Raw genomic sequence first — 72,089 nt, 5'->3', positions numbered from 1 at the left:
CTCCCAAATTGGTATGTTTAAGAATCACCTAAAAGTGTAACTTTAAAAAATCAGAAACTTGGCTCTTACCCATTTGGGATTCTAATTTCTTTAGTTTAGAGTGGGGCTGCCTTTTTTTTTTTTTTTTACATGCACCTTCAACACTCCGTGGGTGATTTGATACATGTAGCTGAGGTACCGTGCTTTGAGAGACAGTGGAATATGGCTATCCCAATGGCCAAGCCACTTTCGGGGCATCTGTCACCCTGCAGGACTGGAAGAATCTATCACAGAGGGTGGGATGTTAATTCAGATGGGTTAATTTCCTTGTTGCGGGGAACCACAGGGGCTGCACTTCAGCCTCCTTGGTGGTTTGGGTTCTGGGGTCAGGTTGGCACAAGTGTATGCCATTAGCCTGACTTCTGGTCTGCTGATGAGAAGCTTGAAGGCCCAGGTGTTTCTTGGAACTTCTCTGTTGTCCACTAGAAGGCGGCCAGGGGGATCAGGGTCTCCTTGGACTTCCCGTATCCGATTTATCTCCGCTCCACATTCCTGTGTTGTAACTGGTTAGAACTGAACTGGTCTTGGACAGGAAACATGACCCCATTTCTTGGCGACACATTCTCAGTGGCACACGATCCAACCCTTACCGAGGGGCTGTGGGGGCCAATGCTGCTTTGGCATGAGGTCTGGGAAGGAAAACAGTTCAAATCCATCCCACTGGGTCTGGCACAAAGTCAGTTGTCAGTAAATACTTATTGAATGATTTCCCCTCAAGAAACCATCGGAGCAGGTCACGAGGCCCCCACCAGCCTTCATGGCCAGCAGGCTGAAAAGGTCAAATTGGCAAGGGTCTCCAGCTTCTCTTCCTCTGTCTGCTTCGCAGGACCAGCTTTTCTTTTCTTTCTCAGTAGTGGGGTCCTTGTGCGCACAGACGACCCTCCTGAGGGGAGACTCCGCTCATGCAGCATCCATACACTAGTTATGGTGTCCTGGGGTTTGTGGGGTCGGGACTGGAAAAACTCTGCTCAAACAGACACGCCCAAATTCAGCCAGTTTCATCCTGGTGTATGGACAATACGGCTGCAAAGCCACCGATTGAGAGTATCTGGGGACAAAGCTGGCTGATGGGCGTCTGATTTCCACAGGACCCTGAGGGCAAAGGGTTTGTTAGCTAATTCAAGATAAAATGTCAGTGATTTCCTGTGCTCTCCTGGGGAGGATCACATTTTAAAGGAGAGGGCAAGTGAAAAAGACAGACAATGCTCTAACAAAAGCATGTCAGGAAGTGTTGGCAACCAGGTGGCTGGTAGGACATGACTGCCAAAGGAATGGTTTGACTTATGCAGATCAGAGGCCTGGGGGAGGATGAACCTAACCGGGGGGGAGGATTAATGTATCCTGTTATGGGCACTGCTACTGCGACTCTGGGCACGCTTTGGTGACTGAGCATCTCCCGAGTCCCTGAGGAAGCTTGGACGTGTTTCACCTGAGCTGAGTCGGCGATGCTTACAGTGCTCACCTCCACAGCCTCTCTTTAGCGGGAGACTCCTGGCTGCGCTGGGCTCTTCCCCTCAAAGAGGCTTCTCTGCGGGACTCGGGTGATGTGGGGCTCCGTCTGGAGGTCGGAGGTCACCTGAGCAATTTTCAATGCACAGGAGCAGTGGTTTTCGACATGGGGCTGATTCTGCCCTCACCCAGGTAACATTTAGCCGTGACTGAGACGTCATTAGTTGTCCTAAGTGGAGTGGTGGTGATGTTGCTACTGGGATGTAGTGGGTGGGGGCCGTGGACACTGCTAATACCTGATAGTGTGCCGGACAGCTCCCCACAACAAAGAACTATCCAACCCAAAGGCCAGTCGTTAAAGTAGAGAAGCCCATACCGAGGGAAGCCTAGCAGGAAGTAAGCACACTTTTCATATGGGCAGTGGGACAGGGGAGCAACTGCATTTAGGGCAAATGTGGGACTCTGCATCCTCATTCAGGGACCTCAGGCAGGGGTGGTTTTGAACTCTAGCTGTGATCCATAAATTCAGTGATGGGAAACAGCCTCGTTCACCATTTTCTCTTCAAGGAAGGGAAGGGAAACTGGAATTCAATCTGCCTGTCTTCTCGTTTCCCCAGGCACCCCCAAAGGATGGTTCAGATGCCCTGAACTAAGTGGAAGGGCGGGGGACAGGCTGTGCATGGCGCTGGGAATGGCCACCTTCTGTCTGCATGTGAAGCCATTCCTGGGCAGGTCCTTAGTCTGCAAAGGCCTCTGTTCTGTTTTGCTCATAATTGTGTCTACAGTTTCTAGCACAGGGTTTGACACATGCAAGACTTTCATTAAATATTTGTTGAACAAATGAACGAAAGGGCACCCTACTGAGCTTAAATAATTCATAGAATAATCTGTACTCCACACTCTGGAGTTATAGAGGAGGGAGGCAGCTGATGGGGCAAGCTGGAGCAGGCCCTCGTTTGCTCTCCTGTCTGGGCCTTGGTTGGCACTGTGCCATTCGCTGGCTCGGTGTAGCGTAGGGGCCGTGTGGGCAGATAGACTTGTGCCTGCATCCGGGCTCTGCTACTTCCTGGTGGTATCACGGTTGGTCAAGTGGCTTAACTCAGCGAGCTTCGGTTTCCTCATCTGTAATGTAGCGATAATCTCTACTTGGTTCATAAAGGTTTAGAGGATTACATGGAATAATGCATGATGAGTAAAGACATTCAAGAGAGTTTTCTAAGAAGCTTGTAGCTGGAGGGTCGGATAGAAAAGTAAACAAGCAAAATTAGAACTATGTAAGTCATAGGAAACCTATACATGAGATGATAGGTGAAAACACCTAGCATAATACCTGGCACTCAGGAGGGATTCGATAAACATGAATTCCCTTCTCCTTAGGAAAAGTGCCTGGGGACTACAGAGCAGGGATAGATGGGAGAGCGAAGCTGGGTGAGCTCTTGAACCACAGAAGGAGGATGTTAAACAAGTTTACATTTGATGGCCTCTTGACTCCATGTAGTAGAGAACATTGTCATTTCCACAGGAAGGGAAGGAAATGGGGACAAGGGTGGGGGGAGTTTGGGAAGCTGATGTGGGAAACCAGAAAAGCAATCAAATGGGGATGAGAATACATGTGCTAAGACACAGCTCAGGCTGAAATGACAAGTGGTTTTTAGAGAAATAGATAGGCAAAGGCATGTGCTTTTTTCTAGTTTTTTTTTTTTTTTTTTTTTTTTTCCTGCAGTATTTCTTGCAGTGTCCTTCCAGCAGGATCCATGCTGGAAGAGGCAGCCCTTGTGCTGGTTGGGCGCAACGGTTGTTGGGGGACAGGGACATTGGTGGTGCTAATGAGAGCACAGGTGAATTAATGGGGTCCAAGGTAGTGAAGAGGGATGTGAATCCAGAAGGCGGGGAGCGGACCAGGAGAGGGAACCGAGGGCCCTGGGGTCTGAGAAAGGAGGGAGGGAGAAGGCAAGGTAGAAGGGCGGGAAGCTGGGCTCAGATGAGAGCATCCGGCAGCTGCTGTTTTGCAGGGGCTAGAGTTCTGGGTGATAAGAAGCTCCACAGGAAGGCTGTGCAAATGGGGTACTGAGGGAGAGGTGGGGTCCTTGGAGAAGAAGGGACTGAGCTCTGAGTTGAATTTGCCCAGGGGGGCGGAAGGTGAGGCAGACTGGAATGGAGTCAAGTGGAGAATCCTTGCCACTTGTTAAGGGTTGAAGAGATGTGTTGAAGCCCTAACCCCCAGTCCCTCAGGATGTGACCTTATTAGGAAACAGGGTCACTGCAGATGTAATTAGTTAAGGTGAGGTCATGCTGGAGTAGGGTGGGTCCTTTATCCAATATGACTGGTGTCCTTATAAGAGAGGAGAATGCCAGGTGAAGACACAGACACACAGGGAGAAAGAAGGTGGCCATAAGACAACAGAGCAGAGATTGGAGTGAGGTAGCCACAAGCCAAGGGACACCAAGATTGCCAGCAACCACCACACACTAGGAAGAGATAAGGAAGGATTCTCTCCTATAGGTTTCAGAGGAAGTGCAAGCTGCTGACACCTCCAATTCAGACCTTAGCCTCCAGCACGATGAGAGAATGTATTTCTGTTGTTTCAAGCCACCCAGGTTGTGGTCCTTTGCTACAGCAACCCTCGTACACCACTCCTCTCCCCTGGCCCTCACGGCTGCCCCTCACACTTGACTTAGCACCCTCCCCTGCCAAAGGCCCCTGGTCAAGGTCCCAGGAACCTCCCTGCCTTCCTTCTCTGAATTCCAACTACACTTGACACCTGGCACAATTATGCAGAGTTTTAGCATGTAATTCCCATTGTTTTGCAACTACCTTCAGGCTGATTCAAGATCTGCCTTGACTAAGGTGTGAGCACCTTACCTCCCGAATCTCTCGCACGGCCAACGGCAGTGCTGAGAGGTACTAGCCATGCCCTCCCTCGTGACGCTCGGGCTGGCAGTTACATAACATGGGCTCACTCCATCCTCTCATTTAGGTCACTTGCAACGTGCTTTTCTGGGGCACCACCATCCTGCTGGGGTTTGAATACTAATGGGCTCTCTTGGCTCGTTATGGAAAACTATAAGTGCACATTGTCTAAAAAGTGACGATTTTTTTTTTTTTAAATCGTGAGAACAATTCAAACACAGGAATGCTTGGCTTAAGGAAGCCCCAATACCAAGCACACACACAACTGATTAAATGGTGGGAAGGGGGAGAAAGAATCTTTTATTAACACAGAGAGATTTGTTTGGTTTGTTTTAAATTGCCTAATAAGACTTAGAACATTTTTTTTTTCTTTTTAGATAACACTTTCTGTTCACACCTGTCACAATACAATTTGATTTATACAACTTGCTGGGTATGTGTACACCATATAAAACTAGGTAAACTTAGAGACTGAACGGAACTTAGAAAAACAAAGAGGCAGGACCTTTTTATAAAAGGGCAGCTGTAAATGCATACATACAGGCCTGTGCAGAGGACACCTTTTGAAGTTTATTTAAGAAAATGGTACTGGTGACTGTCTCTGGAGAGAGGACCACAAAAGTGGAGTCAGGGGAGGGAAGAAAGGGGGACTTTTCACTTTATACGATTTTATGCTAATTTTTTTAAACCATATGTGTGTATAGGAGAGAGAAAGGAAGGGAGGAAGGAACAGGGAGGGAGGAGGTAGGGAAGGGGGAATTACAGGTGGCTCAGGCTGGAGGACAACTAGAAAACAAATACAAGGCCTTTAAAAGGATGGTCTAGGCTTGGATATGGGGTAGGAGCCTGCCCTTGGATGTAGTTCAGAGAGAAGTACGCATGCACGCTCAGCTTTAATGATCAGGTCTGCTATCTTTAAAAAGCCATAGTCTCATTAGGCTTTTCATGGAAAGATGATGTCATTCCCGACGTAAACCTAAGCTGCCCAGGCATAGTTTCTCTGCTGGTTTAATTGTTCCTTGTCTGCATCCTGGTCCCTCTTCTTGGGGAGCCTCAATCACCTTGGTCCCTTTGAATACCACAGACTTCTCTTGGGCTCTCTTCCCCATGGCAGCCATTTCCCATGTCATTTTCCCAGCCTGGTGGTCTCAAAGTAAGCCTTTCTTTCCTTCTGTAATGAATTGCATGCAGCAGATAGTAGGATCAAAACTTTTCAGAGCTGGAGAGGATGCTGGAAACAATGGGCTCCAATCTCTCCAGGTCACGTAGTGGCATGGAGAGGGAAATTACCAGGTCCCATAGCTAGTTATGTGGCAGAGGTGGAGCTAGACTTGAGGGCATCTAACCCCTACCCAGTGCTCTTGCCACAATCCCACAGGCTGACATCCACGTTACACACCTCCCGCTGCATCTTTGGAATGAGGGTCGAATAGGGAGCCTTGGCGGATATGCTGTAGAGACTGGGTTTATAATTCACACAGCAGCAGGGCTCAGTTATTGATAAGACTCTCTTGAGAAGATCATTAACTTGAATGTGTTGGTTGACTCCATTGAAGGAATAGTTTCTGGATGCCTCACTCATCAGTGGTTTGGTCTTTAACACTCTCTGGACTGTGTCTTAATCATTATTGTATTCATGCCAGCCAGCCCAATGTGTGACACGTGGTAGGCATATTACAAATTTGTGCTGAGTTAATGTGCTGACTTAACATTTATGTAGAAGGGAACCAAACAATTCATTTGGAAGAAGGACCCAGATGAAAAGAAGTGTGCCAAAGGAGGAGGGAAAGCAGAAACAGAACCTATGTGAACCCATCTCCTGGAGGGTGTGTGTGTGCATGCGTGCAAAGAACGGAGAACAAGGAAACTAGAATTGGCTCCATGCTCTTTGGGCCTCAGCGACAGTGGGATCACAGCCTCCCTGGGCCAGCTGGTATGGCGCTGCTGAGGAAAGAATGCAGCTTTGGGAGAGGTGGGTGGACAGACATTGAGGCTGTGTGTTCTGAGGCAGCTTGTGGGAGAGAAGACCAGCTGGGACATGTAACAGTCCAGGAACCAAGAACTTGTGCTGAAAGGCATGGAAATTGGCAAGCATGGAGCAGACACATGTGGAGATGCACAGGAACGCAGATGTACTGAGCTGCGAGGCAGTGCATGTGGGGTTGGCCATCTCCCTCACTCCAGACCCCCTGCTCCTTCATATACACCCTGGAGCTGCTAAAGCAAGCCTACCCTTCTATGGAGAGTCTGAAAAGACAGTTCCAGTACAGGGTCTCTGTGGACTGAATTCATAACCTGAGTTCATTGGCCATTGAAACTCTTGGATATATCATCATTCTCTTGACTCAGTGAGAATTTAAGAGAAAACCATTGTCCCCTCCCCCACAGAAATACAAACAAGGAGCATGGCAGATTCTGTGTGGGAGGGAAGACTTCCTCTTGAGTCATATGCTCTCTCCGGGGACTCTTAGAATTGGAGCCTAAAGAAAGCTTTGAGTTCACCTAGTCTAACCCTCATTTTACAAATGAAGACATCGAGGTGCAAAGGAAGGAGCATGACTTACACACGGTCACAGAACCAGCAAGAAGTGCAAACACTCGTCAACACCAGGTCTTCCTGTTTGAAATCGTGTTATCTTTCCAGCCTAGCAGTGACCACACTTCAGCCTCTGCATGGTGTTTTGGAGTTCAAGGCCAAACTAAACCATCACTAACACTAATGCTGAGCTACAAAGGGTGATCACCAGAGCCCTTAGCAGAATCACAGATTGGGCTGTGGTTTCCTTTGGGCTCTTTCCCTGGCTTTTTCCAAGCCCTCTTTCACTTCTTCTTGTTTGATTTCTTCTTACTTTCCTCCCACCTCATGCTGTCTCTGGTGTCTGAGTGCTCAAAGACTGTGTCCACCCGGTCAGCCTTCCTTCCCTTGAAGGCTTCAGATGCCAAAGCACCATTATTTTCCTCTGCTCCTTGGGTCTTGGGTCAGAAATTTTATTTTCCCCCAGGAAAGCAGCTCTCAGCTCTGTGGTTGGGTGGATTCTGTGACTCAAGTCATCCAGTGGGTGGTGTGAACGATTTGCACTCAACCCCACCAGCATTAAGCCCATTAAGCCAGTTGATTCACTTCTTGGCTTATTTGCTGGAGTCCCCTTTGTAATCAGCGCCCCCCCTTGTGTCAGAAGAGTCAAGAGGGGAGGATGGCAAAAGTGACCAACTCCTGACATAGTCAAAGTTGAGGTGGGAGCAGAGGGGCAAGCAACACTAGATTCCTTTAGTACCCACTGAGTCTCTAAGCATTCCCTGGTTATACCCACCTACTCATATTTACATACAGCTCATAGTCCTTCACTGAGTGGCGTTCTGGGGGCTACATACATATTGCTTCATCTGATCCTCCCAGACTGGGGTATAGGCATTAACCTGCCTTGCAGATAAGGACAGAGGCTTAGAAGGATCAAGCACACAGCTAGTAAGAGGAACCAGGATTTTAACTGAGGTCTCTCTGCTTTGAAGTCTCCCAAGCTTTCTACAGCACCATTCTGCCTCCCCAAAACTAGTGCTTTTTTTTTTTTTTTGCCTTGCTTCTTCTGTGATTCCCATAATAAATTCTTTCTTTTCACTAGCTGTGACATTGGCTTTCTGTGGATGAAAGATATAACCTTTCTTATTCTGAAAAAACCTGAGCAAGGGAGAGATTTCAGCGTGTGGTGGTGTGTGGATGCTTAATGCTAAGTTATAGAATCATCAGCCTCTTGCCTGACCTCCCTGCAGTGCCAGGAGGGGATTTTGTGGGTTAATTTGAAAAATGTGTTCTGTGAAATGTTCGGCATTGTTTTGGTCTGCGGCGAAGACAATGGCTGAGGGAAATACCTACCAAGCTGGTCCTGGAAAGGCAAGTTGCTGGGTCAGCCTGACAGGGCTGGCTGGGGCCAATGGAATTCAGCCAAGAAAATAGCTCTGCTTCATTCTGCATGGACAAGGCCCCAGGACAAGCTCAGACGCTCAACAGGAGAAACCACTGTGGAGCTTGTGACACTGTGCAAAGCACACGGGCTAGGAATCCAGAGACCTGGATTCTCCCAGACCACTGGAAATGTCCCCTCCTGGGCCCTTGTTAAACTATATGTCTTTCCATCTTTCCTATGTTTGTTTCTGCAACTCCAATCTTTCTTTCATATCCCAGATTTTAAAAATATTTGTCACCATTCACCTTTCCCCATGTTCTCCTCAAGAGGTTAAATATTCTCTTGTAATACTTTCTAGACTCAACCTCTCTGCTCTCACCCAAGTAGCAGAATTGAGCTATAGTTCTGGTTGGGGAATGTGAATTTGACAGATTCTCTAATCTCTTCAAAAACTTTCTCTAAAAAACAGATCCTCTCTTTTAATTACTGACAAGGACCTAGTCGTATTTTAGCTTTGTTTCCTACTTTGGGAGAGCTCAACAAAACAAAACAAACAAACAAAACCCTAAGAAATCTGAAGAGGAAGCAGTAGAAAGGGAAACCAGGTTTAGCTAATCTGACCCCGTCAGGGAATATCTAGTTGTGACATTTAAATCTTGACTTGGTAAGTCATCTTATTGCAGCCCGCTTCCCATCAGTCCTTTCCACGATTTGACAGGTTTCAGAAGCTCCTGCCCCACACAGATAAAGATAAACCTGTTTTTCAATAGAGCAGAGTTCTTAATTATAGGGTTAATGCCTTGAACATTCAGGAGCTGATCTGTCCAACTAGACCACAGCTCCTGGAAGAAAAGCCACCAGCCTGGGAAAACTCTTGTCATGTCAGACTGGAACTCAGAGCTTCCTCTAAATAACCCCGCTCTCAGTTCCAGGTGGTGACAGAGGAGGGGGTGTCTTTCTATCATCTTAGCCCTTGGTCTTGAGCCCTGTGTTTCCACCTTTCACCCTGGTTACTCTAAGTTGTGTCCAAGTATAGTCCCCTACTTATGGGCTATATTTGGACCCACCTGAGCCCTGCTAGGCATTCGCTCTCCACTTAATTCAGCACAGGGAGTAATGTGGCAAAAATCAGAAGTACCTACCTGTCTACCAAAAAGGGAAGGCTGTACCCTGCCTAGGTTTTGAGCATAGCTCTGGGGATTGATGTTAAAGGGGATCTCTGGGTCTACCTTGGACACAAATATGGAGTCGGAAGAGCTAGACTTTGGCCATCTGTCCTTGTATTCCTCAGAGCCTCATCTAGACTGCCCCAAGCCTTCTTGGGAATCATTCCTGAACTCTTAACTTTCTCCCATGCCAGTAATCAAAATGGGTGCATGTTCAGGTGCCTTAAGGTTCTCAGGGGTATTTATGTTACTATTCTCTAATGTAGGGTTTGGCAAGCTTTTTCCTTAAAAGGCCAGATAGTAAATATTTTAGGTTTTGCAGACCATATGGTCTCTATTGGGACTGCTCAACTCTGCCATTGTCTTACAAATGCAGCCATAGATAACATGTAAATGAATGAGCATGGCTGTGTTCCCATAAAACTTTATTTATGGGCACTGAGATGTGAATTTCATGTAGTTTTCATGTGTCATAAAATATTATGCATCTTTTGCTTTAAAAAAAGATACTTAAAAAGGTAAAAACCATACTTAGATCTTTTGATGTACAAAAATAGATAGCAGGCCAAATTCGGCCTGTAGCTTGCCAACTCCTAATTTAACTAACAGCAATGGACACCTGGCTAAAATTTCTAGGCACCACCCCAGACTGTTACCACCTGCTTTTCTGGAACTTCTCTCCTTCTTGAGCCAATTTAGATCAGGTCAGGGAGGCCCCAACAATGGTAGCAGCTGGCGTTACTGTTGTTGCTGTAGATCTAGCTGCTTCTTGGTTGCTAGCAGTTTCTTAGAGAACTTCTGGAGTTCGTGGAATGACTTTTTTTTTTTTTCTCTCCAGAGCTGGCTTGGTATATGCATTAGTTTTCTGTTGCTGCCATAATACATTAAGACACATTTAGCAGCTTAAAGTAATATATTTCTTCTCTCACTGTTCTGCATGTCAGAAGTCCTGGTTTGGGCCGTGTTGATTGGGTTTCTGTCACTTGCAGTAGAAAGAATTCTGGCTAATACAATGGTGGCATACAACATAAGTACCCTGTATTCTGTTTATTAGGCCTCTGGACTCTAAGCTCTTTATGAGCAGGGATTGGGTCCCTTCCGTGTGGCTCCCACAGGAACAGGCACTTAATAAGTGGCTGAATTATGGGGCATTGAAGCACAATGCCAAGAAAGCCTGTTGTAGGGAAGGAAGAGAGATCACCTGAGCACAGGAAAGACCAAGGAGCAAAATGGGTGCAAAGGAGCCAGCAAAGGAATCCACGTGCTCACACATGGAAGTTTGAGCAGCAGAAAACAGGAGGAAGAGGTGGCAAATATGAGTCTTACTCCCCTGTCCCTCTCATTCCTGTCTATGTCTGTCAGCCTGACTGTATTCTAAAGTGATTCTGGGCACCATTAGGTGTTTAGCTCTCATCTTTCTGGAACTTCTCTACTTCCGGAGTCAACCCAGAGCAGCTTAGCGAGGCCCCACCTGTGATAGGGACAGGAGTTGCTCTCATTACCTTGTGGTGTGCATACTTTGTGAGAAGTACTTATAACATGTCTGAGACCCAGTGCATGCTCAATAAATATAACCTCTTATTACTCTTACTATTATACATTTTTAGTATTCTTTTCCAAAGTAAGTGAAGCTGTCAAGTGGGCTCAGCTCCCCAAGTGTTTGGATGTTGACCAGTTGTAAGAATATATTTCATAACAACCTGAAGAATAGATCTTAAGTTTCTGTTAACTGTGATTGACAATTCTTATCTATGGAGGTCACTTTAGCGCAGAGGCTGTGTTTGCTAAGGGACAAAGCTGGTGTGTGATTGGGGCTCATTTGGAACTCTGACAAGTCACATTGGATTCTGAAAGATGGACTTCAGGTTTATAAAAGAAGGATTATCAATTCAAGGGTTTTAAGGAAAATTATTACTATCTTAGTTTCTGAGTGCAGAGAAAGAGGATCAAAAGTAATTTTCAGTATGAATAGGAATTTCTGTAGTCCATTTGGGGAAAAGATTTTATCTTCTCTTGTATATAATAGTCATTATAAGATGAATTATTGGCTTTTACATCTCAATCTGATGTCACATTTTCCAACTTTATTGCTGTGATTTAATATTCTATCTTGAGCATGTTTCTAATGAGAAATCATAGAAGAATTATTGCTGGGGAGGAGATTTCAAGGTTTTCAATGGGTGAGCATGAAAGAGTTATAAAAAACAGGCTTCTGGGTTGTTTTTCTTTTCTTTTCTTTTTTTTTCAAAGAGCTTGTAGAATTTTAGAGCTTCATTCTTTTCTCTAGAACAGGGTAGATGCAGTTTTGGTAAGTTAGATCACTGGACACAGCTCTTTGATCACATTAGTTGAAAGGGATCCACACATCCTTTGATTTCCTTCAAATACTATGCCACTTTGACACATCTTGTGACTTCCCCCTATATTCTATTTATATTTGATTTCTCTTTGTAGATTGTAACTTCTTTTGGGGAAAGAAGCACATCTTATACAAGTCCCCACCCATCTTTGCTGATAGCTAACTGAGGGTCCTATATGTTACAACAGCACTTGAAAAATGGGTGGGTTTGTGGAAGTTAAGCATAGTGCAGAGAGTGATTCCAGAATTCTCTATAAGACCATAGACATAGTCCATGGTCTAGCTCTCATGTCATCTACTTCCTAGGTGGATAGCATTGGGCCTCAGGACTCTGATCATCCTGAAATGGTGGGGGACTTCTCTACAAACTTACTTTGTAGGGAAGACTGATTCCATCCATGGTGGAGCCTATTCTCTGGCATGAAACAGCTCCCTAATTACACAAGCCTTTAAAATGATAACCCTTTATGGGAATACAGATTTTTAAATAGCTTGCAAAGTATTTTCACTTTCTACCATTGCTTACCAATTGGGGAAGTCATCTTATATTCTTTGGAGAGTTCAAAGTTTTGATTTGTCCTAACTTCAAAGCCAAGTTTATGTATTCTTTGTATCATGGAATGCTGGAGTTGGAGAAGCTATCCAAGATTGCCTTAAGTCATGCTCCTGATGCAGAAACTTCAGTTCGGCTTCATGGAAAGGGGCAGATGGGCCTGGACCTTAAAGAGAGAGTAGAGTTGACTAAGTGGATGGTGTAGATTCCAGCAGGATCATGGAGGTGATGGTGGGAAAGGGGATGGAGGGATGAGATAAAGGGAAATAGGCACTTACTAGGTGTGTTTTAGGAATAATGAGAAGACAAGTGTGAGTTGTAAGCCGGGTGGGAAGTGAAGGGAACTTGCATTTCGTAAGCCAGGTGCTGGGCCAAGTGCTTTACTTAATGTTCACAATACAGTTGACCCTTGAATAATGCAGGGGTTAGGGGCACCAATGCCCCCGTGCAAGCAAAAATCTGAGTATAACTTTTGACTCCCTCAAAACTCAATGGCTAATAGCCTACTGTTGATCAGAAGCCTTACTGATAACATAAACAGTCCATTAACACATATTTCATGTGTTGTATGTATTATGTAATGTATTCTTACAATAAAGTAAGCTAGAGAGAAGAAAATGTTATTAAGAAAATTGTAAAGAAGAGAAAATACATTTAGACTGTACTGTATAAAAAAGAATTCATGTATGAGTGGACCCGTGCAGTTCAAATGCATGTTGTTCGAGGGTCAGCTATAGTTCTATTATGTCCCAGATGCTCAGTCCATTTTACAGATAACAAAGCTGTGCATAAAAGTTTACTTGCCATCGCTCATGTAGCCAGTGTGTTTTCCCACCTATGACTCTGTAAAGCCTCACAAAGGGGAATAATTCAGTGATATTACACAGGAAGTGAGGTTAGGGCCCTTTGATAAAGGCTTTGATGTCCAGCTCAGGAGGATAGGCTCATCTTAGAGACAGTGGAGAGGTATTCAAAGTTTTCAGTTTGGGACTTTGGGAAATGGAGTTTATGATGCAACCAAGAAGGTGAGTTAGGAGGCTTTCACTGGGCAGCTTGTAAATTCCTGTAAATTTTAGCTTTCCACTTCAGTTCCTGTGGGCTCTCATGTGTTTATTAGGTTGTACCCATTCTCAGAGGGGAATGGGGAAAGTGAGAGGGTCTGACATTCCACTGATCCACACTTGCACTTACTCAAGCTGTCAGAATGAGGGGCAGGACGATTTCCCACTTGCTGCTGGCAGAGTCCGGAGCAGAGAAGGGCATGCTAACGCTCTCTCAGCAGCATCGAGCAATTGTAACCAAGAGAGCATTAGAAGCATTCATTCTGAATTTTTCATATCCTCCCCATTCCAGTTTTATCCCCTCAAGTCATGTCCTCACCTCAGGGCGGGACATTTTTTCCGCTCACCATCCATTTCCTTGCGGTTGAGGAAAGAGAGGTGAATTGTTGACATTATTACCTTGTTGTCCACAATAAGTTTAATGTGAAATGGAATTATGTGACAGAACTCAACGGCTGTCTAGTGTCTTGAAAATTAACACCTCACCTTCACTCTGGTGTTTATATTTAATAAGTACGTTCCTTCATCATTTGTCTTTCAGCAGCACTGTTATCCATCCTATTGTGCAATTAAAGCAGCTGACTGCCTCATTAGCCATGATTCCATGTTGGCACGGTTTACCGTCCCTCTTCATACTGTGGGCCTGTTCAGCTCTAGATCTCCTGGCACCACCCCCTGAACTGCCAGGGTGACCCTGGAAAACATGTTAAGGAGGTAAAAGTCATTGACAGTATGCTCCTTTTTCTAGTGCCTTCCACACTGACCCTGGGCCGCCCAGAGATGCCAACACAAAGCCCACAAAGGCATGGGTATTGATTGCCAAATTCTTGGGACTTTCTTGGCTGCCTTCTGCTCTATTAAAACCTACCCCTCCTCCCCGCCCCCATTGCTGCTGGGTCTTATTCTCAGCTAGGTGAAGATAAGAGGCAATAAATCAGTCTAAAAAGTTTTAATCTCTACTAATGAGTAGCTGAGCTAATGTATAAACTTCTAAGGTAACATTTCTTCTTTTTCTTATAGAGAATTCCGAGCGGCAAGGAACTTAACAGACAATTATAGCACAAGCACCAGAGGGTCTGAGTCAGGAAATCTGAAGTTGGGGTTAAGGACATGAATTTTGAAAAAGTTTCGGTTGATTCTCCCATGTCACTGTGGGTAAGAATCCTTCTCTCACGAGATAAAGATTGTTGAATGCAGTAGCCCCTTGTCACATGTGGCAATTTAGGTTTAAATTCATTACAATTAAATGAAGTTGAAAATACAGTTCCTCAGTCATACTAGCTGCATTTCAAGTCTCACAGCCACATGGAGCTAGTGACTACCATGTTCAGCAATGCAGATATAGACTATTTCCATCATCACAGAAAGTTCTACTGGTCAGTGCTGCTACTAAGCATGAATCCAGTATTGTGTATTGTGTATTCTAAGTCAAGAAACAGCACATGGGGAAACAGAGCAAGGTGAGAAGTCAGAGGGAGGCCTCAGGACCTACCTGCCCTGAGGGGGAAAGAAATGGTCAGTGGGCATTTCCCTCCTGCCTAGAGGATCAGTCCACTCTGGTGAGATGGTAACTTTGAGCCTCGCTGTGTTTTCATCGGGTTTTTAGCCATTGGTATAAGTACCATCTTACAGTGACATCCTAATTCTAATAAAACTTACATTCTACTACTTGGGTCTCTAGCTTCATATCCATTCACTTACATGATGTTCGCAATAATTGTAGGAAAAGTAATATTACTCCTGTTAGCCCTTCAATGGAGGGATGCCCCCAAGGTAATGTTGATCGAGAAGAGCAGATGTAGGGACGTGTGCATAGCGTTCTATTGGTTACTTGGCTATTTGCTGCCTGATCCATTCTTCATTCTTCCTCTGCTCTCTGGATTACGAAGTGGCAGACGCCTGGGGATTGTGTTTTCCAGGCCCCGGTCAGCTGGCTTCCAGTTTGAGTTCAGCCAGTGAGAATAAGGGTGGATTTCTGTGGGCTATAAGCAAGAGAGGGACCAGGGCATCATCTTTGACCACAGTGTCTGTCCTTTGTGGCTCTGACTGCTTAGACAGCTTCGCCATGGGGCCAGCTTCCACCAGGTGACCGTAGCTCCTGGGATGGGATAGCATTATCTCCTGTGTGCCTTCAGCCTCGGGCTGGTAGCCGTTTGCTGCTCTTGCCAACTTCTGGGCTGCCTCCCCATTCCATGCTTGGCTTCTTAGCTCACCCATTACCAGTGTAACCAATATCCTGCATTGAATTCTCTCTTAGAGAGGTTTCTGTTTTCTTTTCTTTCTTTCTTTTTTCTTTTTAAAGATTTTATTTATTTATTTGACTGAGAGAGAGAGACAGAGAGAGCACAAGCAGGGGGAACAGGAGAGGGAGAAACAGGCTCCCACTGATCAGGGAGCCTGATTCGGGGCTCGATCCCAGGACCCTGGGATCATGACCTGAGCCAAAGGCAGACGCTTAACCCACTGAGCCACCCAAATGCCCTGGTTTCTGTTTTCTTAATTCCTGTTTAAAACAAATATGATCCTTCTATGTAAAAAATGCTGATCTATACAAAATAAGTCTGTGTGTAATGTGTGTGTGTGTGTGTGATTATATGAGTTTGGAGAAACCATAAAATGATACTAGGTTGTTAACATGGAATAAGGGGATGGGAGTGAGTGCCCATAGGGTGGAGGGATGGGAGAAGAGAAGGATGAAGATAAACTAATAAGAAGAGAAAAAACTGGGGTGCCTGGGTGGCCCAATTGGTTAAGCGTCTGCTTTCAGCCCAGGGTCCTGGGATTGAGCCCCGCATCAGGCTCCCTGCTCTGCGGGGAGCCTGCTTCTCCCTCTCCCCCACTGTTCATGCTCTCTCTCTCTCTCTTGCTATCTCTCTCTCTCAAATAAAGAAATAAGATCTTAAAAAAAAGAGAAAAAACTGCATTAAAATGAGTGATATGATAATGTATGTGTTTATATAAAATCATGTATGCTTATGTTGAGATAAGAGAGATGATAAAACCTGGGGCGCCTGGGTGGCTCAGTCGTTAAGCGTCTGCCTTCGGCTCAGGTCATGATCCCAGGATCCTGGGATCGAGCCCCGCCTCGGGCTCCCTGCTCAGCGGGAAGCCTGCTTCTCCCTCTCCCACTCCCCCTGCTTGTGTTCCCTCTCTCGCTGTCTCTCTGTCAAATAAATAAATAAAATCTTAAAAAAAAAAAAAAAGAGAGAGAGAGAGAGAGATGATAAAACCAGCTGGCATGGTTTACTGACCTGCCTAGGGGTCAATAAGTGGTGCAGCTGGAATCTGAACCCAGATCTTCTGACTCCAAATTTGGGCAGAGCATGGTAGTGAAGAACCCCGATTCTGGAGCCAGACCACCAGTGTCCATGATCACGGATCCATCATTTACTGCTTTGCCTGGAGTCCTCATTGGTAAAACAGGGATCATGATAGTGACCACCTCTTAGAGTTGTTGGAAGGATGAAATTAGTTAATATTTTCAAAACACTTAGTTCTGTGCTTGGCATATAGTAGGTTCAATGTAGTGTCAAAGGGGTGTTTTTCCTATCACTTAGTTGTATTACGTGTATCAAGAAAGTGTGAATATTGCTTCCACTGTTTTAATGTTTACATTTGCACTTTGAGGAGTAGGCAGTTGTAAGATCTGATCAAACTCAACCCAACATAAACAAAATAATGTGTCTCTGCCTGGGGACTAAAAAAAATTAAGAAATTGCAGTAGAAATTTTACTTTGGGGAATCTATCCTAGTGAAATAAAGTTGTTTGGAAACAGCTTTATGTACAAATTTGTTTCTTGCTGCATTTTCATAATAGCAAAAGATTGGGAGCTACTTAAATGTCCTACCATGAGGGATTAGTTAAGATATCTGTTAAATATCTATTTGATGGAACATCATAAAGTTGTCCAATTGTTTACAAAAGTAGGTAATAACATCTTAAGTACTCGTACTGTAATACTGTGTAGAAATACAGAATTTTAAATTATAGACATTATTATATTGAAATAAAATTCTTGCATGGAAACGGCTAGAATGATATATACTGTTATAATGGAGAAAAGAGAACATATAAAATTTTATATCAAGCAATCAGATACTAATTAGAGGTGAAGCTTTTCCAGGCCTGGCTGTGTGATATGGGCAGTTCTGTGGTCTCCCAGTCTCCCCTGATACAATAATCTTCACCTCGGGATGAAAATCAAGGTTGGAGGCAGCGCATTGGGCTGTGTGTCTTTTTCATGAGCTGATGTTTCATCGGAATGTGTGTGTGCAGGGGGACATCTATCTATCTAAGGGAAGGGTGCTCCTAGATTTGTGGAGTGACTAGGGGAAGAATGGTGGGCGTGGAAGGAAAATTCATCACTATCTTGCTTGCAAAGGTTTATCTCAGAGTCAGGCCAAGAGTGTCAATCAAATGAAGTCAGAACTCCTTTCTGGCGTCAGCAGTCCAGATGACCCTGATTAAACCCTGGGTCAGAGCATCCTGGAAGACTTGGTGGTTCCCTTTCTCTAAGCACTGACCATATTTTGCTTTGTGTCTGCACAATATCTTCACTGCAAGCTTTTGCGGGCAAGGGAAGGACAGTGTGTTCTTTTTTCTTTTTTTGAGATATAATTTATATACCATGCAATTCACTTATTTCACATGTACATTTTAGTGGTATTTCTTATATTCACAGAGTTGTGCAACTATCACCACTAGTTAATTTCAGAACATTTTCATCACCCCAGAAGGGAATCCCATACTAATTAATAGTTACTCCCAATTACTCCTTTCTCTAGCCCCTGACAATGACTAATCTGCTTTCTGCCTCTAGGGATTTTCCTAGTGTGGACATTCCAAATAAATGGAAATAGACAATTTGTGGCTTTTTGTATTTGGTTTATCCATGTTATAGTGTTTATTCCTATTCTCATGAAGTTTGTAGCCATTAGATAAATAATCACATGAATAAATAAATAATGGTAAAGTATGGAACTTATGTGAAGGAAAAATTAAGACCATATTTAACTTGGGTGAGGAGGGAAGTCTTTGGTGAAGGAACATTTAGGACTGGTCCTGGAGGATGAGCAGACACTAGCCAGGGGAAAAGATGGAGGGTCATAGGATTAATATGTGAAGGCCCAGTGGCAGGAATAAGAATGTGGGTGGTACATTCCAGGAAGGAAAAAAAAAGGCCATCATAGCTGGGGCATCATGAACAGGGATGTGGGTGACATGTATTTTGGCTGGTGAATTAGGCAGGGGCCAGATCACATAACATCTTATTACCCTTGTTAAGGGTTTTAAAATTTTATCTCAAGTGCAATAGAAAGCAATTAGAGTGTTTTAAGCAGGGAAATGTGAAGATTCAGTGTTTGTTAATAAAAGATCATTCTGGAGACTATTTGGAGAAGGGAGGCCAGAAAGAAGAGCTTTATTAATCCTGGAGAGAACTGATGGTGGTAAGGCTAGTGGGGTCTGGTGCAGATGGATGGGCTTGAGGTTTATTTGGAAAGTAGAAGCTACAGAATTTGGTCATTGGTTGAATATAAGTGCTAAGGGCAAAGAAGGGACAAAGGCTGACTCCCAGTTTTCTGGCATGAGCCATTGCATGGAGGAAAGGGCCATTTACTGAGATGGGAAAAGCTGGAGGAGGAGCCTATTGAGGACTTGGGGCCAGGAGGATCAAGAGTTGAATTTGGACAGAGTACGTTTAAAATGCTTGTGAGATATAGCATCTCATAGCAGAGAGCAGATAGGCAGTTGGATAGTCTATCTGAAGCCCAAAAGGGAGGTTTCTCCTGGAGATATGTATTCAAGAGCCTTTGGCACATAAAGGGCTGTGGACAGTTTGAGAGTGCCAGGGGAGATAATGATGAGAGGTGTGAAGAAGGCCCAGGTCCCAGGCCCCAATTAACTTCAATAACGTTCATATAGCAGAGGAGAGCCTGCAAAGCAGGCTGGGAATGAATAGCCGGAAAAGCAGAAGGGAAGCTGGAAAGGGGGGTGTGGAGTCACAGAAGCCACAAGAAGACAGTTTTTCAAAACAGAACACAGTTACTGAGAAGGCTAGGAAGATTTTGGTAGTAATAGGATTTTTGATGTGCCTGATAACAGCGGCTTTCCTAGATTGCGGGAGGCAGGTGCTAGCTTGGAATAAGTAGAAGAATAAAGGAAAAATGGGAAACTGGAGATGGCAAACGTAGACAATTCTTATGAGTAGTTGAGCTGTCAAAGAGAGGAGAGAAGTAGAGCAATCTCTGGGTCAAGGAACATATCTTTAATTTTAATTTTGGCTTCTTTTTTTAATTTTAGGATTGGAGAGAACAGAGCCTTTTGGAGGCTGATAGAAAGCAGGTTGAAGATACTTGAAGGAGTGAGAAGTAATATTGATGTAATCAGTTCCCAACAAGTTGGGGAGGAGAGGGCCCCAGGGTACACGGGGCTGGGGTGAGCTTTTTGAGGCTGGAGCAAGTATGGCAGGAGGAAGCAAGAAGATGGGTGAAGATAGACAGGCAAAGGGAGTCAGTGATGAGCAGGAGCAGGTGTTTGCTCCTGGTGGACTTCTGGTTGGTGTCCTTATGAAAGGAGAGATGAGAGTCTCTGGAAAGTGAAGAGCTGGGTAAATCTGTCTGAATTATAAGAAGTGTGAAGAAGGGATAAAATCATCATTGTGGGGGACGGAAGAGCAAACTCACGATAGAGACAGTAAGGGAAAAATACCCAAACTTTTTTGCTTGTCACTCACTTGTACAAATACTCCCTATTACATGCCGTGCTGAATAAGACATACTTCCTGTCTGCGTGTTGCTCCCTGGAGACATGGCCATAAATATTGCACACAACTGAAATGTGATTAATGAAGAAACAAGAATGCAGAGCAGACTGTGGAAGAAAGGAGAGGCATCGGAAGGAAAAGCAGTCTGGTTGTTGGGAGGTGTTGGCAGTGGTTATGAAAGGTGTTTCTGGAGGAGAAAACATCTGAGAGAGCTGAACAGAAAACTAAGAGTTAGTCAGACAGAAGCCCGGGAAGCTGGAGAAATTCCGGAAAGTTCAAGGAGAGTGGAGTCTCATGTGAAGGTGGGATGGGTAGTGGTAAGTGAGGGCGCTGGAGGGCTGGATGGAGACAGAATGCGTGTCGGGCTCGCATCGGCTTCCGTGTGTGCTGGGGAGCTAATGCAGGGCTTTATGGAGGGTAGCAGCTGGATTCACCCTCACCATGGATCACTGGCTATTGTGCAGAGAGATTTGAAGGAGCAGGGAGCACAACCAGCACAACTGGCAATAGTCCAGATGAGAGGTGGATCAGATGACCTTGACACTCCCTCCACCTTTGCATTCTTCCCTTGAGATTAAATATCCCAGGCAGGAATTTCCTGTTGGTCAGACGTGGCTCATTTCCTAGTGCCTGGGCTGGGGAAAGGGAGTATCTGCCCTTCTCAGCGTATCAGCAGAACATAGAGCCTTGCCTTCCAGTTATCCCCCTAAATTAGGGAAGTGCACCCAAATAGAAAGTTTTTGTCATTGTCGCTGAGCAGACAAAATCATGCCAGATGTCCACTATATTCTATAACTAGAACTAGTAATTCCAGAACTTTTCTTTTCACACAGCCATATGCTTTGCAGATTTCTTCATATTAATAGGTATACATTTACCTCTTTCTTTCTAGCTGCTGCATGATTAAATTCCTAATAAATGTATCTCAAAATATGATTTGTCTGGATCTTCTGGATTCACCCAAGAAGGTGTAACTCTGACTTTGATTCATTTATTTCCTAGATTTAGACCAAGGTCAGGCCAATTCTAGTGTCGTAGCTCTGGCTACAGAGTGAATTGCAGTTCATCACATTACATCTTTCTGAGTTTGTCTTCTAGATAGACATGGACAAATTTGAGTTTAAGTAGTCCCCAGGGGCTCAAGGTGATCACCACCAGACTTTGTCAAGGTCCTTCCTTCCTACACAGCATCTAGAAACTCTCTCCAGGCAATAATCTGGGCACAAATATAAGCACAGAGCTCATGTTGTTTGTTTTCCCTCTCTTAGGGATCACAGTCCTTGGTTGTCTCGTGCCCAATGTGTGAGAATTCTTGTCTCATGAATGTCATCCCTTTGTTTGTTTGTTTCTGCTGGGAGGGTAAATCTAGTCTCTTTCCATTCATCTTGGCTGGAAGTAGAGGTCTTTTGTGCTGAAGTACTGGTTTACATATCAATGTAATTAGTTTAGACTAATCTCATTGGGAAATTCAAACGACTTCCTTGTCTTTTCCTATTGTCCACGTAAATTGTATAAAATGTCTATAAGATATAAAATATTCCTTGAAAATATGGTAAATACCTGTAAAACCATGTAGGTTTAGATCTTTTTATTTTTATTGTTTTGTTTGGCTTTTGTTTTCTAATTTTTGTATTGGGACAAAAGGAATCATTTTATTTCTCATTCTGTTTTTTAAAGATTTATTTATTTGATAGAGAGCACAAGAGGGAGAGGGAGAGAGAATCTCAAGCAGACTTTGCGCTGAGTGTGGAGCCCAACATGGGACTCGCTCTCACAACCCCAAGATCACAACCTGAGCCAAAACCAAGAGTTGGGGGGCACCTGGGTGGCTCAGTCATTAGGTGTCTGCCTTTGGCTCAGGTCATGGTCCCAGGGTCCTGGGATCGAGCCCCGCATTGGGCTCCCTGCTCGGCAGGAAGCCTGCTCCTCCCTCTCCCACTCCCCCTGCTTGTGTTCCCTCTCTCGCTGTGTCTCTCTGTCAAATAAATAAATAAAATCTTTAAAAACAAACAAACAAACAAACAAACAAAAAACCAAGAGTTGGTTGCTCAACCGATGGTCCCCCCAGGTGCCCCTTTCTCATTCTGTTTTAAAACTGTTATAGTCTTTTTCAAATATCCTACTTCTTTTTGTGCTGATCTGATGCATTTTACGTTTGTCTAGTAATTCAAACTTTGCATCTAGGTTTTTAAAAAGATAGGCATGTGTTTATCCATATATGCTTTTATGATCTTTATTACTTCTGTAGCTGTAGTTGGATCCCCACTTTCCCTACAGTTTGTTTTATTTGTATCTTTTTCTAGTCCTTCTAGGAAATTGGCTCTGATGGGGCCATGTGGCCAGAAGTTTGTGGGGCTCTGATTGGCTGGGCCTGAATCACATACTCTGCCCCCGGAGGCAGTGGGGTATTGCTCCTGAGACAGATGGAGGGTGGTTTCCCAGGATACGTTTAGGGGTCAGCTCTCCGAAAGAGAGTGTGCTGGAAACAAATACTCACATGTGTCCTAATGTAGTTTAAAGCATGCAAACAAATTTGTGAAATGGGAATAAAATGAGCAGGTACTTTGTGCCATCATACTGGTGTACTTAGACAACGTAGTCAAGCTTTTATCTGCTACTATAAACAGAGACACATGATAGCATTTTCTCTCAGGAGAGATTATATACATTCTTCCACAGAGATCAAACTTCTCCAGTTAACCTAAGGGCCAGCATTTCCCAGCTGCTGTGTGTGGAGTGGAGCGCTCAGGTCAGAGCGAGGTCAGCAGGTGCCCTTTCCAGCTCTCAACGCTGACTGTTCAAGCCGCTGGTGACTGTGGTGAAAGAAACCAGACGCAGACATAGTTGAATGTGTACCTGGATTAGCCCAGAGCTAAGCTGTTGCTGAGGTTTTGCTGAGTCCTTCACCTTCTTCATGCTTTGCCTGGCCCTTTTACAAGGAAATATTCTTCCAGCAGCTCGCTGGGGCTGGCCGGCTGATGGTGAGTGCCCTGGGGTCTGAACCCAGAGCCAGTTCCTCTGGTGTCCCCGACCCTTCATCCGGGACGTAATAACCCTGCCAGCACCCATACCTTGCATTTCTGTATACAGCTCTTTATAAATGTAAGGAGCTTTTACAGTTTGCCCAACACCTAATCTTTGATGTAATAATTGCACACACGTTGCATTTCATTTCAAATGAAATTACAGGCTACTCCTCATAAAGCAGGCCGGTACATTTTCTCTGGATTTCCTTTCCCACGGAATCATTCATTCAGTCAGGAAGTCTTGTCCCTTCTGTTCCATCCTTCTCTGTTCCACAGACGTTTACTGGGTACCTCTCACACGCTGGGCGCCGTGTGGTTCGCTGTGGCTATGGGAGGGCGCTCCTATGTCTCGTGCTTTTTTTGTGTCATCGTAGGGATGAAGTTGCTGAGACCAGAGCCAGTGACTGGGTTCAGAGCTAGCAGGAGGGACGCCTGGGGCATCCCTGCAGGTCTCAGCACACTTAAGCTCCTCAGCCAGACCCATGCATCCCTGGAGTCGCTCTGATGGCCTAACCCTCTCTTTCTCTCACTTGCACTGCCCTCCACCCGCCCCACCAGGGCCAGAGTAATCCATAAGATGGCATTTGGGTCACATCCCCTGCAGTCTTCTTTCTGGGCTGATGTCCTCCTGCTTAAACGAGGCTGTTTCGAAACTTCCCACGCAAGTCTCTCCTCTCTGAAGAAAAGAGTAAATGCAAAATTCTGTGGCCTGGGGATCATGCTTGAATAGGCAAATTCTGCAAAATTGCAAAACCAATACTTTTTTAAATGAATCCTTGTGTGTTGTCTTTAAGAGACATAAAGCTTTGGCCTTGCATCACATACTTCTGAGTGCTTAATGTAATCATCTTAAAATGTTTCATGGTTCAAGTTTTCAATCTCTGCACATAACCCCACCGCCACCTGCCAAAAATGTGATCCATTAGAAATATGCCTCTAGTTTCTTCTGTGGTTTCTCATATCCTCCGGCCTGCCAGTGTGTCTTCCCAGGGACATGGGAACTGTGAGAAGCTGGACTTAGAGAATTTAGATCAAAATTCTTCGCCAGGCTCTCGGGGCCTCCAGCTTGCTGTTACCCATTCTGTGAATGAAGAAACTGAGTCTTTTTCCCTTCCCAGCTTCCTCTTTTCTTTTCTGCCCTCTCTCCACTTCCTCCTCCTCTCCCTCATCCTTCCTCTCCTCTTCTTTATAGAAAAAATTAGTACAAGTATCCACCCCTTGATAAATTATGAAATCACTCCTATCACTCTTTTTTCCTACTTGCTATTCCCATGAAAGTGTAGGATGACCATACTTCCCAGGGTCCTAGCTTCACCTGTCATCCTGGCATAGTTGTCAGTACTTTTCCTTTCACTCTGAAAAACCTCTGGGTTTGGATGATGGTTTATATCACCGTCCCACTGTCATGGGAAACTGCTCCTGCTAAATATGTTGGTGGAGTTGGGAACATTAATCTATGGGAGGTGACCCCACACCCCCTCCAAGCACCTCACACTACATCCCCTAAGAGTGGCAGAGAATGGATGAATCAGTTCAAAATGATCCTTTTTCTATATCTCCCACTGTTGAGGTTTTAAAGTTGTGAATATAGATACATAGAATCCCCAAGTTAGTAATTTAAAAAATAGTAACATTGTAGATGAACTAATAAAAACTTTTCTGTGTGGCAAATTGTGTGTAGTCTTTACCATATTTTTTTCAGTTCTTGATGGTGGGAAGTGGGGTTCTGATAGCCTGAACAGTAATCTAACAAACCACCACATTTTATAATAATGTGTAACTTTTCAAACAATTTTACTTCTACCACCTCATTCTCATGATAACCTTGTGAGGTAGAGAGAGAGCATGGGTGTCATTGTTACCCATTCTGTGAATGAAGAAACTGAGGCTTAAAGTTTCACGGATTTGCTTCTGATCACGTGGTAAGTTAGTAGTTCCTAGTTGTGTTTCCTTCTAACCAGGTGTTCTTTTTTTTTTAATTTTAGTTTTTAAATTTTTTATTTGAGTACAGTTGACACACAATGTTACATTAATTTCAGGTATACAACCTAGTGATTTGACAAGTGTAAACATTATGCTGTGCTCACCACAAGCAGTAGCTACAGTCTGTGGAGTTACATCACTACTGTGATATCGTTGACTATATTCCTTATCCTGTGCCTTTTATTCTGTGACTTATTCATTCCATTATTTCTCTCCCCTCACCCATTTAACCCCCACCCCTCCCCTCTGGCAACCATCAGTTTATGCTCTATATTTTTCGCTCTGATTCTGCTTTTATTTGTTTATTCACTTGTTTGTTTGTTTAAGATCCCACTTATGAGTGGAATCATATGGTATTTGTCTTTCTCTTTCTGACGTATTTCACTTAGCATAATACCCTCTAGATCTATCCACGTTGTCTCAAATGGCACAACCTCATCCTTTTTTATGTCTGTGTAAACCAGGTGTTCTTTTATTTCAGCATAGACTAAGATAAAAGAGAAACTCCCCTATTTTAGTAGTTTGAGAAAATAAAGGCTTACTTCTTACATCAAATCTGCCCTGAAATAGCAGCCTCCTTCTACTTATATCTATGTCACTTGGAATATCAGAATTCCAAGGTCACTGAAGCAGGAGGTCATTGATGGAGAAAGTCCCTAGCTCTTAATGCCTCAACTTGGAAGGACACTGGGTATTTCTGCCCATAGCTATTGGTCAGAACAAGTCACATGGCCCAGACCTAAAGTATAAAGAAGACTGGGATTCTAGAGGAGCTCATGGAAGATCTGGTGACCACCTAAATGTTTCTGTCATAGTCACCCACATGTAAATCATCCAGGAAGTCTTTAATAAGCACACACATCAAGTAAAATGCCACATTGTTTGAAACTTGCTTTAATAGCCTATAAAGAAAAAAACGTGTGAAGGACTGAAAGATGAAAGAAAATTGGCAAAATCCTGTTAACTATTGGAGGTGAATGATGAATACATAGGGATTCATGATATTATTCTACTTTGGGGTACCTTTCCATTATATCTATAAAAAAAAACCTAGGGACTCCTGAGTAGCTCAGTTAGTTAAGCATCTGCCTTTGACTCAGGTCATGATCTCAGGGTCCCGGGATCAAGCCCCACATCGGGCTCCCTGCTCAGCGGGGAGTCTGCTTCTCCCTCTCCCTCTGCCTCTCCCACCTTGTGCTCACTCTCTCTCTTTCAAATAAATAAAATCTTTTTAAAAAAACATAAAAAAAATAAAAGAAGTATCACTGATCCAAGGAGTGCTTTTTCTGTACATCTAAGGTGAGACTTGGTGTGAATATTTTACAAAGTCAAGAATATTTATACTACACACACACACACACACACACATATAAATAAAATAGCTATTGGACTTTTCACTTCGTGAATAATTGATTTTCACTGTGTTCTGATTCCACGTTAAGTATTCCTTAACCTTGAGTCTTTTCAATACTGTTGATATCAAGGTGGTCTTGATATTGTCACAAAATATAATGTTCCTTTCCTATGAAGAAGAGAAAAACAGAAGTCTGCTGAGGTTGGAATATTCACTCCTCTCCATTCTGTGTTTTGGAAATTAGATGACGTGTTTGACTGAAAAGGGCCAGAGATCCTTTGCAGTTTTTGCTGTCAAGAGTGGGCTCTGTTCCCCTACCCCTGGATTTGGGCTGGCCTAGTGGCTGCTTTGACTGATCGAATGCAGCAGAAGGGACATTGTGGAGTTCTAAGCATAGGCCTAGACTTCTGTTCTGAGCCCCTAGTAATCAGAGGCCCTGTGAAGAAGCCCAGTCAGCTTGCTAGGCTTGCGTGACACCGCTCACAGCCATACCAAACCCTGGACACGAGGGAAGCCACAGATACCCAACAGCGGCAGCTGAGCATCCAGGCACCTGCAGGTACACGAGGGACCCTAAGTGAGACCAACAGAAGAACCCCTCTGAGTCCAGTTCAAATTGTTGACCCACAGAATCATGAACAGATAAAATGACTGTTATTTTTAAATTACTGAGTTTTTGGAATGGCTTGCTATGCCACAATAGACAACAGCTCAGAGAGTGTTATACCCACAGACCCTCAAGTCACTGATTAAGACTTTAAAATGTGTGTGTGTGTGTGTGTTTTGGTAGGTTTTTCATTTTTCAATTCTTGGAAATCTTTAGGCTGCACATCTTAGAGGTGATAAGAACTGAGTGTCAGAAGTCTCAGAGTTAAAAATATGTATCAAACTGTATTTCCCTCCAAGGAGAACTGGTGTCCTTTATTCACTCAGCTTGAGTTTTATCTACTTTTATGACATCTGAATTGCACTAGGATGTGATTTAATTTGGGGCTTGGAAGAGAGTTTACATTGGCATTGGGGGAGTTTTCCTGAGAGATAACCTTTTAAGGAAACACATTGTAATTCAAGGGAAAGTGTGTTTCAGACTAGCGTGATTTCAAAAACAACAGAGTTCAGTAGCTGAAGCATCTGATTCCCCAGATGCTTTTGATGATATTTACCTCTTCTGGGATTAACTCAAGAGCCCCACGAGAAAGGGATAATATTAGATGTTTACTACAGAGGTGATGAAAATAGAACTGAACGGAAAAACTTGATTTGTGCTAGTTTCTTACCATTGCAGTTGGGAGAGTTACAATGTTCTGCAAAACTACACCAAGGACCTAGATTTTAATGAAACAAATCTTCCCTTCCCTTATATCAGTCCTCAGTGGGTCAGACAGAGAAACCACTGCTTCCCAACCATTCTGTTCTGAGTCTCTTTGCGTTAAGAGAAATTTGAATGAGAAACTTGCATTCCAGATAAGGCTACACATGTGTCCTAAAGCAGATTAAAGCTGTCATGAATTCCTGAACTATACCCAGTGAGTCTGAGCATCCTTGGGAATGATTTACGAAACTGCCATTTTTAAAGTTAAGGTGACTTTGCTATGAATTGAATCTTGCCTGTGAGAGCCAGTCCAAAGAAGAGTCATGAATTAAAAGGTATTACTTTGGGGTATGCCTTTTATCTTCAAAATGCTCACTATATCTAGCAGAGTTTACAATCCAGAATCTTTGACCCTAGGTAATCATTTTCAAAGTATATTTTAACCAAGAATAACTGTATCCCCCTGTCTCCAAAAGCCTACATTAAATTTATTTTTAAGTGATGTCGCTCACATCTTTTCTACTAAAAAAAGTCATGAATGAGAAGAAAGGCACTTATTAGGAGAGAAGGCTAAGCACTGTATGAAGGTTTGAATGGCAAAGACAGGCAACTCATTCAAGCCTGAAAGCCTGCTGACAAGCACAGCACCTGAAGCAGCAGGCAGCCTTTCAAGAGAAATACAAGAGGATTTTGATGAGCTGTGTCTCTGCGCAGGGCCTTGAACCCAGGGCTGCTGTCGACTTCAAAAATAATGAGGCATGGTCCCGTTCCCAGGAGCTTACAATCTACGTAGTCATGGAAGGCATCACGCATCTGAAAAGTTAAGAGCAATAGAAGAGGCAAATAGAAACATGGGACAGATATGAGATATCACAATAGTGAATGACAAATAGGAAATGAGCCTCAGGGGCATGCTTCAGGAACTCAGATGGAGCGGAGATTGTTGCAGGCTGGACCTGAGGGAAGATCATACATATACAGCCAGGACAGGTTTTGGATCCCGAAGAATGGACGGGATTTGGAAAAGTTGAAAGGGATGGGAGATAACTTAGTTTGGAACCAGATAAAAAAAATTGGTATACAGGATGACAAAGGAAAGAGGCAACATAGCATCCCATATGGAGCACATTTTGGAGCCGATGAGTAGGAGAGTTTAATTAGAGCAGAGTGAAGTTGGATACTGATGGATTGTTGGGCAATGAGCAGTATTTGAGCCTGATTATGGAGGCTGTTAGTGGTCAAGGCAGTTGATCTACATTCTCTTGGTAACTGGAATCTTAGATAAATCTTTGGGTGTCTTCAGACATTTGTTAGGATGGCCCAAAGACTAAAGACTATGTGAAGTCTTCTTGAATGGACAGACACGTGCCTAAGAGTTGTAAGCTGAAATAAGATGCACCACTCTTTTTAACCTTTGGACTGAAAAAGTGTTTAGAAGCCCAGCCGATTTGTTTAATTTGGATCAGGTTGAGAACCTTTCTATACCAAAATATGAGCCTGGCTCTATAATCCAGTCAGGTTTCTCTTGTATAAAACTGAGCATAAAGAAATTAAACACTAATCTTCACCATGCTCTTCCACCAAATACACTTTTAAACATGTGCGTTCAAAGGTGATATTCAGGGGCGCCTAGGTGACTCAGTTGGTTAAGCGTCTGCCTTCATCTCAGGTCATGATCCCAGGGTCCTGGGATCGAGCCCTGTGTCAGGCTCCCTGCTCCGCGGAGAGCCTGCTTCTCCCTCTCCTCCCCACTGTGCTCTCTCTCACTATCTCTCTCTCTCTCAAATAAATAAATAAAATCTTTTTTAAAAAGGTGATAAGAAAGTAATATAATACATGCTATAAATAAGGTCTCCCATTTCTGTTATAATTTCAATAGGAAGGATCTCTGCCTGCAACCCTTCCAATTGTAGTAAGAGAGGACTCAGGCATAGGCAGATTTTCTTAAGTCAGATGTTGGCAAAAATATGCAGAAGGATGAATGTACGCAATTCTAGCAGTAGAGAGAGCATCTCTGTCCCAGGAGAAGAGAATGCAGACTGGATGAGTTCTAGTCTTTTTAAAAATGTGGTCACCATTTTTTCAATTAGGAAACTATGTTCCAAACTCAGCTATAAGCATGTACAGAAAACGGAATATGGTTTTCTACACAGAATATCTTGAGCTACTCTGTCATCTTTCTAAAATCCCAAGTGAAATAACCCTCTTTGGATATTGTTTTATATAAAAACATGGACAAGGTAGATCCTTTTCTCTATAAATGTCAAGATCAGGTGTCCTGGCTGACAAAGCCAGGCAGGCAGCTTCCATTTCAGTGTTCTATGACCATGAAGTCTATTGCCATCTGGGCACACTAACTACTGTTAATTTTTGAGTTAGAAAATCAAGGATTATGGCAGAGAGTTTCAAGCCTTAAAGTGCATTATGATCACTTGTGAAAGGTACAGATCTTGGGTCTTACCCCTAGAGACTCTGATTCAGCCAGGAAGAACTCTGGAATCTTTATTTTTAGCAAATGCCTAAGGCAGGCATTCTGATGCCCAGGTGACTCTGTACTATATACCTTAAGAAACACCAAACTAGGGCTTTATGTTTCCAGAGATTATAACTGCTGATCTTTTGAATGAAGGAGGGAGTGACTAGGGTATAGGGTAGAGGGGAGATAAAGATCGTATTCTTGATAGCTAAATCAAGAAATGAAAAGCTCAGTGAGTAGATTCTCTCTTTCTAAAAACTGCTCCAAAATGCCACAGTTCTCTAGAAGCTGTACAAAACAGGAAGCTACTGTGGTTCACTTCTCACAAATTTACAATCAGATTAAGACAGAGGTCATTATGATAAGGATAAGGCAGGCATTCTGACGCCCAGGTGACTCTGTACTATATACCTTAAGAAACACCAAACTAGGGCTTTATGTTTCCGGAGATTATAACTGCTGATCTTTTGAATGAAGGAGGGAGTGACTAGGGTATAGGGTAGAGGGGAGATAAAGATCATATTCTTGATAGCTAAATCAAGAAATGAAAGTGGGAAATGGGAGTGGTGTCATCCTGCCATTCTCTTACCTCCAAAATGATTATCATTTATGAATGAAATGAGCACACTGCCAATTCTGACTCTAGGTCACTAACCAAGGGGAAATTTAATAAAATCCCAGACTAATCCAGACAATTGGTGGCCAACGAGAAACTTTCTCATCCTGTACTTACATTATATTCACTGTTATAACATGCTGATGGATTCAAAGTCAATTATGCTAGAGAATACTATGCATGAGTCAGAAGAAATGAGCTAGATTTGCATGTAGCAACATGGGTAGATCTCAAAAGCAAAAGACTGAATGAAAAAATAAAGTACAGAAAGAGTGAAATACTATTTATGTGTAGACCACACTTGCACAACACAATGCTACCTTTTTTTCCAAAGCTGAACACATGTTTAAGTGATAGTAGACATATATGCATTGAAAAGACTAAAGCAAGTGCCTCTGTTGGAGGATGGGAACTTGAGATTGGTGGTGAAGGGGAAAGGGAGAAAAATAACAAACCAAACCAGACCAGCACCTTGTCACAGATCACTGGTGATTGTGGATCTTGAATTGAGAAGTGGCATGGACTCAATTCTGGGTCTCCTAGGAACAAAAGGAAAAATGTTAAAAGACTTGGTATCTGCCCTTACAGAAATGCAATTTGGTAGGAATTATATGTGTGAAATAAATAAGACATTATATATTCATGGTAAATAGGAAGTATTATGATAGCTCAGAGAATAGAGAGAAAAAAGAACAAGAAAAAGAAAAAATGATAAAATTTTAAGACAAAAAAGGGAAAAGACAAATGTTCTGTGGTGTTTGCCAATGGTCCTCAGATGCATTCCACTGTGTTCCTTGTTTTTGGAAGCTCCTTGTTTTCATCATTTTTTCAATGGTCTGTAGGAATTAATACCAGCCTAGATCTTCCAATCCTGTCCCAGTTCCCAAGGACTGTTTTGTTTACTTCATTCTTTTTTATATGCATAGGAGATATGATTGAATTTTGCTTAAATGAGGAAAATGTTATGTTAACTTAATTTCATTTATTCTATTCTTTTTTTCACACTGATTTAAAAAAAATTATTTGTGTATAGTTGACACATAATGTTACATTGGTTTCAGGTGTATGACATAGTGATTGGACAAGTTTATACATTTTGCTGTGCTCACCCCAAGTGTAGCTACCATCTGTCACCATACAACACTATTACAATACCATTGACTATATTCCTTATGCGATGCCTTCTATTCCTGTGACTTATTCATTCCATAACAGGAAGCCTGTATCTCCCACTCCCTTTCACCCATTTTTACAGTGCTCAGGCTCTGTGAGGGCAGGCAATATTTGCAAAAATTTCCGGTACCAAAGTGTGCTCCTCTCTGGAACGTTAGTGAAGGTAATGTTAACTGCTGTAGTAGATATGCCCCCAATATCAGAGGCTTAAACCTGATGTCACAATACAATGATGGCTCTCTTGGATTGCTGGCTCTCCTCCATGCTGTGATTCGGAAACCCAGTCTCCATCAATCTTGAATCTTTGCCATTTTGTACACATGAATCTCAATTTGCCCCAAGAGCCCTTTCTGTTCCAGCCATCTAGAAGAGGAGAAGAAGATGCAAGACTATGTTTAGATATTTTTGATTGTCCAAGATTGGAAGAAACATTACCTTACTTCCTATTCCCATCCCATTAGCTGGAGCTTAGTTATAGAGCTGACAGGAAGGCTGGGAAAAGTAATAAATATATTTGTGTGCTCAGGTACATGGGAAGATGGGTCTGCCAGATAACTCCTATTTATTTATTTATTTATTTACATCAATCTCTTATGATGTGTAGAAATGGGGAATGATAAAAGGTCATAGGAAATATACCTTTGATTTCACTTGACACATTTGATGTTTCACCTTCAGAAGTTGGATCAAGAGAATCTAGTTGTGCCTTTTTAAAGTCTTCCTCATCAACCTTCACTGACCCTAAAACAAAGAAAACTGCATGGACAGAATGATTGTAGGAATTAGAAGGTCTAGCAATCCTTCACTTGGAAATGTATTCTGGGTATGTGCCCCATGGGGACTGTGATCAGCTTTACCCCTCTCTGCTCTTCAGCTGCCCTTTCTGACTTCTCAGAGCCAATATCTAGATGTCTGAATCTTCTGGTCTCGGTTAAATTTTTTAGATTTTACCCCGACCTGCCCACACCTTTGAGACTTGCCTGGCGCTTTATGCCTTAGCTGATTTCCTTGGCCTTCACTCTTTGACAGCCTGAATTTCTCTGCCTAGTTGTTTCAACCCAGGCTGTGCCTGTGTGAATTTTCCTTCTAACTCATGTGAGTCAATGATCAGCTGTCTCCTAAGACGTAGCTAAGACATAGTTCTGGGTTGTGGTTTAAGTCCTGGCTCGTGTTATTTTGTTGCTCTCTTAACCTTAATGTGATTATGGTGTACTAATGTTTGGGATTTCTAGGTGAAATCCCTACAGAAGAGCTTAATATTTGATCCTGCATATATTTGCCCTCGATGAGAAAAGTGCTGAGTCGTCTAGATATTTCAAATAAAAATTTAAATTTGAATCATGAAAGGAAGTTCTCCTGGGGACATACACTCCAGTGTTTCTGCCACATGTTTAGAAATTTGTTCATCATATTTGCTAACCATTCATCAAAATGCTCTGGAGGGAAATGAGCCAAGTTTTCAGCACAGGCCTAGGAGAGTCAATGTGACGGAGTAGAAACTTTGTTCCTTAGGCTAAGCTGGGGTCTACAACATGTGCAGGCAGGTAATCAATTCATGATGCAAATATTGATAATCTGTCTTTTTCTCCCACATTGATGTGAACTAATCAATCATATATAGTGCAATAATTTCTTTGTCTTGGATTTATTAAGGTCAGGTACTGACAAGCGATAGCCTGCAGGTCAAATTCCACCCAGTGCCTGTTTGGTAAATCAAGTTTTACTGGAACCCAGCAACACATATGCCTTCACATGTTATCTCTGGCTGTTTTCATGCTATAGTGGCAGAGCTGAGGTCACTGTAACAGAGACTCTAGGGCCCTCAAAACCTGTAGTATTTTCTCTCTGGCCCTTCACGGAAAAAACTCACCTATCCTCGCTTTAGGCAGAACACACTGAAAGCCCTTATATAACTCCAAACATGGAATAGATGGCCGGCCAATCAACGAGTTGTCTATCCCAGTCTTCCTTTGCTTATATTGTTTCTTTTACCAGGAATACTTTGACTCTTCAATCATTTCTTTATTTATCCACAAGTATTCATCATGTGCCTGTCATATGGTAGGCGCTGTTCTTGGTGCTGGGACAGTGTAGGGAACACACAGAATCTCTGTCCTCATGGAGCTCACATTCTCTGGGGTGGGGAGACAAGAGACAGATGAACAAGTAGATAGATAACATCATGTCTCCCCATGATTTACGTCATGAAGGTAAGTAAAGCTAGGTACAGAATTCTCTGCCTATTTAATTCCTACTCAACCCCAAGGGCTTGCTGTAGCCCACCTTCCTTCATGAGATCTTCATAGGTCTCCCTATTTGCTCTTTGCCCCTCTCCCTCCCTGTAAACTCACAGCTCGTTTTATTTTGTATTTTTAAGAGATTTTTGTCATTCTACCATCAATTGGAACTCTTTGTTGGTATTTTTCTTCTCACCATAGATTGTGAGGCTGTAACAAAGGCAATGAAGCAATTGTTCGTTTCTCCACAGCAACTAACACAGTGTCTGAAAATTGCTAGGAAATTGGTAAATATCTCAAATACAGTTCTAATAATGCAGACACAGTTTTCAGTACACAACATTTTGATGCATCCCCCTCACAGTCTGTAGTCTTCCTGAGTTTGTGGCCGTCCCTGTGACCCGTCATCACTTACATCAATGGAAAGAGGGACTTTCTCACATTTTCAGAAGCTGGGATCCCTTCAGGAATTAACTACACCCACAGGCCCATCTGGACCATAAGATTTATCTTTTCTCTTGATAAAGAAATGAGATAAAATTTTCTTACTTGATAATACCCTGAATTTACCCCAGTAAGGGGGACAAAATTCAACCAATCAACCAAGTAAAAGGGAGAAAAGGGCTACATCTCAAGGGCACCTTTGTTTTATTTTATTTTTAAAAATTTTATTATGTTATGTTAATCACCATACATTATATCATTAGTTTTTGATGCAGTGTTCCATGATTCATGATTCTCAGAGTCCATAGTCTCTCATGGTTCGTCTCCCCCTCCAATTACCCCCCTTCATTTTACCCTTCCTACTATCTTCTTTTTTTTAACATATAATGTATTATTTGTTTCAGAGGTACAGATCTGTGATTCAAGAGTCTTACACAATTCACAGCGCTCACCACAGCACATACCCTCCCCAATGTCTATCACCCAGCCACCCCATCCCTCCCACCCCCCACCACTCCAGCAACCCCCAGTTTGTTTCCTGAGATTAAGAATTCCTCATATCAGTGAGATCATATGATACATGTCTTTCTCTGATTGACTTATTTCGCTTAGCATAATACCCTCCAGTTCCATCCACGTCGTTGCAAATGGCAAGATTTCTTTTTTTTTTTGATGGCTGCATAATATTCCATTGTATATATATACTACATCTTCTTTATCCATTCATCTGTCAATGGACATCTTGGCTCTTTCCATAGTTTGGCTATTGTGGACATTGCTGCTATAAACACAGGGGTGCACGTACCTCTTCGGATCCCTACATTTGTATCTTTGGGGTAAATACCCAGTAGTGCAATTTCTGGGTTGTATGGTAGCTCTATTTTCAACTTTTTGAAGAACCTCCATACTGTTTTCCAGAGTGGCTGCACCAGCTTGCATTCCCACCAACAGTGTAGGAGCGTTCCCCTTTCTCCGCATCCCCGCCAATATCTGTAGTTTCCTGACTTGTTAATTTTAGCCATTCTGACTGGTGTGAGGTGGTATCTCATTGAGGTTTTGATTTGAATTTCCCTGATGCCAAGGGATGTTGAACACTTCTTCATGTGTCTGTTGGCCATTTGGATGTCTTCTTTGGAAAAATGTCTGTTCATGTCTTCTGCCCATTTCTTGATTGGATCATTTGTTCTTTGGGTGTTGAGTTTGATAAGTTCTTTATAGATTTTGGATACTAGCCCTTTATCTGATATATCATTTGCAAATATCTTCTCTCAAGGGCACCTTTAGCCCTCCCTGCCCCGCAGTGCTTGCCTGCGCCTTTTGCAACCTTGGCGGGGGGGTTCTCCTGCGCGATCCTGAGCCCGCAGGTGGCCAGCACTTCTTCAGGGGGTTCCATGGGATGGAGTACATGCTGATTGGCACCGCAGGTGGATCAAGCCAGAGCCCTGGGAGCAGTGATGTTGGGCAGCTCTGCATCTGGGCCTGTGGCCCTCAAGGTGGGCTGGGCACTGCTAACATTGCTGCACACGGTGCTCCAAGAGGACCAGGAGAACAGCAACCCCGAGAAGAGAAAGCAGTGCCCACCCAGCAGCCCCAGACCCGGGGGCCCGCATGGTCCAGCACCACAACCGAGGCCCAAGACATGACATGTTGTACCTCTTAAGTATCTTCTATAAATGATGAGCATGTTCCTGTTCCTCCCTGGAAAGCAAACAGTAAACAGCCTGCATTTACCATTCATGTGGAGGAAGCAGAAGAGACTTAAAAGATCGAGACTTTAGCTCCATCTAAAAAACAGAACATGAAAATGTCCGGGCTTTTAACTCAGCTATTACTTTCTTGGATCAAGAAAATCGCTGGTGCCTCTTGATTATCCAATGGATGGTAGCTTTGAGTCACCACACACTGTGGACATAACAATTCTACTAGAAGATGAAGAGCCAGTGAGTGTTAATGAAGTGCCAGACTACCCTGAGGACATTCACGCTTACCTCAAGGAAATGGAGGTGAAATGTAAGCCGACCCTGGGTTACAGAAGAAACAGACAGCCAGCCCTCATAGCACGAAGGCTATCCTTGTGGACCGGTTAGCTGAAGTAAGAGAAGGATATAAACTACAGGATGAGACCCTGTATTTGGCTGTGAGCTACACTGATAGGTTCCTCTCATCCATGTCTGTGTTGGGAGGAAAACTTCAGCTTGGGGGCACTGATGCTATGCTGTTGGCTTCAAAATTTGAAGAAATCTACCCCCCTTCTCCGAAGTAGCAGGGTCTGTGGACATTACAGGTGATACCTACACCAAGAAACAAGTCCTGAGAATGAAACGCCTAGAGGGTTTTTTTTTTTTTTTTTTTTTTAAGATTTTATTTATTGGAGAGAGAGAGAGACAGAGATAGGAAGAGAGAGCAGGAGCAGGGAGGAGAGGGAGAAGCAGGCTCCTGCTGAGCAGGGAGCCCAACATGGGGCTTGACCCCAGGATCCTGGGACCATGACCTGAGCCGAAGGCAGATGCTTAATGACTGAGTCACCCAGGCGCCCCCGCAACACTGAGTTTTGAATGAGCTTTGCTTTTGACCTAGCTGCACCCACAGTAAATCAGTTTCTTGCCCAATACTTTCTTCACTAGCAGTCTGCAAACTGCAAAGTTGAAAGTTTAGCAGTGTTTGGGGGAGAATTAACTTTGATGGATGCTAACCCACACCTCAAGTATTTGCCATCAGTTATTTGCCGGAGTGGTTTTTCATTGAGCGTTCTACGCAATCACAGGACAAAGCTGGCATGAATCTTTAGTTCAAAAGATTGTGTGTATACTCTGGAAAGTCTTCAGCCCTGTCTCATGGACTGTCACCACACTTACCTCAGAGTACAACAGCCAATAAGAGAAAAGAACAAAAGTTCAAAGCATCATGGTGTTTCTCTCCTCAGCCTCCCAGAAACACTAAATGTGTAACAAAGAAAGACTGGTTTTGTTTTCTAAGATGTAAACCACTCAGAGTAGATGGTGTATAGTTTTTCTAAAGTTTTACATTTATAATCATGTCTGAATACAGAAGTTATGGTCAACTACAAATTGTTTTAATTTGTATATCTTTTGTACCTGTAACTATCTTAGATATTTGGCTAATTTTTTTAAAAGTAGGCTCCATGCCCAACATGAGGCTTGAAATCATGACCCTGAGATCAAGAGTCACATGCTCTACTGACTGAGCCAGCCAGGTGCCCCAATATTTGGCTAATTTTAAGTGGTTTTGTTAAAGTATCAATGATGTCAGCTGTCAGCATCATAAGCATTAATAAATGGATTTGGAAAATTTGAAAAGAAAAAAGGGAGAAAGGGAAGAAGTTGCACAACTAGTTATCAAACAGGTAATTAAATGAGAAATTCTTGGCTTTTTACTGCTTTGTTAAGACACACGCGCGTGTGCACACATATCCGCGCACACACATACCCTTCAGAGTTCATGGGCTGGTCTGTTGGGGGGAAAACAGGTCACTTTGTTGGAAAGAACCCAGCCTTGGCAGTTGCATTAATCTGTGCTCAGGGATCAGCCAATTTCTCCCACGCGTGGGATGAATAGGCTTATTCAGGAAAGGGCGTCTGGGCAGGAAATGGGGGAGTTGTGGCTAACAGAGCTGGGCTAGCCCCTGAGAGTGGAAGGGAGATGTGTCATCAGAACAAATGAGCATCAGCCAGGTGAGGGAGAGGCCAAAGGCGCTTGTAGAAGGTGAACGAGAAGGAAATGAAGAGTTGCGACCTGTTATCAATTAGCAGGGTTCTCAGGGCAGAGCCATAAGCAGAGATGGGCTATGGGTCCCGTACTGCACTCATCACTGAGCCCTCCATGGAAGAGATGCGTCCCTGTGACCTTTGGCCTAGAATGACGCATTTTGTTATTGCCTTATTCTCTTCAACACCATTACCAATGTTCCCCACTATTTCTCAGCACTGGGAGGAAAGAGCCAGTATTGAGGATCTATAATGGCTAGTAAAACATTAAAATTCCAGATGCCTTTAGCTTCTATCTCAGGACACCCAGTTCAGTGGAAATAGAAAATCTGGAAATTTCTGTTCACTGACGGGGTGTTTCTATATTGGAGACATGACAGTACACAACTTGCCGTGGGAACTTTGGTGAGATTCTTTCCTCAGCCCACAGTGTAAGCCTTCCCTTTGAACTCGGGAGTGTTTCCTTGATCACCCAAACTTGTTCCCTCTGTGCTACAATCACACATGTCTTTGAACAAAGCAATCAAGGGCTCTGGTCTCTTGGGATGCAGGCTGTGTTCTTGAGGAACAACCTGTTTTCTGGAACAACCTGCAGATATCTGGGGGAGGAGCAGCCTCTGGGACAGATAGTGAAGCATGTGGTCAGGCAATGGGTTTGCTTGCCCTGGGGGTTTATACCCCTGTCTTCCCCATGAGGGATGTACCTTCAGATCCTCACATTTGTGCATATTGATAAGATGACACTGATTTCATTCCTAGGATCCTATGTCCATATATCTAGTAATGTCTAAGTTTCCCAACTGAGCTGGTAGGAAAAAAAATGTGATCTTTGGAAAGTGAAGACAATCCATATGCACTAGGGGTGAACTTGTGGCTATCTGTAATGACAAGCATAATGACATTTTCCCTGTAGTAAGTACCTTTGTATACTATCAATATTACTAATATAATAAGAGTTATTAATTGAACACTTACTATGTACCTGGCACGAATGTCAAGCACTTTAAAAATATAAATGAGGTAAATACTAATATTATCCCTGTTTTATAGATGAGGAAAGTGAGGCTTAGTTTAAATAACTTTCCCAAAGACTCATAGCTAGCAGGAGGCAGATTCCACTAACCTAATTCCAGAATGCCGCCTCTTAGCCTCTATGTTATGATCACCCCTGTCCACACAACTAAAAAGTGAAGGAATGGGGGTTCAAACTCAGGCAATCTGACACAGGGTCCTCACCTTTCTCAGGCATTATGTTTATGGTTTCGTTTGTGTTTACACATATTTTCACCAGATGTGCTGAATCAAGTGCTAGCTCTTTCTTCTGGGGGACAGGTGGAAGTCAGAAGAATTCGTTGTCTATTGCTTAGCAGCTATGGACTTGCTGGTGTAGATTAGTTATATGTATTTATGGGAAAGTAAGACTTTGTATTTATTGTATTTAGATGTAGAAATAGTCATAGGCACTTCTTAAAATTCAGACTTGTAAACAAATGTGGCAGCAAGAGTGCCATGGTATCTATTTCAAACGCTAGCAAGTCACACTGACATTTTTGAGACCGTGTTAACAATGGTTCAGCTCTAAGAGGGAAAAGAAAAATGCAGTCAATGGAGTGACGTCATTGTCAACGATGTCTTACCTGAAATGATGAACTTATTAACATTATGTATGATTTATGAACAATTTAATCTATGGCTTTTCAAAGTCATCTAAAATATTTCATATTTCAGACTTGTTTGGTCAGATCTGTACTATAAGAAATTAACAGTGTAAGGAAACACACAGAGAGGGTTTATAATTTGTGATAAAAATTAGAAATAGTCAAATGCAGCTTACTTGTAACATTTTCTTTCACATGATTAACCAGCAGATAGGTTTTCTGTTTAGCTACAAAGAGAAGGGGTTTAAGATCCCTTCTGGAAAAAAGGAATTTGAGATCCAAGTAATCAGCTTCATAATTTTCCTTTAATGCAAACTAAGTGAATTCATTCTCTGATTTAATTTTTTCCACTCTCGGAGAGGTGACTTATATCGTTCTATTTCCACAGCCTTTGCTAGAAGTTTATTTAAGCCCTGTCTTAGTTTGAATCTAAAATTCCACGAAATAAATGACCAGATAGGCCCTGGGCAAAATGATGAAGTAGGATTCTGTAGATCCTGAGTTCAGCCTCTTGACCTTCCACCCCCTTGTTTCTATCTGTACATTCTGTAAGCCCATTGGAAGGGTGCTGAGGCCTTCAAGGTAGTGGTCCGTGTGATGGTAGCTATTCATTCAACAAGTTTTTTCTGCCTTCCAGACACATGGTAGATTGCGCTTCTTGACTTCTTTGGAGTCTGGTGGGGCCATGTGACCAGTTCTGGCCAGTGAGTTACATTTGGATGCATGTGTCATTTCTTATCAGAGCATTGCATTGACAGGGCACCGTACTCCAGAGCTCTCTTTCCCTCTGCCCCTCTTTTCCTCAGCAATGAGCGTTATACAGCTGTCCTAATAGTCTCTGCTTTGTAGAATGGGGGTGTCATGGAAAAGAGCTGACACAGGAATTATGTAATGTGAGCCACTTTTTTGTTCATTTTATTTTTATTTATTTATTTTATTTATTTATTTTTAAAGATTTTATTTATTTATTTGAGAGAGAGAATGAGATAGAGCGAGAGCATGAGAGGGGGGAGGGTCAGAGGGAGAAGCAGACTCCCCGCTGAGCAGGGAGCCCGATGCGGGACTCGATCTCGGGACTCCAGGATCATGACCTGAGCCGAAGGCAGTCGCTTAACCAACTGAGCCACCCAGGCGCCCCTTTTTTTGCTCATTTTAAACCACTGAGATATGGGGGGGCGGGGCATGGGATATTACCAGAACATAATAAGCAAGCCTGGCATGGGGCCAGTATTACCTGTTAGATGCGTGGAATAGCCAAATCCAAGAATCATCAAGATAGTCCTAAGGAACAATAAGGTGGAGGGATCGGGAGACTTTCCTTTTATATTAAGCTTTATTATGAAGCTATTGTCATTAAAACAGTGCAGTACTGTTAATATCATAAATAAAATAGACAATGAAAGAAAAAAACCAGACCTCAGAAGGAGCCCTAAGTATACTGGGGAAATTCTGTATTTGACATAGGTAGTGTTGTGAATCACTAAGGAAAAATGGAATAGTCAAAAAGTGGTGCTGGAAAAGTTGGTGTTCCATATGAGGAAAAAATAAAGTTAACTCCCTAACTCATACACAAAAACCAATTCCCAAGTGGATTAATGAGTTAGATGTGAAAGGTAAAATTTTAAAACTTTATTGAAAGCTTTGAGTAGGGAAGGAATTCTTTTTTTTTTTTTAAGAGATTTTTATTTATTTATTTATTTTTTAAAGATTTTATTTATTTATCTGAGAGAGAGAGAATGAGAGAGAGCACATGAGAGGGGGGAGGGTCAGAGGGAGAAGCAGACTCCCTGCCGAGCAGGGAGCCCGATGCGGGACTCGATCCAGGGACTCCAGGATCATGACCTGAGCTGAAGGCAGTCGCTTAACCAACTGAGCCACCCAGGTGCCCTAGGGAAGGAATTCTTAAAAGAGATAAGATTGATAAGTTAGATTACATTAAAATTAAGAAATCAAATCTTCCATCAAAATATATGGAAAGATAAGCCCTATACAGCAATGTATATAACTTGTGGAGGATTACATTTCAGAAAAAAAGAGAACTGAATGATAATTCACCTCATAGGCATAAGATCACAGCCATTTCACAAAAGAGGAAGCACAAATGCAAAGAGAGATAAGAAAAGACCCTCACATATCATTAGTTATCAGGAGAATGTAAATTAAGTGCACATAAAATCTCAAAAATTACGAAGTTTGCCAATACCAAGTGTAGATGTGGGTGTGATCTATGAGAATTCTCATGCACTCTTTATAGGAGTGTAAGTTGGTGCAATTACTTTGGAAAACAACTTTTTCATTCTTTTGTAAAGCTGAACATTACTGAGCAATTTCACTCATGGCTGTCACAAAGAAATACTTTAAATATCCATACTAAGATGCAAGCGGTGGTACCATCATGGAAAACAGTGTAGAGGTAAGAGATATGGGGAGATGTTGGTCAAAGGCTAGTGATTATAGTTAAAATACTATATTTTATGCTTGACATTTGCTAAATTAAACGTTCTCACTGCACCCACACAAAATGATAATGATGTGAGGTGAAGGATATGTTACTTAGCTTTATTGTGGTGATAATCTCACAAAGTGTGTGTGTGTGTGTGTGTGTGAGTGTATCTTAAAACATCATGGTGTATACCATAAATACACACAAGTTTTATTTGTCAATTTTAGCTTGATAAAAGCTAGGGGGGAAAAAAGACATGCAAGAATGGTCTGACCAGCATTGTTTATAAGAGCAAAAATCCTGAAACAATCAAAATGCCATTGACAGGAGTATATTTAATTGTGGAATATCTTTTCAATGTGTGTGAAACTCAATGAATTTAACATTGATGCATCATTATAGATGAATATTTGCAGAATGAGAAAAATAAGTCATAGAATAATACATACAGCGTGGTAACATTTTTAAAATGCCTAAAAACAAGAGCAACTGAACAATATTTTGAGAAGGAAGCTAGGGAATGAATGGTCTAGGGAGAGGGCACATAAAGAAATAATGATTTTGCTAATATTCCAACTCTTAAGTGGGTGATAGGTCCATACATGTTCATTTTTATTATACTTTCTTCATTATATATGTATCACATATGTAACAAATCATATATATATAAAATATAAAAATAATCTTTCTCATATATGTATTTTCCCCCCAAAGAATTTTTTCAAATAAGTGTCCAATGAAGTTTAAACAAAAGATATCTCTTCATTGGGAATCTCTTTCCAGCAACCTGGAAATTCTTCATGGTCTAAGCACTTTTTAACAGTGTTCAAAATTAAAGTTGCCTTTTCCAACATTTTTTAAATTTCTGATTTCAGTGTTCATGAATGCCTCTGAAATAGTAAGTAACAGAAAAACTCAAATAGTAAATAACAGAAAAAATAGTAAATAACAGAAAACTGGCAACCTATTCTCTTCCTCCTCTTCTTGCTCCTGTCTCTCTTTTCTTTCCATTTTCTTTAATTTCAACCCAATTATTGATCATTTGTTGCTTTATAGTTGTTACTGATTTTTCTTACTTGGGTATATATAATTTCTAAGACATTTTCCTCTAACAGACTTAATTTTTTCCAACATGGAACACCTTCCTCAGATGATAGCTTGTCTTTTCAATATTTTCATTCAACTCTTCAGATAATTCTTCCATGCCTCTGTATCAGAGCTTGGAATTTCCCTGGAACTCCACAAACTATAATAACCAACATTCATTATTGTTCTAAGTTCTAGTCTAAGTTTTCCCTCGTTCAGTCTTCACGAAAACCCTACCATCTTATCCCCATATTGCAGATGAGAAAGCTGAGGCACAGAGAGGTTAAAAATCACAAATGACAAAGCTGGAATTCAAACCAAGCCGTCTAGCTACAGATTCCACGCTCTTAACTAACTACCATATCATCATGACGCCCTTTTGATTTTAAATCAACCAGTTTTCTGTCTGAACCAATAATATTATCTATTGCTTACAGTAACAAATTTTCCATTGGGTATCTTTCAACTCCCCATTATTGAAATCTCTCTCTAGATAAGATGTGTGTCTTTACCAAGGTTTGTACCTGATTTTCAGGTATTTGGTTGGCTCTATCAGATCCTGGAACCTGCAAGTGTAACTAGTCTAGCCTGCTAGACTGGTTTGGGGTACAAATAAAGTCCTGTTTCTTTTTCAAAAACCAATTAAACTTAATTTTTCACTGCATGTGTAATAAACTTACATGACTGAAAATTCCAAAAATATAAAAAAGATTATATAGTCTGGGATATTTCCCTCCTGCATCTTTTCACCCAGCCACCCAGTTTCTGTCCCCCATGCAATAAACCTTATCAGTTTCTTGGACCCTGCAGAGAGAATATTTTACATATAAGTAAATATGCATATTTTAAAGGCCCTTTTGAATACTGAACATTCATTTTGCACTCAGTTTCATGTCAGGTACTATGCTAACCCCTTTCATTTGATCCTTCCAACAACTCAAAGAAGTAGGTTTTGCTATATCCCCATTTTGTAGATGAGGAAACTGAGACACAGAATCACACAACTGTACAAAACACAGCTTTAAGAGAGTGTTTTGAGAGAGTCTGACTCTAAAACCCAATGCTGTTAGTTACTGCGATATATTGCCTCTCCATGCTGAATCTTTTCATGAGAAAAATGAGATAATATAGTCCACATAGGAGAAAAATTATCTCCATTTTTCTGGAGAGAATAAAATATATACTTTATTTCTTTTTGAAAGCATCTTTAGTGAGATATAATTTATATACCATAAAATTTACCCATCCATAACATTTATCCATTCAAATGTACAATTTAATGATTGATGGTATATTCACAGAGTTGTGCACCCATCACCACAATATCAGTTTAGAACATCTTCATCATGCCAGAAAACACACCCAGCACCCATTTAGCGGTCCCTCTCTATCCACTCTGCACCCCCCTCCCCTAGCCCTAGGCAAGCACTAATATACTTTCTGTCTCAATGGATTTGTCTATTCTAGACTTTTCACATAAATGGAAGCATATAATATGTAGCATTTTCTACTGAGTTCTTCCACTTAGTATAAGGTTTTCAAGTTAATTGCTCAATCCCTGACATGTGCTTTTAGCAGGCACTTAATATTTCCATCTTGTGGACTTTTCTCAGTCTCCAGCTTCCCAATCGGTTCATACTTCTGGTGTAATAACTGGAGAAACAGGTCAGCCCTGCTGGTGCTTTTGTGGCTCCTATGTGATATCTCATTTGAAGGCTAGTCTTCCATATTCCAAGTAGTCCTTCTAGATCCTGGAATGATGCTTTTGCTCACCCAGATCCTGCTTGTAGTGCCACATGCTTGATCTCTAGGGCCTTTTTGTTGCTCTTGGTCACATTTACCTGCTCATCCATTGCTTTTTCAAAGCAGGAATCGTGGTATCAGGTGGCGGAATATAGAAGTGCGTCTAGCTCCAGCCTGGATCGGAACACTCAGATGGAACTGACACACCAACACAGTCATGCTGTAGGGCCCTTCGGGTCTCCTTGGGCCAGCAGAACTTGGATCAGACAACCCTAGTCTTCACTAAAGTCTTTCCTAACTTTGGATTTAAGGGAGCAGGTGTTGGCAGGGATGGGGGTGGGGGAGGGTGTTTTGTTCCTTCCCTCTCAAAATGCCCTGAGAAAAATCATTCCGCTTACTATACCTTCTTTTGGCATCAGTTCTACCCTTCAAAAGCCTACCTTGTTAGAAGATTAAAAAACATCTGTTATATACACTTCTAGAACAATGAGTGCCTGTCAGATAAGGAAGACCCCATAAATTCTTCCTTCACTAAGGAAGACCCTTTCCAAGGTGACTTGCTCGGTCCAAACTAGGCAAAGAAGTGGCTTCAGCCCCCCCATTACACAGTGTAAGATTTTCCATCTGATAAATAATTCCTTTTCTTTTCTTTTTTTAAAAGACCGTCTATTGCATTGGCTCAGTGCTCTTCATAGTCTCCAGATATGTTTCCTTGAACTTCAGAATTGTGTTTGTGCATTGAGTGTGACAGTCTGGACTTGGAAGTTTGCTCATTCACATTCATTTCTCCTACCACAAAGTTAAACTCTTATGTTTCCTTTTCAAAGAGATTGATTGTCTTGCCTTTTATTGTGGGTAGTTTTGACATTCTGTGTATTTTGCCAAATTTTCTTTTTCTTTGACAGAGTAAAGAGCAAGTCATTTAAAAGTGTACAGAAAATTTGCAAAGGTAAAGTGTAGAGCCATTTGAAAGAGATTGTCTTACTCTAAGCACACCTGCTGATGATGTTAGCTGAGTTATTGCCGATGGTGGTGAGCACGTCAGGCTGCCCGTTGGAATGCCCAAGCATTGCTTGCAGAACTTGGAAGCCATCAATATGGGGTTTGGTCTTTACTGTGGTGTAAAAGTAGGGGGCATCACAATTCAGCAGCTTTAAATCCAGGGTCGCCTGTATTAGAATAATGTGACATGTATTTGGCATGGGAGAAGGTTTACTGTGCTAACTTTGTTGAGTTTTTTTGCTTCTAGTTACCTGCAAGTTGAATCTACTTTTATTATAATGGATCTCAGCCAGTCTAGGAGAGCAAAGAGAAGCCAGATGAGGGAAGAAATTATATTTTCTTGAGGAGTAAAGTAGCTATTCCACATGTATGATTTATGATTGTTTATCATGACACATTATTGACTATATTGGCCCCAAACCAGCCTTCATTTTCTGGTTAAGATTTAGAAAGAGCCACATCTTCTCTGTGCCCCCACAGCACGGCAGAGAGTTCCCCAGGGAGGACTTCAATGGTTGGATTTCCTCTGCCAGGCTTTCCAGGGTGAGGGAGCACACAGACCAGACAGGAAGCACAGTGAGCCCTGTTTTACCTCTGTGCCTGAACTTCTTCAGGCAACGTGCTATGCTAGGCCATTTTCATATATGGAAACAGAAAATTAAAAGCCATATTTTCCTAGGTCACAATGGTGGCTGAACTATTGCTATAAATCTCAACAGATTTAAAGAGAATAGGAGTGAAAAAGAAGACTTAACCCAAGTGACTAGAGGAATAGAAAGCCTCGGACTAGTTCATTATCCTATGTTTTGAAGATAGGAGAGGAGGTTAAAGGATATTTACAAATCAGTTACCATAAGATGGCCAATAAGCAAGAATTTTAGCCAAGTGGGACAAATGTTTTTTTTGAAATTATATCTGTACGTATTCTGAATTAGTACATTAAATTTCTCACTACTTATTTGCTGAAAAGGATAAACCCTCCTGTGCTGACCTGCTATTTAAGTACAAATATTTATGGCTATCTCCTATGGAATGTGACCCTTAATCATATGTCTTTGATTATTGTAAAACTTTACATTTTTTTGGTAAGAGATCTTATTCATTGTAAGTTCAAGAAGAAAATGTAATTTATTAGAAAATGTTATAGAAATTGAATTAATTCACTTCAGTTTTAATGTACACACTCTGATGATGAACTCTGTTTATCATGGTTGACTTTACTCCGTCACCTTAGTGTATAAATGGCGAGAATTCACTTGTTGGTAGAAAGCATAAATGTCCCTTAGTTTGGCTATTCTTCCTCTGCCCCCTCAAGCAAAACAAATTAGGGATCCAAACAGATTCATTTCCAACCACATTTGAAATTTGTTTTGTTCTTGCTGATGCTATTATTTGTAGTCCTCATAAAACCCCTGAGAAAGAAATGGCACCATCTCCAGGGGAAAAATCTCCTGTGAAAACGGAGGGTTGAGAGTGTAAGCCCTGGTCCAAGAAACACAGAATGGGTCAGAGCCAGGAGCCAAACTGCGGTCTGTCTGCCCTCATGGCCTAGCTCTTTCCATGTGCCATGCTGCCTTCTGGAGATCTAGTTGTTACAGTCTGTTGATTAACAGACCTACCGGATAAGTTTCTGTCCTCATCATTCCATTTCCAAGGCCATGGGCTGAAAGTGTCCTTTGTGAATTGCAAAACCAGCAGTTTCAACTTAAGGCTTGTAGGTGGTGGAGATGTGGCTTCTGCTACTTCTAGGAGGCCAGCACGATTTGGCTTCTGTTTATGTGGACACTTTTGTTCATTGCTATGTTGGTGGTCCTGGTGGAGCAGCTGTGAAGGTGGCTGAGCATCACTGGACAGCTTGAACAATCTAATTCAGATTTTCTTTTATGAATCCTGCCTCCTTAGATCACTGCTCTCCCTCTCTTCATCACCAATCCCACTGCCACCGCTTTTAATCATTTACTCATTTTCTCTTGCTTGAACTACTGTCAGTTTCCATACTGATTTTTCTGCTGCTCACACTTCTTGTGGATTTACCCTAAGACTGCATTTTCTCAAAATCAGAACTCATCATATGATCTCCCTGCTTAAGGTCCTTCCATGACTCACTTTTGTTTTCAGGATAAAGTACCAGCTCCTTGGGGTATCACATGAAGTTCTCCAAAGACTTTCAATCTTAGGTCTTAACATCCTTGTCAGACACATCCTGTTCTTCCTTCAGACCTATCTAAAATACTTGCAGATTTATAGACACACTATGTTATTTAACATCTTCATGCCTGTCCTCATGTTTCATCTTCTTCTTGGAGTACCTCTGGGCTCTCTACTCCATGATCTTTCTCACACAACAGGAGCTGTGTGGGTATCTGCTTTCATCTGCCTATCATCCCCCTACCTCCTTCCCTACTACAATAAAGGAATTCTGGGGAGACTGCCAGTCACAGCATCTGTTTTATTGATCACAGGGGTGGTATGTGACCTCAGGCATGGGTAGTCATAAAACCTTCTTGAACATAATGGTGGGCATGTCATGGATCAAGTCAGGCCAACCAAAGTCTTCCTGGGATTTTTCATACAACTAAAGAGTTTTCTCTTGGATTCTCCTGCCACTGCTGCTATTATAATGTTGTTAATAATATTAAAATATTTAAGATAGTACAAATTAACAGTATGAATGTGACCCCAGAACCACTTTTGCCCATGCTTCCCAACACACGGAGGAGACTGAAGAATAAAGCTGATGTTTAGAATGAAACAGAAATGAGAGGTAAAGAGAAAGCCCTGGGGACATTGGATCTTTGAGATCTATCCTTAACTGCCAGTAGACCTGTGTAAAATTAATTAACTTCCCTAAGCTCCATATTTTTTAATCTACAAAATGAGGAAAATGAAAATAATACTATCTACTAGGATTCTTATGAAGATGATATGAAATAATGCATATAAAGTGCCTAATGCAATGCATGGCATAGAGTAAATGCTCAGTCAATGTTAGAAGTGACTGTTCCAGCTAAAGGTAGGAGAGAGTGTCCTCTTCCTTCTCATTCGTAGTGATTCTGGGGCTTCTCTGTTTGTATTTATGCATATTCATCACAACTATGGGCTAACTCTGGGGCAATTTCCCTTTCCTTAGTATCTTCTTGGCCCATCTATGAGGCTAATTACCGTTTTTTTTTTTTTTTTAAGATTTTATTTATTTATTTGACAGAGAGAGAGCAGGAGAACACAGCAGGGGAGAGAGGCAGACGGAGAGGGAGAAGCAGGCTCTCCGCTGAGCAGAAAGCCCGATGCGGGACTCAATCCCAGGACCCTGGGATCCCAGGACCTGAGCCGAAGGCAGTTGCTTAACCAACTGAGCCACCCAGGTGCCCCAGCTAATTACCACTTTTAAAATTCTATATCTTACTCACTTTTATTTCACTTGTTTGGGACATTCAAATAAGTTAAATCTCAATAAAAATATTTTGAGATCATTTTCATATAATTGAAGGGATATTAAAATATTTAAGGTACTAAAATGCATGAGGAAATGGGAACAGTGAAGGTGTTTTCTGGTTACTGGAAATATAATACATTGTAACACAAGATAATGTTGATTATTTCAAACACCAAATTACCAAGGAGGAATATAAGGATATATGTAACAAGGGCATTCTGCAGGCAGTTCTGCCTGCTCAGCACAATTGCTCCAAGAAGCTGCAATACTTTTATTAACAGACCTCATATTTGTATGGGAAAATTGATAAACTTTCCTTCTTGGCATCCTCTTAAGATGCATATGGATAGTATTTTAAAATGGGTAGCCAGTAACTTCATTTCACTTCTCTCTTCTCTGTCTCTGACCTGGGTCTTTAAAGAAATGCAACATCAGCATTTTGCTCATCTTTTCCTTTAGTTTGCCTGAAATCTAAGCAAAATTCCCCAAAAATCCATTGGTGAGGTTGGGGTGGGGAAATACTAATGATCTCTGCTATTTCTCTTTAATTTTGTCCTGTTTGCCTGCCCCAGAGAACACTCATTGGCAAGAGCTGACTTAATGATGACAAAGCAATAGATGAACCCTGAAAAATATGAGGGGACATAAGTCCTGGTCTTGGTTCTAGCATTTTCTTTTTTTTTCTTTTTTTTTTTTTTAAAGATTTTATTTATTTATTTGACAGAGACAGAGACAGCGAGAGCAGGAACACAAGCAGGGGAAGTGGGAGAGGGAGAAGCAGGCTTCCCTCAGAGCAGGGAGCCCGATGCGGGACTCGATCCCAGGACCCTGGGATCATGACCTGAGCCGAAGGCAGTCGCTTAACCAACTGAGCCACCCAGGCGCCCAGGTTCTAGCATTTTCTGTGTGACCTGGAGTAAATCCCTTCTCCTTTCTGGGTATCTTCTTCCTCATCTATAAAATGGGAAGCTTTTACTAGAAAAGCTTTTTCTGGGTATAATTTATGGCCTGAAGATGACTTTGATATTTCAGTATCAATATGAATCTGAATTGTTCACCCTATATCCCTATTTAACTTTAAAAATCTTGGGCATTGTTTTATTCTAGCCTTGCTTATCGCAAGGAACAGAGACCCATCAAACTAGCCCAGATATGAAGGGAGGTTATTGAAGGACCCCTGGGGACTATATTGAGTAGCCAGGATAAGAAATGAAGTTCAGCCAGGCAACAGGGGAATGAGGGAAAGTCAGGACTGAGCAGACCCATTCCTGTCTCAGGAGACCTCAAGGTTTCTCAGTGCTGCTTAATTTGGGCAATTGCTCCACTCCCCTGCTTCCTACTGCAGACCAGTTTCTTCTAACTAATTTTGGATTTTCTGCTCTGTCATAATTCTGAATTGTCTTGGTACTACACCAATGCTGATTAAACTGTATGACTGTGAAGTAAAAGGTCCTATACCTCCTGTGATCCAACTTCCTCAGACCCTTAGAGACCTCATTCTTCCATAATCCTAAAGAGAGGGTCCATTTTTGGGTCAAGGATCTATCCCTGGCTCAGTCAGAGGTGGCCAGTGGTCATGTGTGGCTCAGAGCCGCTCCTTTCAGCGGCCATGGACAGGATGGAGGCAGTGAGACACTAATGAACATATCAACTAGAAGCTTGAGGAAAATTTAGGGACTCTGAAGCTTGAGAGAGACCTTTTTATCATTTATCGAATCCATTGACAAGACTGGGGGTGGGCAGACACTAATGAGCCTGCTAGTCAATTAAGCATTTGGCAGTACTCACTCAACTCCCTCACAGAGGGATGACATCCATGTACTCAGTAATCTATACAGAATACCGAGTGTGGAGCCTACCACTGAGTGCGTGCTCCGTAACTGAGGACTCCCTCATTTCAAAGAGTTTCAGTCATGTTGGGGAAACTAAATAACCATTTATCAAGTGAAATACAGAAAAAAAGTGAGATGGCTCTTTGGGTTTCAAAGAAGGGAAAACTCATTTGGGGTTGAAATCGGGGCCAGAAAAGTCTTCTCAGGTGTCTGCTGAACTTTGAGTGGTGGAGAGAATTCAGATAGAATATGGAGAGGGAGGAGTGGAGAATGCATTCAGATTTCAGGAATATAAAAAGACACAGAGGCCAGATGCTGAGATTTGTGGAGCCTTCTTTGTTAGGGTAGAAGGTTTGCCAAGTGAGTAGCAAAAGTCCTTAACCCTTCAGGATTTAAGAACCTCCAGGGACTCCTAATCAATTCAGTAAAATGTATAGCAACTCCTTGCTTAGGCAGAATCGAAGATGTTGAATGAGCATGCCTTGCCTCAGAAATACTGTCAGTAACCCAATTTGCCATCAACTCCAGTGGATAATGTTCTTTATCAACTGATGGTTTGATGATGTAGAGGCCTTTTAGTTAAACACTGAGAAGACAACTATAGCTATAGTCCTCCTTCTCAGAAGAAGGAAGCTCTGATGACAAGTAGAAGCCCAAGCAGAAGGTGAGAGCTGGCTAGCGGGCATATTTATGACCTAGAAAGGGGACTTCAAAGGGCAGGGTGGGTGCCAGCTTGAGACTATTCTGTTGGGATCAAATAGATAATGTTGCCCCAAAGCTTTTAAGAATGAAAAAGTGCATTATAAAGGCAATAGTATTCTATGTTGCCCTATACAGATCTTATTTCTTCTCTCAGTTTCCCCATCACCTAAAACTATTGTATCTTGAGTTTAGAAGCTGCTTATATTTCTTAGTGAATATAGGATTCACCACTTTGGGGATGATAGAGACATATACAGTATCACTGTTGGGTCATGCTATTGTGGGGGCACATATAGCTCTGTGTATCAACTATGCATCACTCTGTAACAAATTTCTCTGAAATTTAGCAGCTTCAAACAATGAGCACTTATTATCTCCCAGTCACTGCAAGTGAGGAATCCAGGAATGGCTCCGCTCAGTGGTTCTGGCTCAGGATCTCAAATGAGGTTGCAGTTAAGCTGTTGGCCAGGGCTGCAGTTATCTGAAGGCTTGCTTGGGGCTGAAGGATCACTTCCAAGTTCGCTCACATGGTTTTGGGCAGGTCTCAGTTCTTCGCAGGCAGTTGGCGGGAGACTTTAGTTCCTTATCACATGGGCCTCTCATCGGTTCTCTGAGTGTCCTTATGATATGACAGGTGGCTTCCTCCAGATTGAGTTGTGTGTGTGTATGAGAGAGAGACAGAGAGAGAGTCCCCAAGACTGAAGCTATGGCCTTTTTATCACCTCGTCTTGGAAGTGACATACAATTATTTCTGCTGGTTTCTATTGGTTACACAGCCCAATCCTGGTACAGTGTGAGAGGCAGGCACCATTGGGGGCCATTTTGGAGGCTGGCTATAAATACCTTGAACTTTTGGGCAAAACAGCTAACTTCTCTGAGTCTCATCTTCCCCTCTATTAAATGGGAATAAAAATACTGGTTAGTAGTGCTGATTTCATGAGGTTTTACTGAGGACCTAGTGAAGTGATAGATGAAAAAGCCCTTTGTAAACTGTGAACGGCATTGATGAAAAATTTGGTGTCACCAATGTGGAGGTGAGGACTGAAAGTCAAAGACAGTGTAAAATTCCATTCCAATGAAGGTAGACACATGGGTGATCTTAGGCCCTAACACCCTATCCCTCCTGACAGACACTCTAAGCTTCCTCTAGGGCTTGGCAGATTGAGACCATGTAGAGTTTGGGTTTAGCATGTTCTAGAAAAATTTTTTCGGCATTATACATTTTAAGTTTCTAAGGAAAATGATGAGAAACAAGCCTCACTGCAGGGTTTGAAAAGTTTGAGGACATCAACTTGTTTTCACCATATAATTTGTTAATGAGTCAATTGTCCATGAATTAAAAACATATGGATTCGATTTTACTGAAAGGACTCATAGCTTGGAAAAATATATTTTGGGTTGCACTGAGTGTAAGAACATTGAATAGTGTGACCTAATAAAAAATGCCCAGTGTCCTGGCTCACGTACCCTTATTCAGGTCAGCATCAGGGCTTATCCACAGACAAAATATCCTTCCCCACAAACTGGCTGGCATCATTTCTCGTTTGCCTGTGTGGTGTCCATCTCTTGACATGATCAGAGCTGAGTTTAGGAAGATTATTATTTTTTTAAAAGATTTTATTTATTTATTCATTAGAGACAGAGAGAGAGAGAGAGAGGCAGAGGGAGAAGCAGGCTCCCAAGGAGCAGGGAGCCTGATGCGGGACTCGATCCCAGGACCCTGAGATCATGACCTGAGCCGAAGGCAGACGCTTAACGACTGAGCCACCCAGGCGCCCAGGAAGATTATTTTGATAGGAATGTGCAAGATTGATTCGAAAGTAGATGGGGTGGATAATGGTAAACTGGATAATCTCACTGAAATAACCATTCTATTCAAGCAACTAAAATAGCTGGAGAAAAATCTAAAAACCATTTTCTTTAAAGTGGGAGCTAAAAAGATAGTTAGGGACTATGAGCTAAGATCTTGATAGAGATGAGAAACCCGAAGAAGGAGATTATCATTCAAGACCATGTTGTTCTTGAGGGCATTTGCTGAACTTGAAGAGGCATGTTCTGTGGGTTGATTTTCCTTTTGGCTCTCAAGTTCTTTTCAGGAGGCTGCTCTGTTGTCTGAGGGGGCACAAAGCCTGAAAACTACATATTCTCACTGCCTTCCCAGCCGATCTCCAGTTAGTCTCTGGCAATGGGAAATGCCAATGGAAAGCTGAACATAGAAGAAAGGAATGGGAATATAAAAATTAACTCAGATGGACAAAGGAAAAATCTGCCCTGCCATTCATCCTGCTGACATAACAGCCACAGATAAAGCCAACTGCCAAGTTAATGGGGACGGATATTACTCCAAGGACACCCTGCAGTTGTAAAGTGTTATTATGACTTTTTTCTTTAAGTGATTACTGCTTCCTTCCTTTACCAGTGAAAAATATTTTTCTCTGAAATCATTTGTTGTTTGAAATTATATCAGTAAGAATGAAATGTCTCACTTTTGCCTGAAGGACCTCAGCTGCTTTGATATAGAGAAGCCACCCCAGTTTTCAGTCCTCTTGTAGAGTTTCAGTTAAGTGGTTTCTCGTCACAACATTCCACTTCCACATCTGTCTTAGCTTTTTAGTTTCTAAGGCAACAGGACCCTGAATCTACCTTGCAGTCCAGACCTGATGCTGATCCCTTTATCCACAGCCCTGCTTTGCATTGAGCTTATCCAAGCACTGCCTCGTTTAAATTTCACTTAAACTCCACCCTTTCCACAGATCCTGGGATAACACTGTCGTTCCTGTTGTTTGGTGAGATGCTGCTCGTGTTTCCCTTGCTTCAACAGGCCAATAAATCTGACTTTGCAGGACTGCAGGTTTGCTCTATGCTGATGGACTAGCAGAGAAAGCAGACGTTTTCCCACCCTGACAACAACTATAGGCCCCGAAAACTTTGGTGTTGGTTTCTGCAACATCATTGAGGTTAACTCCTGAGCATCTGATGAGAAGCAGTGGGTTAGTTTCAACCGCCGTGGCAAGAGCATTTCATGTGGGTCAGGGCACGAAGCAACTTCGTGATCTCTGGGTGACTTGCCCTTTTCCTTTCGTTCCTTCAGTTCTTATAATATTTTTACAACCAGCTCTCTGGTTATGAACAACTACATTTCGCTCCGCTAGAAATATATAGAGTGGTTCCTTTTTGCTTATTGGTCACTAGCTGATGGAATAGCTGTGCTTTGGCAGCCTTCTGGGACTAGAGAGAAGAACACTAGGAATCTAGGATCTGTCCAGGATTTCACCTTGGGAGGGAGGGCTGATCAGGAAACAAAACAAAACAAAACAAAAGAGCTATCATACACACCACGGCTCAACTTCTGGTCCTCTGGGAAGACCAAAAGCTTCAGGTCTTGAAATTGGATTAGGATGGTCTTGGACTACTTACCTGCCCTAGGCCTCTTAAATTAATCAGTTTTGGCAAGTTCTCAGTTTTATATTCTCAAATGTGGCTCTTGCTTCTCTTTGAGGAATAGCAGTTAATTGTGTGTTACATATTCTCACTTCACATTTTCTGTCTCTTACTCACTCCTCTGCATTTTCCATCCTTTTGTTTGTTCACGCTTAATCTTGATAGATTCTTTTAACCTAATTTTCAGTTCACTAATTCTTCGGCCGTCTAATTTGGGATTAAAGCCATCCATTGAATTCTTAATTTTTGTTATTGCTTTGTTTTTCCATTCTAGAATTTTTAGGTTTTTTTTTTTCTTTCCAAGTCTATTGTCATTTTTAAGGCTTAATTTCCTTGATGGATTTTTTTTAAAAATTGGGCTTTATCTACATTTTAAATTTGTGTGTGCTCGCTTCGGCAGCACATATACATTTTAAATTTGTGTGCTCTTAATAACATGCTCAAAATATGTAAATCAGAAATTGATAGCACTACCAAGAGAAATACACAAATCTGCAATCATAATGGATATGATAAAATATCTCTTGGTAATTGACAGAAGCAGCAAACAAGGCTTACTAATAAGAGAGACGATTTGAACAGCACAGATAACCAAAATACTTCATTACCATATATAGAACACTGCACCCAACAACTGCAGAATGTGTATTATTTTTAAAACCCACATGGAATATTTATAGAAATTGACCACAAACCTATAGATCTATGGATTCATTAGGGAAGATTTATATCAAAGATGTCAGTTCTTCCAAATGGACCTAGAGATTCAATACAATCCAAATCTAATTACCAGCCAGGTATTTTCTAGAACTTGACAAGCTTATTCTAAAATTTGTGCTAAAATCAAAAGACAGAATAGTCAACACACTCTTGGAGGGAAAAAACTTGGGGAAACTTGGCCTACTTATTATTGATACTTGTGAATTTATAATAATTAAGATAGTGTGGTGGTGGTAAAAGGATTGGGAAATAGACCAATGGAACAGAAGAGATGACCCAGATATTTACTGGCATATGTATGGACACTTGATTTTTGACAAAGTTGAGCATAGGTGACCAAAGGAAAAGAACATTTTTCAATAAATAATGTTCGGGTAATTAGATATTCATACAGACACAAATGAAATATGACCCTTTTTTCACAGTATATATAAAAAATAACTCCAGGTATATACAGTCCCTTAAGTGTGAGTGGCAAAGCAGAACAGCTTTTAGAAGGTGGTATAGGTGAGTATCTTCAAGGCCTAAGGGTATGGAAGAAAAAAAAACTCAAAAAACCATAAAATAAAGGTTTGGTATATAAACTAAACTAAATTAAGATCTTTAGCTCACCAAAAGACAAATAATGAGAGACTTTCAGAACACATATAATCTGAGAGATTTTCAGCACATATATAACAAATACAAGTCTTGATTCTAGAATATATTTTAAACCTCCTTCTGATTAGTAATAAAAATGCATGTTATTTGATAGATAACTGGGAAAAAATTTAATACTTTATTGTCTAACTTCTATCACTAGAATGTAATCTCAGTGAAGACAAGACTTTTTAATCTGTTTTGTCTGATATACCCTAATGCCTAGGATAGTACCTGGCACATAATTGTTGCTCAAAAAGTATTTGTTGACTATTCTTATTTAGCTCTCAAAGGAACCCCCCCCCCCACAAAAAAGGATTATCATTACTCCTAGATTACAATGAGAAAAGAGAGGCTCAGGGAGCTCATAAATGTCAAGCTCAGGTTCACTAGATGTAGGTAATAAAGTCAAGACTCAAATCCATACCCTCCGACGTCAAGCCCATTTATTTATTTATTCCCATTGAACCTGCACCACTTGACAATGCTACTAATGGCCACTCATGGGTAGCCAGGTAAAGGTATTTCAAAGGCAAATAAGGCAGGGCCCGGGTAAATTGTACTTTTCCTAGAGGGCCGCATCAAGCCAACGTAAACCTGGGGACGGCCATGATTGTCTTTATGGAAACTAACACATTCTGTTCATCGAATTTAACGGTTCTCACGAGATGTTTCCCACAGGGAGCTGAACTGGGTAGTTTCCATTCCACAGGGTAGAGGAAGAGGCTTTCTTCTCTGGCCTGGCCAATCTACTCCTTCCTGTTGAGATTAGCAAAATGAAAACCGTAGCTTTCTTCAGCTGCTAACACTCAAAAGGCTCAGGTAAGAACCATCTCTTATTGTCACTACTTGGCACTGCTAGTATTCATTATCAGAGGCTTCTGGGATTGGTGTATAATGAGCACAAAGGAGATAACTGGGATTACAAGACCTTAAACTCATTTATTAATTCTTAGATGTGAACAGTGTGATATAGGATGAAAGCTCACGAAGATGCCGATCATTTATCTTGACTTCCATGTGTGCCATTCTGTGCTTTACAAAATCAGATACTATAGCAGAATGCAGCATGTTGACCTATAAAGCCCAGTACCTAGCCCAGGGGATGTCCAGTCCTCCTGAACTGAAGATGGAGGAAGACTATTAGGAACAGTCAATTTAACAAAATAATCTTTGAAAGAAGCTCAGAGCACTGTTTTATTTTTGCACGGAGATTTTTTTCCGTTTCTAAGGGAAATCAGTACCTAGAAGTTTTGAGAGTCATGCAGGAAAGATGTTCCCTTTGCTTTCACAGATATTTAAAAAAGATGCTACTACTGTTCTGAGCTTCAAATCAGATTTGTTACTTGCTTAAAGAATAGGGCTATCTTGTGTCTTTGTTCATGCTTTTTCCCGTATGTGACCACCCTTCCTCTCACTTTTCAAAATATTTCTATTTTGAAATAAGGTAGGGCCCTTATTCCTTGTTCTGTGGTTTAATGTCTCATGCTACCTGGGGTCAGCTGGTCAAGAGAATAAGAAATTGTGGATAGTTATTGCCAGAGCAAAGGAATGAATCCAGAATAGTACTATTTCTCGATGTTCTTATATGTGAGTACTGAGTTGCACAGAGGTAGTTAGCTGCCAAACAATGTGACCAGCATTCCAAAAGATAGTGCCCAAAGCCTGATCTGCCTGGCATTGCAGGTACTGATCTGCTTGGTCATACCCAGCAGTCTCTGAACTATGGTGATCCTTCTAGAGACGTAGCTACCATTATCTTGGTTCGAGGGTCTGTCCAAGTTGAATGCAAGGGAGCTTATAAGAACTAGTGGGTTTGTCACGCTACCCGGTATGATGGCTTGAACGGTAACTCTGAAATATGTCTACTTTCTAATCCACAGACCCTATGAAAGTGACCTTATTTGGAAAAAAAACTCTTTACAGATGTAACTTAGTTAAGGATATTGAGATGAGATCATTCTAGATTATCCAGGTAGGCCCTAAATCTAATGCCAAGTGTCCTTTCGAGAGATGCACAGGGGAAAGGTGCAGAGAGGAGATGGCCGTAGGAAGACAGTCGGGAATTAGAGTGATACAACCACAGCCCCCAGATGCCTACAGCTACCAGAAACTAGAAGACACAAAGAACAGAATCTTTCCTAGAGCCTCAGACACCTTGATTTCAAAGTTCTGGCTTCTACAACTGTGCGAGAATGAATTTCTGTTGTTATAAGCCACTCAGCTTGTGGGAGTTCGTTACAGCAGTGTTAGGAAAGTGATACACCAGGCCATAGGGCTCAGACTCAGGCTAGGTTACAGGCCAACTAGGGACCAGGTAAAACCAGTAATCAGGACTGAAAGAAGCCCACTTATAGGGGTGAGACCATCAAAAGGGGACCAGGTATAAAGGAGAGACTGATCAATGAGTGCCTGCTTAGCCAGGAGCTCATCTAGCCCTAAGACTAGTTCCAAACATTCCACTGATGGGAATATGGTTAGAACACGTTAGAACAACTGCTAAGTTATTTTTGATGACAATAAATGTTTCCCAAACTATGGCTCACTACCCACTGGTTGTGAAATCAATTAAGTGAGAGACCATTGTTTGTTCGGATTTTTTAAAAAAAAAATGGAATAAAGAACATCAGATTGCATCACATGTGGTCAGGGTAAGGATTTGTATCAGCGAGGTACTGTCAGGAAGCAGATGAGACTCAAACTGAATAACTTGAGGACTGTTTAATAAAACTGACTGTTGGCAAAGGCAGAAGAAGCCCAGAGATGGTGCAGCATCTGGGCCTGATAATAGCAGGGAGACTTTATCATTCTTAGGCCTGAAGACGTAAATAGAAAGCAGGCTTCCAGAATACCGAAAGGAGAGGGATGCCTGACAGGAGCTGTGATCTTCAGAAGAGGCAAGCAGACACCCCACAGCAAGTTGGCCGGTAGGAGCCAGTATGAGAAAAATGCCCACTCCCACTCTCCTCCTGCCATCTGCATCCCCTGCTAGCGCTTCCCATTGGCCAAACCCACCTGTGGCTGGAGGGCAAGAGAGCCTACAGATAGGATCCCTGGGCATCAGCTGGAGAAGGGTGGAGAGTGGATCTAGAAAAGCAAAAGGAATGCGTCCAGAGAAGTACTGTTCCTGGATGCTCTTGTATGTGAGTACTGAGTTGCAATAGCAAGTATTTTTCTTACTGTGTGTTGTGGTCAATAAGTTGAGAGAAACTGGGATAATGGTTGGCATTATTCTGGAGCTGCAAGTTGAAAGTTTCCAGACACGGTAGCCAGGTGAGTAGGGGTGAGCGGGCCTGACTCCATGGAGAATTTTCCCTGTAATGCCACATAAAATCAGTCCTTCCTTACACAGGCGACCTGTAGCTCCTACTGCACATTGTGTCCCTTGATTTTACTTTATTTAGCGCTATATTTTATGCTATCATTTAAAATTCCTTGTTTCAGATACATGAATCCCATCTCTCCGTGATATTCTAAACTCCTTGAGGGAAGAGGCAGGGTCGTGGTCTTCTCATCCACCTCCATGGTGCGTAGGGGATAGTGAGGCCGGTCACCCCAGATATTTAATGACTTAAGATCTGGAAGAGACCAAATGGCCTCCTGGTTTTTCAGTCAAACCTGGTACTCCAAATCTCATTTCACTCTGAGGAAACTGTAATGAGTTGAACTTAAAAATCTGATTCCTCCTAAGAAAAGTTTCACTTTAATGGGCAGGAAGGCTAGAAGCTGAAGCCAAAACTCATTTAGAATTGCTAGATTCACTGTACCCTCATAGAATCTGTTTTGAATTTTCCCCCTAGACTTTGGCATTCTTATCTAAACTCCAAACCCAGAAACCAGCCAGGCTCTGCCTTTCAATTACATTTCTGGAAAATCTCAGTTCTCTATAGAGCTGACACATATCAAAGAACCTGAAAATGGATGTTCTATGCGCCCTCCCCCACCTGCCCCAGTCCTGGTCTTTGCCAGTCAACTACCTGGATCATTCTGGGCAGGGGAGGTGGTCTGAACCTCGACCATCTCATCAAAGCCACGAGGAGTTATTGAAATGCTACAGAGAAGTGGCCAAAGTGGTTGCAATTCAGGAAGGAAAGTGCCAGGGGTACCTATGCAAGACTTGTCCCATCTTTCATGGTTGTTCAAAGAAGCCTCATTTACTTCCAACCTCAGATTCCTCTCCAGTCCTTCACCACTCTCTCTCTCTCTCTCTCTCTCTCTGTTTGACCTCACTGTCACTAAAAGATGGCAGCCCACCAGTGGCTGGGGCACCAGTTGTGTTTGCCTAAAGCATACGTGAGTGAGAAATCAAACTTGGCCTAAGGAAGGCTGCTGTCTTGTCATTACTAGTCATTATGTACACACAGACTGGGTTTCTGAAGAAGTGTCATGGATTCTAGTCATCCTGCACGGAGAGGACGTGGAACGGGGCTCAGGGACATGTTTTCCATCCCTTCCTCTTAAGGAAAATAGATGGCAAAGGACTTTGAAAACTTACAATTTGTGTACAATGTTAAAAGTTTGTATACAGGGTGCCTGGGTGGCTCAGATGGTTAAGCGTCTGCCTTCGGCTCAGGTCATGATCCTGGGGTCCTGGGATCGAGTCCCGCATCGGGCTCCCTGCTCCTTGGGAGCCTGTTTCTCCCTCTGCTTCTCTCTCTCTGTCTCTCGTGAATAAATAAATAAAATCTTTAAAAAAAAAAGTTTGTATACAAACTGCATGTTTTTCAAAGTCCTTTACCATCTGTTTTCCTCAAGTATAGGTAGTTGGGAAAGGTATTGCTGCCTGTCAGGGGTCCAGTTGTGTCCACCAAAAGATATGTCGGAGTCCTAACCACTGGTACCTGTGAATGTGACAGTCTTTGGAAGGACAGCGTTTGTGGCTTTAATCAAGTTAAGATGATGTCCTGTTGGATCAGGGTGGCCCCTGAACAATATAATATCACTGAAGGGAAGGGACAGAGGAGATGATGTGAAGAGGTGCCGAGAGGACGCTCTAGGACAACTGAGGCAGATTGGAGTGATACGGCCACAAGGCAAGGAACACCGAGGATTGCCCGCTGTCCCCAGAATCTGGGAGAGGCACAGGACAGACTCTTCCTCAGAGCCCTCAGAAGGAACGAACTCTGCTGACACCTTGATTTCTGACTTCTAGCCCCTGGAACTGTGAGAGAATACATTTCTGTGGTTTTAAACCACCCAGTTTACAGGACTTGGTCACAGCAGCCCTTAGCAAATTAATCCTATCACTTCTTTTATAGCTCAGGAATGTAAGGTGGTTTTAGCCACAACCTGCTTCTACGTGACTTTTGCGATCTCTAACTCTTAAAGTTTCAGAAATTACCTTTTTAAACATTTTATTATATAGCATATGTGGCACCTGTTATATATTTAGCACGTTATTATGGTACCCTAGTTTTCTCTTCTGAGGACTGATGGGGCTGGACCCGACACCCCCAAAGACCTCTTTTTGCACACTCTCTGATCGTGACACCCCGCTTAACAAAACCTCTGGGAATGAAGCTTGTTAAAAATGAAGTCAGATAGGCAGAGAGTTGGAGCGACCTGTTTAAAACGTTGCCTCCTAGCAACTGAATTTCATTAACCGCGAATGTCCTGGTGGTGCTGAGATTGGTGGGGAGTCCGGAGCCGAGGGAGAGGGGCTGGCAACGGCGAGGGTCTGGTTCCCTGCAGAACTGGGAGCCTGAACCCTGACAGCAGCCAAGGCAGAAAGAGGCCCTTCTTCAGACGCACGACCTGTGTCTCCCCCAGAGGGCCAGCAGGCTTGAACATCACATGTGTCTGAGGAGAAGGTGCCAGATTGCATTGGGGGCACAAGGTACAAGCTCAGCCCAACTCGTCCAGTCTCCCTCTGAAAAGCTGCCCTTGGCCCCTGGGGGGGGTCCTTGTCCCATCACACTGATACAGTTTGCTGGCTTTTGTGAGATTTTCTTCTCTCTCTCCCTCTTCTTTTTTCCTTTTGCTTTTTTCCCTTTTTTCAGCAGCTTCTCACAGAAATGGTTTGGCAGGCAGCTCAGAGCCCCGCCGCGGCATGAGTCTAACAAGCTTGTCGCGCTGATTGATTAAACACGACAGGCAGGTGTGAAAAGTCCTTGCTCTGATTGTCCTAAGGGTCTGGCTTTCTAATGAATGGGGTCTGATTACCGCGCAGCCTCTGGAGGACCTCCCGTTGTCTCAGTCTGGGGACTCTTCCTCCTGGAGTATATCTTGGAAAGCAGTACAGCCTTCCCAGCAGGATCCACCGGGCCAGGAAGAGGTTTTTTGTTTGTTTTTTTTTTTGCCCAGTCCTTGCTTTCAAACCTTCTCTGCACAGTTTGGGGGCAGAAGGTGATTCCAACCAAACCAGATGCTGCCACCCAAGCCACCTGCTGGTAAGGGGAAGAGTCAGCTTTATAAATCCCATAGTTAGGCTTGGTTGTTCCAAACTGGAACCAGACTGGGAATCTCTGAGAGTCCACTGGGAAGCCTTATGTGTGTAACTGCTCCTTCCAGCAAGGCACCTCTTCGTATTCAGAGCCTGCTGCTTAAAGCTCTGGAAGCCGATGAGGTTGCCCTCTAGTTCTATATGCACCTGGTTCCTAGTTAGCGACCAGGCTGGAAAGTAACGGAGCCAGGAAGTGATTTCCTTCTGTCTCTCTCTCTCCCCGTGGGTTATAATAAGTAAATGGAACTTGGTCCTTCATTTGTAAAGTAAGGGAATCAAAGATGACCTCCTGGCTTTAAAAAGTGTGGTGCTTCTATTTTAACTGTTTTCATCCACATGTCCTCTTCCGTGGCCCAGGAGCTGCCCATCCCTTGGAATGTGTTTCTGCCCCAACAAGAAGTACATGAGAAACTGAACAGGAAACTTGCCTCCTATCAGATTTACCGCAGAACATGACCAGACACGATCGCCTGAAGCAATGTTCTACACTCCCCTACGGGATTCCCAACCTCCTTCCCTGCATTCAGGTAGCTGCATTCTCCCCAGGTCACGCTGGCTGTCCTGGGTTTCTGACCACGGCTCTGCTTTGACCTCTGGTCATTGTATATCCTGCACTTGTGCCAGATTCTGGGGGTTTGTAACTGTGTGGGGAGCACTACCCAGCGCACACGTACCATACTCTGCATGGACTCTTCTACCCACAGGACGGTTCACACTCTTCAATACATAATCTGCAGTACCTACCATGACAGCTGCAATCTCTGGGCTCTCCTCAAGGAGCTTTGCCTGCTCTGAACATTTTCCTGGGTCTGGTATCACATTTATACTCTCCTGAATTCCCTCCCCCCAGATCAGAGGTACATTTTCTGGGCCTAGGACTGATCACCATTGAGGTTAGTTGACTGTGGGGATAGTTTGTCAAACTGACAGAGATCCGGAAGTCCAGTCCACTAGTAATATGGCTGGGGTGGATGAACGAGGAGTCCATTTCGAAGCAACACTGCAGTGAAGAGCAGGCTGACTTCTGGAGGCGTAAGGAGTCTATATCAAGGAGACTAAGGGGCAGGCAGGAAGGGACACTCTGGCTGGACTTGCAGAAGCAGGACTCCAGTTCCAGTAAGAACACAAGAGAGAAAGGTAGGGCTGGAAACTGCATGGGGGCTTGAGATTCGAACTTTCTTCCAAGGAGCCTTGTTCAACAAGACTTCATTTTAGATCAGATTTTAGTAGGCCAGTTATGAAAACCTGACTATAAGATGACAACTGCCTTAGTAGCTGCAATAGGTGCAATTGTGTCCCCCCAAAAATATGTGTTGAAGATTAACCCCTGGTATCCGTGAATGTGATCTTATTTGGAAATAGCGTCTTTTTAGATGTAATCTACAAATTAAGGTACAGTCCCACTTGATGAAGGTGGGGCCTTAAATCCAATATGACTGATGTCCTTATATGAAGAGAGAAATTTGGACACAAACTCAGGGAAGAAGTAGTGATTGGAGTCATGTGCCTACTAGCTAAGGAATGCCAAGAATTGTCAGAAACCACCAGAAACTGGGAGAGAGTCATGGAACAAAATGTCTATTATAGTCCTCAGAGAGAACCAACTCACTTTAATTTCAGACTTCCAGCCATTAGGACTATGAGAGAATAAATTCATGTTGTTTTAAGCTACCCAGTCTGTGGTAACTTATTATGACATCCCTAGGAAACAAACATAGTAACCAAGCCCTGGTCCTTCTTATATTTCTCTGCATGAGGATAGGATTGGTTTCAAAGATTGGTGAAGGGTTGAACCAAAAGATGTAATAATCTTCCAATGTTAGGGCAATGTTTCTCAACTATAATATGTGGCTGGGTATTATGAAGCTGGATGCAATTTGGGTGTTGGTACATATCATAATTACCAAGACATTCTTACCAAATACATATGTGTGCATGAATTGCCAAGATGGAATGAATTTGTGAATGGGCTGAGCAATTGGACACACCCTTTCTCTATCCCCCTTCCCTGTTCTTTAAGGCATGGAATAGCAACTCCCCAACCTCCCTCCCCAACTCCCTGACCGCTCCTCAACACACAAGTTGAGAAACATTATGTAACTGGGATATACTAGGGGCAAAGAGATAATATCACTGTGTAGTTCATCTGGTACCCTGTCTTTGTAGGGAAATGCTAGATGATGTAAGAAACAAACCCTAAAATATTAGAGTCACACATAATAAAAGTGCTTTCCTCACTAATGTAATAATTCAATTTAGATGTTCCTGGACAGCAGGCTGATCTTTTTTCACACACTGATTCAGGGACTCAGGCTATTTCCATCTTGTGGCTACATCCTCCACGGCTTTGGAGTCCTCTGTTCTAGACTGCTGGGGAAAGGGTGTTTGTGAGAGTCCCATGTATCTCTCAAAAATGATGGTCTATAAGTGAAAAATATCACTTCCTTCATATTTTGTTGGAAAGACAGCCACATGGGCCCACCTGAAAGCAAGTGGGGTTGTACCTGGCTATGTGTCTATTTTCTTACTCCTATAGATAGATGGTCACAAATTTTTGGTGATCAGCTCTCCATCTCTCTTATGGTCCTTCACACAGTTCTCAGAAATTTCACATCATAGATCTCAGAAATTTCCTTCTACTGTTTGCTTGACTTTTTATTAAGTTATAAAATTGGCAGTTAGCCACAGTAAGAAAGAGGCACACATTTTTGAATAACATCTGTGAATCCTGATTCTAACTTAATAATTGTGTAAGTCTTGGGCAATTTACCTAAATTCTCTGAGACTTAATTTCTAGACTTGTAAAATACGGATAATAATATATCTTTATAAGTTTAATGATTGGAGATGACATATATGAAGGACTTGGTATACAGTAAGTGCTTATTAAATGGTGGCTTTTATTTTAATTTCAATAAAATAACTGTCAATGGGTTTTTATCATCAACAGGTTACTGTGAAACTCACCATTTTTCTAAGCTTGAGATTTTTTCCTGTAACCTAAATTAGTTTCCACTTAGTCATAGAAGGTTAGAGTTCAAAGGCCCTGTGAGATCATCATATTTGATTTCTGGGGACTTTGAAAGGCTTATTCAAGGCCACAGAGGTAATTAGTGACAGAGATAAGATGAAACCTTAATTCTTTTCACTTGTAGTTCAGTGTGTTCTCCAAGACATCCTATTAAATTCCCTGAAAATTGAGCATACCAGAACTGCAATTTCCAAGGGGGAGCTTTTGAATGACCATTTGTCCGATTTGGTTGGGTATGAGTCTGGGCTAACTGTCATTTTCCTGAATTTCCTGTCATTTTTAGTATTATCATGCAAGACAAGTCTAATGAATTTTATTGTTTCCAGAGAGGTTACCTCTATCTAGTCTTTAAATTGTGACTTCCTGTTCATTTTCTCCTGAAAAAAAGGACATAAAACAATAGATTCTAAAATGCCATATTTTAAACCTATTTTCTTCTTACTCCTCCCTTTCCAAACCATTGGGCCTCCTTTCTTTCAATGGTTTTCTGGTGATTAAGAACATACTATCCCTGTAGATTTCTCTGTGTGTGGGGAGGGTTTTTTCATTCAGTAAATACGTTATAATATTCTATTGTTAAAATACCAACTGACTCAGCGACACTTTTTTCAGAGAACTGAATTTCTGATGAACGTAATTAATAAAGATATAGACCTCCAGCTCTGACCATATGGTTATGGGTTGGATATTAATAGGGAGAATGAATGGTCATTGCATTGTAACATATGACCCTGATCCAGCACTGTTCTTTTTCTTTTCTCTACGGGGTAGTCTTTGCCAGCCCCAGTAGGAAGGACTTACTAATCAGAAATGTGATCTTACTGCCTTGCATGTTTTGAGAAGGTCTTCTGCCATGCCTCTACAACACAGGACGACTAGGTGAGGATCTTTCCCACCTCACCAGACTTCACCAGATCAAAACCTCTAGGCTGTGGAAAGACATAAAAGACTCTTAGCAGTAGAGGTCTAGAGGGCTGGAAGGTCAGAGACTGAACCTGCCAGCAGGATTAATTCTTCTATACCACACTTCCAAAGGCTAGTTCAGGTTTAGGCCTTTGAGTGGAGGATATGCCATGAATGTTCCCTCTCCTATCTTTGTCTCTTCTCTGTTTTCATGCATTCTCTCCTTTTAAATTCATTAATCTGGGTCTCTGCACCCTCAACTTCATGAAAGGCCTTTTTCCTCCCATTTTACCCCCAGAAACAAAGGTGAGATCCTTGTTCCCTCAATTTCTTATAAATTAAAATGCTTTATTCTCTGGCCAGATATTAATAGTGTGCTCCTTGGCTTAGCTGTAAGAGTTTGGGAAGAGTGAGTTCTGGTCACAATAACTACCTCTCATTTTCTTATTGTTCACCTACAAAACAAGCACACTGGAAGCACATTGGACCAAGGTGAGTGTTCTGAAAGACAATACAGTTTAATATCACACGAGGAAAGAAGAGTCCTAGAGCAAACCTGGAGTTAAGCTCACTTGTTTTGAAATATTAAACCCTTGCATTATTGTATTATGGAGACTTTGACTGCCTCCCAGGCCCAGCTGGCTTTTCAAGGGCCTCCCCCCACACCCCACCCCGTGACATACTACAAACGTCTGGCATGTTCTTGTTGCTCTCCAGGAATCGAGGCACTATTTCTAACTCTTCTCTTCTATTCAAATACACTTATGTCCTCAAACATGGAATCAGTGTCCAGGGTGTTTCCACCTCATTCTCCCGCAAAAGAATGAAAAGAAGTATAAGATTAATAACGTAAGTTTATCATTAGACTGGGAAGATGTACTATTATGACTCTTACTGTTGCAAGTGACAGACAATCAACTGAGACTAACTGAGAAGAGACAAAGGATGTAAATGTTAAGTTCCAGGGGAATACGTTTAGCTCCAGGTATGGCTGGATCCAGCAGTATCAACAAATAATCTCTCTCTTCGCATAGTTCAGCTCTGTTCACCTCACCTTGGCATGCTTCACATGTTAGCATCAGGCTGCCGGCTGTCCCAGGGCTCTGCTGTTGTTAAAACTTCTAAACTCTCTGGGACAGAGGCTCCAGCAATGATCCCATCTTAGGGTACTTTTAATTCCAGAACCACTCCCTGAGAAGAGGGATAATTTCCCTGATTAGCCAAATCTGGGTCCATGTCCACACTTGGGTGGTGGTGGGTGTGGGGTTAGCCCCACCCCAACCTTAGGGATGGAGCAGAATCACCTTAGAACGGAGGAGAGGATGTTCCTCACAGGAAGGAGGAATGCTTTGCAGATAACAAATCCCACACTCCCCACTAGGAAGTATGACATTCTAATGGGAAATAATTAAACAATACCAAAGTGAGTACTTAAATACCAAAATGCCAAATCCATTAGGGCAGGGCAAAGGGGCCTCCTACAAAGAGGGAAATCAGAGAGTATTTCACACAGAGGGGTTCTTTGACCTGGATTTCAGTGAAAACCTTCAGACAGAGAGTGGTTAATGAAGGCCATAGAGACAGAGGCAGGAAAACAGAATGGGGAAGTCTGAGGCAGCAAGAATTCCTGTCAAGGCAATAGCCCAGCCCATCTAAACAGAAGATGGTGTAAAACCTGCAACTCCTTACCTTCAGAGTTTATTTTTTCAGCAAATGTACCTATGATACTTTACTTCTTAGTGTTCTTTGAACTTTGGCTTCCCCCAGGACTGAATCAAAGCATCGTTTGCATCTGGGGAATCTGAGATGAAGGCAGAGATCAGGGCTAGCCCTCTCTATCAGCAGAGCAGGGGACTGCCCGGGAGAAATGAAGGCCCCTTTCTCCCCAGACCTCTTCTTTACCTGATGGTGGATGCCTGAAATTGCAGCAAGGAGATCATGAAATGGCTCGTGTGACCATGCCTGGAGAGCGAGGCTTGTGACAAATTCCTTCTACGATGCTTTGAATGAGATCAGAACCTTGGGAGGTCAGATTGATAAGGCGAGTAAAGGACTGGAATTAAATAAATACTAGAAACGAAGGGTGGGGGTCTTAGGAAGTGGGAGAGGGAGTTCAGAAAGAGGAGGAAGGCTTAGTCAGGGACAAACTACCCACTTTATAGACCAGTGAGCTGGTGCGGGTGGTGTGGGGAGGAGGGTTGGGCGCCTGATAAAGTCATATCCCTCTGCTTTGTAATATGGTAGAAACTACGTCTCTAGGAACTCTTATTCTGGAAAAGCAATGTAAATATTTATTTGGAGGCACATCACATCTTCTATGCTGTGAGTGAGTGAGTGAGTGTGGGGGTGGGTGTTTGTTGCGTGTTGTGTTATCTCAAGAACGGTGTGACCTTTTGCTCTCAATCTTGTTATGCTCAGGGAGGAGTGTCACAGCCTCAGGGGTGTGCTCTCACTCTTGTCCGCAGCACATGGCTCAGCAGTGAATTGAGTAAGCAGACCACGTTGTGTGGAAGGGCAGCCGCGAATCTCTGGCTTGCTTCGGGTAGATCATGAGAAAGGCCTTGCTCTTGGGGGGGTTACAGCTTATTCTGGGCTGCACTCCCATGTTTATTTTGGGAGTCATGGAGACTCAAAACCCAGCATGACACTTGCATGACAATTTATTTTTAAAGGAGTTATAAATATGTAATTCCTTCAGCAAGAAATCAAAGCTCTTTGGGTGTATTTTATAATCAGTTACTAGCATCCCCCTTCTTTCTGGAATAAGCTGGATTACATTTTAATGCAATTTGCTTTGATGATTTCATTTTCATTTAATTATCAGCATTTTCTTTGCCGGCATGTAAGACATGCTCCCAACAGTCATCTGTTTCAAAGCTGTGCTATGGGGTCTGTTACTGGTACCCAAGAGTGCATGCTTTCCATGGAGGCTGACTCAGAGTTCATATCCCCGTTCTCACTTCCTCAGACATTCATTTCCAGTTCTCCTTGTTATTAGTCTTCCTTTCTGATATCAGAAGCAGAAACCCTGGTAGGGCAGAAGGAGGGGAAAAGGCAGAAGGATGGAAGTAGGTATATTTTGAACAGTTCTCTGTAGTGGAGAGTATGGATTTGAGAAACAGATATGGGTGGTGGGTTCAGTTCCAAGGTCAATGACTTCCTGCTCAAATTGGGCATATTAAGTTTTCTGAGTCAGAGTCTCCTCATTTGTAAAATGAAGATAACACTCTTCCTCATGGGGCTGTTAGAAAACTGAAAAGACACTATGTAAAGCACCAGGCAGATAGTAGTCACTTAATAAGTGTTACTTCCCTTCTTTACTTAAAGCAGAGGCAGAAATCTTCCAGCTTATGAAAGAGATAAAACATTTCTTTTGGGGAGTAGCATATCAGTCAGGATAGGGATAGGCTAGATTATGCTTCAGTAACAAACAATCTCAAAATCTCAGTGATTTACAAAAACAAAAGCTTACTTTTTGTTTATGCTGCAGGTTCATTGAAGGGGAGTTGCATCTTTATTTATTTATTTATTTTTTGCCGTGAGATCCAGGAGGATGGAGCAGCCTATCTCTGGGACATACTCATCATGGCAGCAGAAGAGAAAGCTAATGAATTATGAGCTACCTCTTTGACTCAGAATGACACATATCATTTTGCCCACATTTCATTGGCCAAATCAAGTCAAATGGGTAAGTGTCATGTTGATGCTGGTATAGAGAAGTAGAATTCTTTATTCCTGTATGGTTGGTGGAGCTGACTTGTTGAAAACATAAGCTAAAATCAAGGTCCGAACCAGGATGTTGTATGAGAATCACCCATACACACAACAGAGCCCTAGTGAATCAAAACCTTGGGGTAAGCTTCCAAATACACATTTTTGCTATTTTCCATAGGTAATGCTGCTGTGCATTGTCTGGTTAACAGCCATTGTGCTACAAGGTTAAGTTTGACCTAAAAATCAAGAAAATTAGTAAGATAATTAGCTTTGGAAGAAAGTGTTAAAAAGAGATAATTTTGCCCTTTTTTTGCTAAGTCTTATAAGTCTCTCTTTCTTCATTCTTTTTCCTGTTATTCTTTTATTGAATTGTTCCATGGCCTTTTTATTTATAATTTAGGAAGCAGGTGAATTCAATACGTTATATTTCTCCCGGGAAATAAAGAACTAGGCTGCTTTTTATTTGTTTGTGGCCCTCCATTGATTTTTCAGTGGGTCAGTGGTTCACAATGGAAAACAGCATCACCACCTTTGACTTAAATCTTTCAGGGATGCATGAAGATGGATATTGAGGAAGAGTCAGACCTTGATTAGCCATTTGCTTTGGGTACTATCTACCTTCTGCTGTACAGATAGTCTTCGGTTAACTTTTTATTATTTCTGTCAGTCAATGAAGAATATTGGGTTTAACTTCCCAACACACTCATTTTTTCTTTGGTGCAAAATAAGGCTATGAAAGAAAACCATTGG

The 72,089-nt window shown here is 42.3% G+C and overlaps 1 pseudogene; it reads left to right on the top strand.

Moving 5' to 3' along the window:
* The first annotated feature begins 36,279 nt into the window (after positions 1-36,279).
* LOC123852332 (cyclin-A2-like) lies at positions 36,280-37,773 on the top strand (annotated as a pseudogene).
* Positions 37,774-72,089: the final 34,316 nt, after the last annotated feature.

Source organism: Mirounga angustirostris, unplaced genomic scaffold, assembly GCF_029215605.1.
Source record: "Mirounga angustirostris isolate CCGP_5_RB_7025 unplaced genomic scaffold, mMirAng1.0.hap1 SCAF_14, whole genome shotgun sequence".
Lineage (NCBI taxonomy): Eukaryota > Metazoa > Chordata > Mammalia > Carnivora > Phocidae > Mirounga > Mirounga angustirostris.
This window is presented reverse-complemented; position numbering and strand designations above follow the sequence as displayed.